We start from the raw sequence: 71457 nt of genomic DNA, 5'->3' as shown, positions 1-71457 counted from the left end.
GGAAGTCATCTTTCACTGCAAAAGAACCAGTGTGCCTACTGTAAGGATGTAGGCCACTGGAAAAATGAATGCCCAAACTGTAAAAGGGCTAGACCCACACGAAAACCCACCCCTGAATTGGGAAGGCTGATATCAAGTGGAGCCCAGCACCAGCGACGTTATTGGCCTGGTCAGAATGGACTCTGAATAGGGAAGACCAGGCTCTTTGATTCTTGACCCCTGGGAGTCCACAGTCAAAATGACATTTGGGGGACTACCCAATGACATTCGTGGTCGACACAGGTGCTGTGCATTCTGTGGTCACCTGACTCATCACCCCATTCACTGGTGAAGAGTTTACCTTAAGAGGTGCAACTGGCTCATAGGCAGCCAGACTTTCTGCAAATCCTGCACCCATAAACTCAGTGGGCATCTGGTGTTACACAAGTTCCTGTACTTGCCAGAATGCCTGATTCACCTCCTTGGAAGGAATCTCCTCTCGAAACTGGGAGCACAGATCACCTTCACCCCTGATTCTCCCACCTACCTGACCCTAGGAAAAGAACCCACCATAGCGATGGCAGTTATGTTACCCCAAGGAGATGAATGGAGACTCTATGCTCAAAATCCAACTGCCACTGAAAATCCTTCCTCCCTGCTTCAAGAATTCCCTTCAGACTGGGCAGAAAACAAGCTGCCTGGATTGGCCAAGAATTCACCCCCATTAACTGTTGAACTGAATTTGGGAGCAGAGCCCATCAGAATGAGACAATGTCCCCGTACAAGGGAAACACACATTGGGATAAGGAAGCACCTGCAGGGACTAAGAGACTCTGGGATCCTGGTTGAGTGCTGGTACCCCTGGAATACACCCTCACTGCTGGTGCAAAAATCAAACTGTGAAAATTACCAACTGGTACACGTTCTCCAAGCAGTCAACAAGGCAGTAGTCACTCTTCACCCAGTGGTCCCTAATCCCTACACATTCTTTGTCTTCATTCTGCCCCAAGCCAAATGGTTCACATACCTGGATCTGAAGGATGCCGCCTTCTTCTATCTCCATTTGGCCCCTATCAGTCAAACCCTCTTGGCATTTGAATGGAAGGACTCAGAGACTAGAAAGACTTAACTGACATGAACCCAACTTTTCAAGGCTTTAAGAACTCTCCCACTTGATTTATGGAGGCACTAGGCAGGGATCTAACTGCCTTTCATGGGTACCATCTGAATTGTGCCCTGCTACAATACATAGATGACCTAATCTTGGCCAGCCCAGATGGAGATGCCTGCAGGGCAGGAACCCAATCTCTACTAACCCTCCTTTTGGAGGCAGGTTACAGAGTCTCTTGAAAAAGGCCCAAATATGCCAGGGACAAGTAAACTATCTTGGGTTTCACGTTACACTGGGCCATAAGTCAGTACGACCAGAATAAAAAAAACAAGCCATCTGTTCCATCCCTAGATCCCAAATCAGGACAAAAATACAGGGGTTCTTGAGAGTGACTGGCTGTTGTTGGATCTAGATCCCTGCATATTCAATGCTGGCTAAGCCACTGTATGAGGCTACCTAGGGCTCAGAAAATGACCCCCTGTGCTAGGAAACCCAACATGAACACACTTTCCAGGACATTAAGATGCGGTTCACCTTGGCACTTTCTCTTTGACTACCCAACATAACAAGGGCACTCAACCTCTATGTGGTAGAGAAAAAAGGGACTGCCTTTAGGGTTTTTACCCAAGACTTTGTCTACTGGCAGCAGCCAGTGGCTTATTTGTTGAAGCAATTAGACCCGGTGGTAACAGGGTGATCCCTGTGCCTAAGAGCTCTGGCAGCCACTGTGTTTTTGGTCTGGAATGCTGACAAGCTGATGCTGGGACAAAATATCAATGTAAAAGTCCATGCTGCAACTGCCCTGATGGACTGCAAGGGACACTGATGACTGACCTGTGCCCAAATGGTCCACTACCAAGGGCTGTTATGTGAGAACCCCTGCATAAAATTAGAAAATGTGTGCACCCTAAACCCTGCATCCAGAGAAACCTAACCCAAAGGGAAGGCACTCCAGTAGGACACTTAAGTGCCCAGCAGTGCCAAGAAACATGGACAATACTAGGCCCAGTTCTAGGGGACTTCTCAAAGAGAAACCCTGGGGGATGGAAAACACCAGATGGAAAATGAATAGCCATGGGGCACCCTAGTCCAGAAGGGGTAAATAAAGGGATTCCAAATCTGTTACCAAATTTCCCCAGCACCAATATGTAGTCACAAATTCCATATCCCAATTCTATGAAGGATGACTGTCAAGTGGTATATGGGGCTCCCCTAGTGAGGATAACAGGACACCAATTTAATCCAAAGCATTGCCAACTTGTGATAAATCCAAATGGGACCCAAATATATCTCCACCCCCTTCCTTACACATATTGACAGAAGAGCCCCATATAACATTTACCGCCTCACAGATCCAACCCCTATACACAGCACTTCTGTCTCATACTTTCTAGGTTTTCTGGAGAGTGGGATACCAAGTTAGTGATGGGTCAGTATGACAAAAGATAACTCCAATAGCCACTTTCATTACAGGGCTGTCTGGCCCCTCAGGCATATGTGTTCTTCTTCTGTGGGAATAATGCCTATGCTTGCCTTCTCACAAACTGGACAGGTACCTGCACGTTAGTGCATCTGATACCTCCTCACACCCATGTGCCTCTTTCTTATCCGTTTGATATACCAGTATACCAAAGGAACAGATTTAAGAGAGACTTTGGGCTAACAGTTGTCCTAGTGGGACTTGGGATCACCGTTGGAGTGGGAGTGGGAGCAACAGCATTAGGACACTCTGTATCTTCAGTACAACAGCTTTCTTCCCTGTACTGCCAAGGGCTTGATGTAATCACTGAACAAATAACTGAACTCAAACAAGAAATAGACTCCCTTGCAGTCATGATGCTTCAAAACTGCAGGGATTTAGGCCTGCTGACAAGAGAGAAAAATGGAATATATATAGCCCTGGGAGATGAATACTGTTTTTATATAACAAATCTGGGATAATCATGAATGGGGTAAAAAGACCACAAGAGATAGCCAATAGCCTAGGTAACAAAGATAGTCAAAGATAGGTAACAAAGATAGTTGAAACCTGGGTCAGCTCTCCCCATACTTCAAATGGTTCCTCCAACTGGCTAGACCTCTCCTTATGCTCCTCCTGGCTGGCACTCCTGTTTGGTCCCTGCATCCTTATCATGCTGACCCAATTTGTCTCCTCCCACTTAGTGACTGTAAAATTCCAAATGGTCCTCCAGAATTACCAGTGGCTTAGATTGGAGGATGTGGACAGAGGAGATGCCCCTTAAAAGGGTTAAAAGGACATCTAAGAGAGGAATGTAATGGCAAAAGCAGGTGTGGTTGTAAAATGAATTTTAAGAACATTAGAGTGAGAAACCAATGTCTGGGAAAGGGGTAGTTCCCCTACCCTTCTGTCACTATTTATTCAGGAAACCTAATTAACCAGAGGTCCCTCCCTTTTGAATTGTAAATAACTATAGGAGTCCCACTGCTCCCCTTTGTCTCCCTGTGCAGAGGCTTCAGACACAAGGCTAGAGATTTCTGAGAGGCCTAGGAAAAGAGCCAGCTTCTCTCATCACTTTCTACTTCTCTAAACAGGTTTCACACTGGAAACCCTGAGCCCAGACTTCTGTCATATAGACTAGAAATTTTATGGCACCAAATAGCATATAAATGTTGTGAGAAACTGTGGATGGGTGCTCAGAATTTGAAGTTTGATCTTCTCTGGGCCTGCCAGCGTAAAATAAAGTGAATTCTCCCATTCCCCAAGCTGCCTCTCAACCAGTCTGCTTCCAGCAACAGGAAAAGACTTTTGGGCAGGTAAAGATGATGAATGAAGGCACAAGAGTTCATCTGCCTTTTTTTTCTCTGTCTGGTCCCTGTCTCATTCCCTCCTGAAAGATGTCATTCTTCTATTCTTAAGGAGAAAGGGCCAAAGATCCTCTGCCTCCTGTATCTGCTTCAGGTAGACATCAGATGTTGATAATATCTATCCATGGAGATCATAAATCTCTCATTGCATGATCTAAAGGTGAAAATATTGGCTGCTCAGGCTTTCAGTCTGGGTTTGTTTGGAAAAATCACAGCACACATCATCTTGCCTTGGAACTGGTGAAGTCTGGAAGACAAAAATCCTATAAATGTATTAAATAGGCAGAAGATATGAGTGGACACTTTACCAAAGAAGATAGATAGGTGACAAACACATGAAAATGTTTAACATCACAAATCATTAATAAAATGTTGTTAAAAGTACTGCACACTTAGGATAAAATTTTTAAAGATAGATTATAAAAAATAACATCAAGGGCGTGGAGGAACTGGAATTTTCAAATACTCCTGTTGAATGAGCAATCACTTCAGCTTAAATTTGGCAGTCTTAAATTATTTGAACATGCATTTATCTTTGGTCTCAGGCATTACACTTTGAGTCATTAAAAATTAAGCTTATAGTGGGCTGGGGAGATAGCTCAGCTGGTGGAGTGCTTGCCTTGCAAGCACAAGGCCCTGGGTTCAGTCCCTAGCACCGCAAAAAAAAATTATACCAGCATACATACACATACACACAAATATGTACACAAAATTGTGCATGTAGTTCATTCTTTCTTTCTTTCAGGATTCAACCCAGGGTTGCTTTTACCACTGAGCTACATCCCCAGCCCCTTTTGTTTATTTTGAAACAGGGTCTCATTAAGTTACCATCCTCCTGCCTCAGCCTCTGGACGCCCAGGAGTTACTGGCAATTTTGCATGTTTATAGGAACTTTATTTGCAACAGTCCCAAACCAGAAATAATCTAGAAGAAACCAGAGTTTTGAGATGAAACTAGTCTGCTTCACCAATTTCTTTCTAGGTTCTTGTTTCACAAATTTGAACAATAAAATCATGGACAATAATGAAAGGGAAGAGTAAAAGGAGTAGGATTTATGTAAGTGAGAAGAGAAGAGAAGAGAAGAGTAGAAAAGAGAAGAGAAGAAGAGATAGAATTCCCACAATGCAGAAGGGGACCTGATAGAAGGAAAATCCATTTTGGTGTGCTAGTCTAGGGGCTTATATGGTTTGGGGGGGGATGAACATTGATTAAAATCAATGTTAAATAGGCATTGAAAAAAATATCAAAGTCATTGACTGTGTCCTTTAGCCTTTGAGTTTTAATTCTTCCTGTAACTCCCCTCCAGGTTCATTCCCATCTTCCATTCTCCCCACCCCTGCCAACTCTGGGACAAAGGAGTTGGCTGGAATGTTCCCACAGGTAAGCCTTATGGTCTATAAATTTGGAAAAGGTCTTGTTGGGGCCCATTAATGTTTCTATTGGTTAGTCTGATATGGTCTTTGCATTTGAACAAGACCTTAATTGGGGCCCATTACCCTGATTGCCCAACCACTATCCTTATTCATAAACAAACAGATAAACCAATGGCATATCCACAGAAAACATACTATTTAGCCATAAGGCAAATGAACAATTAGTATGAGCACAATCTCTGTAGATGTTTAGGAATTTTTAAAATTAAAGGACCCAAATAAGGGCAATGAGTTCAGCTCTTCTTGGGCATAAGTTCGAGGAGGTAAGCATTTGCTTCCCTGGTATTATGGTAACTAATGTGTATCCTGCCTTTTTCGCAAAGCTGCATCCTTCTGTGAGTCTTTCTGCCTCAGGGTTATCAAAAGGCATGTATTTTAGGTCCAGCTGGCTGGAATAAATTTGTTTAATGATCTCTACATATTGATGTTTTAGAGAGGATGATGTTGGGAGTAGGGGTCCCGTCATGTGATGTCAAGAGTATCTAAAGGGAGGGACTGGTATTTTCTTAGATTTCTCCCTGTTAGTCATTGATAACCTTTGACTTTTAGAACTGTCTGGAATTGGGGGTGGGTGCCTGAATTTCCTTATGTGATCCCAATTTGGAGGCCCCATTAACTAGTAAAGCAGTTGTAGTCACTGCCCTTAAGCAGCTCAGCCACCCCTGGGTCACTGGATCTCGCTGTTGGGAGAAATAAGCCACTAGTCTTAGAATCCATCCCAATTTTTGAGTTTAGACCATAAAGCTAAACCTAACCTTTCACATATGACTTCTACCCACACAGTACATTTTCAGTTATACTTCCTGCTGGATGTTCAGGATAGAGTAGAGAGCCCCTACACTGGCCAAAAATCACAATTTTCCCCCACTGTTAAGGTAAGCTGAAGTCCCCAGGAGTTAGTTTTTAGGACCTAGTTTTTTTGCTCTATCAGTTGTGTCACTTGTCAGGATGGGTCAGGTTTTGCTGACCATGTGGCTTCCCTGTAAAGCTTTAGAAACATTTCTGTCTCCAATGACCAACCCTCCCATTTGCAGAATGCACACTGGTTGGCTCCTGGTCTCTCTAGGATCCTTTTGATTCCCCTGATCTGTGGGCCAGGTGACTTGCCAGAGTTGTAGGTCCCTTTTGAGGGGTCCCCTAATGGCCTGGGTCCTGGTTGACCCTGGAGGGCAAGGGTCAAAACATGCGTCATCCTAAGTGTCAGTTGTTGAACACCCCGAAAGTCAGTTCTACCTGTCTTGAAGTAGAAGTAGCAAAACCGGATTTTCAGCCTTTGCTCCTGTAGTGTTACAGTAGACCTGAGCCACCTGACAGTGACTTCTTTCCGTGCTCTTGTCTGGCAAATTTGAAGAATGAAATCCACAGACAAGGAAGAATGAGTAAAAGAGTAGGATTTATTCAAGTAGGAAGAAAAGAGACAGAGCTCTTGCAGGGCAAGAGGAGGCCCAATAGGAGTTGCCACTTAAGTGTACTAGTCTAGGGGCTTATAGAGCTACTGGCTAGCTTCGGCATTGATCAATTTCCATGCTAATCAGGTATTGGAAAATTGTCAAGGCTATTGGTCAAAAGCTATTTTAAACAGGTAATGGAAAAGGCTATTGATCAAAAGCTATTTTAAACAGGTAATGGAAAAGGCTATTGATCAAAAGCTATGTTAAACAGGTAATGGAAAAGCATTAAAGCTATTGGTTTGGCCTGCAGTATACTGATTGGTTAGTCCTTGAGCATGTAGCCTTCACTCAGGTATGTCTGTGCCTCCTTCTTCCCACTGTCCTTGGAAAAGGAGTTGGCCGGAATGTTTGGGATGTTTCTACAGTTTAATTTCATGGAGTAGCCTGTTCATTTAGAGAAGCCTCTTTTGATGAGACCCATTTCCTTGACTGTCTGCCTGTTTTACCATCTATCTGTCGTATCTTATTCACTAGTGGGTTTTAATTTTAACTTTTTATAATCGTATATTCACACCTTTCATGAAATAGGGTCAGTATAAATACTGGGAGTCAATGTTATATCCTGTCTATCCTAAAGGTGATGGCTCAAAATATTGCTCAGGTTATTCTATTAGATGTTGTATTTCTGCAAAACATTAACAGGCAATAAAAGTAAAAAATGTTTTAAAAGGAAAACACAAAATCAACATAGAGCAAAACAAATCCAGTTTGTACATAGTTCTAAACCAAGACGTATAATTCCTACAGTAATATATGAATCTTTAGCAAATGTAAGGAACATAAGAAAAGCCAATTTCTTCAAGAAATAAGTCTAGTTTTATCAGAAAGCTGTATCTAAGAGTAACTGAGAGTCCTTTAATTAACTTAATTTTTGCAATGCTGAGGATGAAACCCAGGATTTCAAGCATGCTAGACAAGTACACTAGCACTGAGACACATTCCCAACCCCTGAGGCTCCTTTTCAGGAATCAGATTGCAAATGTTTTAGAGAAAAATCAAAACTGTGTATGACAAAAATATAGTACAGTTCTGGTTAGAATTTTGAGCAAAGTTTAGCAATTGACTAAACAATCTAGCTATTTTTATTATATCAAGCAAATTAGAATATTGATTGTGGCTGATAGGATAACATCATGACCATCAACCTCTCCTTATCTCATCAGAAATATATTCATTTTATTGTAAGAAAACAACATAATTTTCTATATATAACTTATCAGTAATAGTTTATCTTTATCCAACCACAAAATATGAAATGATGTAACTAAATACCCCTCTAATTTATGTTTTAAGAGTAAATAAGGGCTGGGAATGTAACTTAGTGGTAGCGCGCTCACCTAGCACATTTGAGGCACTGGGTTCAATCCTCAGCACCATGTAAAAAGAAATTAATAAAAAAGTTATTGTGTCTACAACTAAAAAGTACATTTAAAAAGTCTAAAAAAATTTTAAAAAGGAATAAATGAATCTGGGTGTAGTGACACATGCCTGTAACTCCAATGCCTCAGGAGACTGAGGCAGGAGGATTGCAATTTCAAGGCCAGTCTGGACCACTTAGCAAGAACCTGTCTCAAAATAAAAAGATACAAGTGCTGGGGGTGTAGTTCAGTGGTAGAGTTCCCCTTGATCCCCAGTACCATGAAAAAGAGAAGAAAAGAGAAGAAATATTTCAAAAATAAAGTAGGCTGAATGTGGTGGACTGTAATTCCCCCAATGCAGTGACTTGGGAGGCTGAGGCAGGGAGATCGCAAGTTTGAAGCCAGCCTCAGTGACTTAGCAAGATTCTAACTTAGCAAGACTCTGTCTCAAAGTAAAAAATAAATAAAATGGATTGTGTAAGGGATCCCACGAAAACCACGCCGGACACGGGAAATCACATAAGGGAATTTATTAAGCAAACAGAGTGTCTCCCTGCAGGGTAAGAGAGAAAATGAGAGGAAAAGAGAAAGGAAAGAGAAAGGGCACATGCTAGAGAGAGTAGAAAGCAGGAGGAGAAAGAAAGCAAGTCAGTGGGAGAGAAAAGCAAGAGAGAAAAGATGGCGGTTGAATTCCGCCGGGCTAACAGGGGCCCAATAACAGAGAAGGATACTTTCAAGCTGACTGATGAACCAATAGCTAGCTAGGACAGTTCACAGATTGACAAGTGGTTGGGAGGCGGGGAAAATGGCTGCAATGGAAAGGGTGGGGGAGCAGCTTTATACATTACAGATTGGGGATTTAACTCAGTGGTAAAGAGCCCCTGGGTTCAATTCCAGGAGGCCACTAATATAAACCTGAAGACATCAGCTTGGTAAAGTGTTTTCCTAAGCTCTGTATTTTAGAATTCTTGCACACTTGGGGAACATAAGTATATTTAGTGCTCAAAGAAGCCAGTAATAATTAGCATTATCATCAATAGAAGTCCTTTATATATGTTAACACGGTTTTTACTTTAGAAGCAAAATTTAGAATTTATAGCTTAGTAGATTAACTAATCATATGACTTTGTCTTTAACAGGTCCACATAGCTTAATGGCACCAAGAAAATTGGAATAGTTCTAGATCTCTTAAAAATTTAGGAAACACTGCTAATAATCACAAATAGATCTGTTACCCAATGTAAAAGTATAGCTCATATATATACACTTATTTAGTCAAAGCAAGTACAGCCAAAACACTACAACTTTTATTGGCCATTTTATATGTTTAAGGTGCATAGACCAATGTATATTATATAAAAGAGAGCACTTTATCAGTTACCTTTTATGTATTAAACCTACATAGCTTTAACTCTAATAACTCTTGTATAAAACTTAGCTAAAGCACAAACACAAAACATAGTTGGACCTCAGATAAAATTCAAATACACAACATACTTAGCCTTTGGATGTATGCATATTTCCAGTCACAGATATACACAGGGTGTCAATTATACCAGAATAACGTGAAGTAATAATTCTTTGTTTAATCAGAATAATAAGTGGATTATTTGAAAGGCTTTATTATTTTATTTTATTTTATTTACTTTTGGTACCAGGGATTGAATGCAGGGGTGCTTAACCACTAAGCCACATCTCCAGCCCCTTTTTATCTTTTTATTTAGAGACAGGGTCTCACTAAGTTGCTTAGGGCCTTGCAAAGTTGGTGAGTCTGACTTCAAACTGGTGATCCACTGCCTCAGCCTCCCAAGCTGCTGGGATTACAGGAGTGCACCACTGTGCCCAGGTTAAAAGATTTGAAAACAGATACTTAAACCTCAATTTGACTAAGCTTAGTTTCCCTAAGTAATAAAAACCCAACAGGGAAAAATGAAATTATCTTGATAAAGCATAAAATTTGTTTTTTAGGTTGACTCCCTGCAAATGTTATGAAGTGCAGATCAATACCTCAAGAAAATCTTGTCTCTTTAAACATAGAGAACCAGATTCTAGGCTTACATCACTGTATCAAATTTGATTATAGAAAATTTCTCAAATAACTTTTAAATTGCAGTCAACTCAATCATTTAAATCTCCCTCCATAAAATCTGTCCTTCACAAACCCTCTACAAACTGCCTTCTCCGTACAACTTGTTTAAATTTGAACCTCCTGTCCTATCATTCCTCATCCCTTGCTGGAACAATCCAGTTTTTTTTTTAATTTAGGGCAAAAACCTTGCTTTACTGTACAAAATTTGCTCTCAACCAAAAGCATTCTCTTTTCCTTGTGACTTTCCTTACCAAAATATATCCCCATATCTCTAGTTTACTTATATCTTTTTATTTACTGGTTTTCTTTTCCTTAATTAAAAAAATTGAATTACAAAAAATTGAATTACTGGGTTGATGCCTTTCTTGTGCCCATCCAGTGTATCACAGAGTCTTGTGAAAAGCCAGAAGGAGGCTCTTCTGGCCTCTGGAGTACCATGGCTATTTCAGACATGTTAGTGGGCTTCCTCTCACCTGACCGGACTCCTCAGAGGAGAGTGGTTTGGTATCACTCTAGCCAGTTGCATCCCTCTTCAGAGTTGTGGTCCCAGGCCAGGTCCTCCTCTGGGGCTGCCCTCTCTTCCCAGGTTCCAGCATCTACCTCTCGTGCAGGGGCCTGTTCTTGGAGCCCTTTCTGGGCTTCTGTCAGCATGCGTCTTCTCTCCTCGGTATTGAAGAGGGTGAGGAGGAGTTGACGGAGGACTCCCCAGCTTGGTTGATGGGTTTGGAAGATTGACTTCAAGAGATTGATGAGTGCGTGGGGCTTTTCTGAGTATGGAGGGTTATGGCGCTTCCAGTTCAGGAGGTCAGTGGTGCTGAAGGGCTGGTAGTAGAAAATGGAGCACCTTCTCGAATGGCGCCATCTGCATTGACCTGTGGGGCCCAGGAGCCTCATGCAGGGGCAGCTGTGGGCTTGTGGCTGCTGAGTGAACCTGAGTCATCTCCCTGCAGGTTCCAGACTAGGGTCTTCTTGTGGGGGTGGTGCTGCAGCCAGCGAGACAGATGGCACCAGGGCATCCGACAGTGAGTCCAGTTGACTGGGAGCTGGTGGTGGAGTGGTGGGTATGTAGGGTGGCAGGGGCAGTGGCTCCTCTTTGGGGTCCCCTGGATGATGGGCTTGGTGGGCTTTGGAGTTGCCATGTTTCTGGCTAACAAGACCCTACACTGGCCCTTGGAGCTAATGTAGAACCTCACCCATGGGGTCGTCTTTGCAATTTGGAGCCAGGAATCTATGTAAGGAAACTGACCTGGGTGGCCTGGGGTTTTGATGACAATATACTGAACTGCTTTGATGGTGGGGACATGGAAGGTGCCTTCTGGAGGCCAATCAACACCAAAAGTGGGCCATTCAAGCTCAGAGAGTGTGGGGTCGGTCCTTGATCATCTTAATCCTAATATCCCCAGAGTAGCCCTTTTTTAATGTTTTTGGTTTTTTTAGTTGTTATTTGGCCTTTATTTTATTTATTTATTTATATGTGGTGCTGAGAATTGAACCCAGTGCCTCACATGTGCTAGGCAGGCGCTTTACCACTGAGCTACAACTGCAGCCCCAGTGTAACCCTTTAAAATTTTTTTTAATCATACAGTCCAGGACTGTAGGTTCAGAATATATCTCTCCAATATTCCACCCTGTGCCAATGTCACATACATACAAGCGGGGTAGGTCACACAAGTTGCCCATCTGGCTGAAGGTACTTCTTGGCTGAAGGTACATCCATATAAACTCTGGGCCTGGTCAGAGGTCCCACTACAGGATGTAAATTGCCATTATGTCAAATGAAGTCACCATGGAACTGCAGGTTAGGACTTACTCAGACTCTGTAGCACAAAGCTGTGGTGCCACAAATAATAGGGTCACACAAAGCATCTGCTTGGCCACTTTCCCCAAGGGAGCTTAGGTGCTTCTTGGCTGAAAGTGCACCTGTATAAACCCCAGGCCTAGTCTTAGGTCTTATTAGAGGACATGAATCACTGTTATGCCATATGAAGTCACAATGGAACCATAGGTTAGGACTCACTCAGACTCCGTAGCACAAAGCTGTGGAGCCAATAGTTTCACATTCACTCATACAAAGACTCAAGAGTTTAAAACATCCCCACTTTAGGGGTTCCCTACACTGACAGCTCCCACATGCATGGTTGTGGAAGGTGCTCAATCTCCCCTTCCATTCTTATGGACAGGCCTGGCTATGGTCCTGAATTCTGGACCTTACCTTATCTGGAAGACTGTACCGGTATTTTCCAACTCTCCAGGGAATCCGGGCACTGGTGGCACTTCCAGAGGCACTGACCCTCTAGGCTCAGGAGATCCTGGAATTGGATGTTGGTACTGTTCTTTTCAGTCCAAGGGGTGCCACATACTTCAATGTGGGCATCCTGCCACACTGATGGACCAAAGATAGCACAGTTGTCACTTTCAAGTCAGGGGACCAAAATGTGTGGGAAGCAGACTGGTCGGGAAGCAGACTGGTCAAGAAGCAGTAAACAGCACTTGGAGAGTGAGAGAACTCAAAATTTATTTTTATGCTGGCAGGCCCAGGGGAGATCAATCTCCAAATTCTGAGACCCCATCCACAGTTTGTCACAATGTTTATAGGATATTGATGCCATAAAATTTCTAGTCTATCTGATAGAAGACCATGTATGGGTTTTCTATCCTAAAGCGTGTTTACAGAAGCAGAGTGTGAAAAGGGGAAAACCTGGCTCTTCTCACAGGGCTCTGACAAATCTCTAGAGCCTGTGTCTGAAGTCTGAACAGGGGTGTTTACATTTGAAAGGAGAGTAGTCAAACTCCCAGGGGTAGTTATTTACAATCAAAAAGGTAGGGGCCTATGGTTAATTAGGTTTCCCCCAAGAAAGACTGACAGAAGGGGAGAAGAACTAACCCTTTCCCCAGGCACCAGTTTTTCATGATAACATTCTTATAATTTCATTTTACATCCATGTCTGGTTTTGCTATCATACATTAACAGACCAAAGAACACATTAAACCATTACATTAAATCAAAATGCATTTTCAGATACATGGAAAATAGGAGACAGAGTAGGAGATGAGAAAGGAGAGGGAAAAAAGAATAAATTACAATCAGAACACTTGAATTCCTTATTTTTTTTACCTTGCATGGGACTTGAACCCCCTATTTAACATGACAAGGAACTTGATCCCTTTGCTATTAAGTTCACCAACTACTTCAGAGGATCAGTCCTGTTTTCTTGTTGCTGGCATTTACAGTGATCAGCCCTAGTGAGAACCCCCATATACCCAACTCATATGGGTCCCTACTTGAATGGGGATTGAAAGAGAAAGGAAAGAATAGAAAGAACTTCAAGGAGAAGGGCCAGTCATCTCACATGCAATTAGAGTTCCAAATTCTACCAGGTCCCCAGGAGGGCATCAATCATCACCTCTGCCTGTTGTCTCGGTACACCTTGGTGCATTCCCCAGCCACCTCAGAAGGGGAGCCATGGCAACTTGGAGGTGATACTGGTGAGGTGTCCAGTTGGTGTCCAGGTTCTTGTCATTCCAGACAAAGAACTGAGCAAGACACACGGAAGTAACAGCAGAGCATGGATTTATTGAAAGTGAAGTAACACTTCTTAGAGTGGGCCGAGCAAGAGGGAGTGTCTCAAGGCCCTGATGTCTGGGTGAGTCTTGTCTTATATGCTGAGCTGTGTCTTGTTCTCTTCCCTGTGGACTTGATTGAAGACCTTGCCCTATTTGTTCCCATTGGTTACTTAACTTTCACCTCATTAGAATACAGAACTTATGGCAGGAGTTGCCATGGTAATGGGACTCATCATAAACAGGGACATGATGACTCAGCTCTCCATCCTGTGTACTCCAGCCAACATTTTTCTTGTACCCTGCCACCACCATCTGGAGGTCACTAAACTACCTAAGGTTGAAAGAAACACAGGAGAAAAAGTATAGAGAGCTTTGCCTGCTGGGAGAAAAGGAAAATAAAAACACTGGTGGGCTGGGACATGGGAGTCTCCCACACACAGTAACTCCAGAGGAAAGGATCTGGGCAGCCACATATTCACTGGTGGGGATCACATCTGAAGACCCCAATCCAATAGGTTTCAGCCTGAGAATGTTGACTCAGTGCCCATAGGAAAGAAATCTGAGTTGAGTGAGTGGGAATATAAGGCAAAGCTTTCACTAGAGAAAGGAAAACAGGTGCTTTACCTTCAGGTAAAGGGGTCAGTACAATGGACAGCAGATAAACTTGCCTTCTAAAATAGTTTAATGGCCTGTCCTTTTATTCAATTTCTGGGGTGGGAAGGCTCTCATATTTGTATGATACTTCCTTCAGGGAATCTCTTGGCATAGCACCACACCTGGTGGTTTTGGTTGATTTGGTTAAAAACAGGACAGTAAGAAGTACTGTTCATACATTGTAAGAGTGGGAAAGTAAGAAAAGACTTTTAGCAGGTAAAACTTATGAATGAAGGCCTGGGAATTCATTCCACATTTTGTCTTATCTGGCAAGTGAAGCTAAAGGGTTTCTTTTGGTATTCCTCCTTGTAGTGACCTCACCCCATGACAATGTAGATTCTAATGGGGTTCCATGTGTTACCCTATGTTGGGCAAAGCATCCTTTTATCTGGTCAAAGCAGTGGTGAGTGGTGTCTATGCAAACAGAGTTTTCTATACAGTCAGATATATTTCTTTCTCTCCACTGCTCTGTTCTTCAGGAAGTTGACACAAAGCCACATCACCTGCCTTCCTTGCCCTCTGACACTAATCTGGATGAGAGGTAACAGGCTGACATTAAGGAGCAGAATGAGAAAGTGGAGGACACAGAGAGAAACACTGTGTCAATCAGCCTTGAGTCCCTGAACTTCACTTGCACCAAGAATTTCTGTTAAGGTGACATATAGCCTGAAATCATCCCTCCTGAGAAAAGTCCTCTTTGAAAAAAATCCAGACAAATCTTTCTCTCTCTCCTTCTATGTTGGTCATACCTCTTTGAATTTCTTATTTGTGATTTTGAGTTCAAGAGACACATTAGAAGCCCCAACCCTCCAGGAACTTGGGAGTTTCGGGGATTTTCCTCCAGGAAATTCAGTCCACCACCCTGCTCTGTGATAAGGTCTTCTTTGGCTTCCAATTCATCTAGACTTCCAGTGTGACTGCACACCCTTCCGTGGAGAAGTGCTCAGAGTTCCCACACTTGTCTTGATTGCCTTCTTCATGCATCCTCCATGGAAGGACAGGAAGTGAGGTGCACAGTAGTTGCTACTAACTGCTCTGCGGCTCAGCTCAGTTGAGAGCAGACAGTTTCACCAGAAGCTCCTGCTGCCTACTGCCCTAGGGTGGCTCCCTTTAAGATATCCAAGCACTGCTCCATGGGCTTTATTGCCATCCAGCACTCACCTCTGAGCTACTTGCTTCTTTCCCTCAGTGGGATCATGTGACGATTTCTACTTGTTGCCACCTGATCGATGTTCATCATGCTAAATACTCTCTGCCCTTGGATGATCATGGAGTGTTGGGGAGCTGGCTGTCTCCTCTTTGCCTCTCTGGTTTTGCTTCCTTGCTGTCCTGCAGCCTCAGTGCTTCCTCCTTCCTCTCCCCACAGCTATGCTTTGCTGGCAGAGGGCAATCAGTGCCCTCCCCTGGCCCCTGCTTCCACTGTCCTACACCCTCACCTGCACCTCTCAGGGCACACTGGGGGATATTTTGGCACTGCCAAAATCAGAGTGTGGACAGCAAGGGGTATGAGAACAGAGAGGAGGGTGGAAAGGACATAGAGAGGTTAAACTGTTCTGCATAAGATCTGGAAGAGAGCAGGCTAAGGGGGAGAGAGAGGAACAGCCCTTGAGATGTAGGGGGAGGAGGAGGAGAGAAAGCAAGTGGAGAAATGTTTTGAGGGATGTGAGGATACAGAAGAGTCTCTTCATCCCATTTCCTGCACCCCTTTTCTGCATGGGGAATGGGAAGGGTGGGAGGAAAGGACTTTTGTTTTGCATTCCAGTTTAAGGACATGATTAATGCTTGGAATTCGTGATTATTTTAATGGCTGCATCTTTTGTTAATTCAGTCTAACAACTGAGGCTTTCCCATCCCCCAGTGTTCCCACATTCTTGCCCTTCCTTTTGCATTGGGTCTCAATTCTTAATGCCCAATTTCCTGAATAATTCTCATTTCAAATTTCTAGAAGAACATACCTGAATTTCCAAGCACATTCTTTTAGGGAACCTTGTGAATAGGAGATATCTCACAATCTGGTTGACCTATAGCTGGTTTCACTTTAGTCAAATGAATTTTCTTCTATTTGACTGTGGTCTGGACAAATTCATTTCACATGGCACAGGGGTAAAAAGCACCTGGGATTCCAGTTCTTTGGGAACAATGAGAAGAACAATTATCTTTTCAAGGCTCTCAGGGTATAACATGTTCAATATGCAATGCTCTGATTTTTCATATTAAAGAGAACCAGCCAACCAACACAATGCTTTAGTTTCTAAATCATGCTCTCGTGAGCATCATAATGGAAAAGTATCTGAAACCTCCCACCCAGCTCATGGCCTGCTGATCAACAATGTTTCTCACTAGAGCAAGCAGATTTTAGAGAGAAACAGAATGGATGTCCTTCCAAAATGGTGTGGGGGAAGTCTGTGGTTCAGAGTGGTCAAGCACCACAGAACTATGCCTTCACATTTATTCTTCAGATTAATAGTGGAAGAGATGTGATGTGAAGAGTGATCTCATTATCCCCTTGAGTCTGAAAGTTCCTGAGTGGAATGTTAGAATGAATACTATGATCTTTTATTCAGTGTAACTCAATAAGGCTATGTCAGAAAACACACATCAAACAGAAAGAAGTGAAAATACAGTTTCTATTTCAATAGCTGAGACATGGGAGACATTTTATTCTAAACCCTTTTTTCTGGGTTTTCCAAGATTCTGGGCAGGCATAAGCATATAAGCCACATGGTGTTTTGGCAAAGGCCAATTCCACCCTGGTGTTGCTCGTTGCAACATCCACAGCCACTTTGACAGATCCACATCACTTTCATGTCTCCCTAGTTGTCTACCTAGTAAAAAGCTCAGCACATTTTTGGAGCCTAGTTTGGGTTTTAAGTATTCATCTGCCTTCCTTCTGGCGCTCCTTGCTGGTGCACTGGGACTGACTTCAAATCGTCTTTTATCCATGACTGGTTGACTCCACACACAGTCTCAGGAAGACAGCACAACTGAGAAACCCTAAAAAAGACAATGAAATCCAGATAAACAAGTAGACCCATGGACCTCTTCCTCAGTCACCTTCCTGCCCAGCCACTTGCTACAAGTGGTACAGTAATCCTTCCTTATCCACAGGTTCACCTATGGTTTGGGTTACCTGTGGTGAAGCTACAGTCCAAAAACATTAAATGGAGACTTCTATAAATAAACAATTTGTGAGTTTTAAATTGTGTACCATTCTGAAGAGGTGTGATGAAATCTCATGCATCCCACTTTATCTTGCCCAGGAGAGACATGAATCACCTCTTTGTCCAGCAGATCCACAATGTATATGCTACCTGCTTATTAGTTGCTTACTAGCTGTGTTCAAGTAACTCTTATTTTACTTAACAATGGCTCCAAAGCACAAGAACAATGATACAGAAGAGGCACCAGGGCACAAAACGTGGAAGAATAGATGAACTTATGGTAGAGTGTTGTAGGGCATATAAGAAAAAGCATAGTTCTTATAGGATTTGGTACTATGTTTCAGGCATCCACTAGGTTCTTGGAACATAATTCCCCTCAGATAATGGAAGACTACTGTACTTATAACAGATTATCATGGGACATCATTTGATTTGCAATATCAATGTTATCATTTCATTTTGTCATTCACATGAGTCTGTGCCTAAAATCTATTTTGTTCTACTGATGCATTTACAATTGCTGTTTAAATTTCTAAATCTATCATGTAGGTTTTCATATCTTGTTGTTCAATCTCCCTATCAAGATTGTCCCCATATATGTTCTCTTCCTTTTAGCTGAATAATCAGCTCCTTGTATTTCATGACAAAGTTCTGTTAAAGTTCATGAATGAGATTGCACTGAATTCAGAGATTAATTTGGAGTAATAATTGATATAGTAATTAATTTTTCTATGTAGAAAAAATGGTATTTTAGTGTCAAATAGGAAACATAAAGTATTTCATGTATATTTCCTGCTATTTTAAGATACACATTCATATATGTTTGGTGGTCAGTTTGAACTGGACATATTATTTCTATTATTTAATAATTTATTCTTAAAGGAGTACACAGCATCTTTTATGTATTTAACTTGTGTATATCTTACTTTGGCAAACATCAAGGAAATTGATCTGGTTGATGAAAGAGGAGTGGCAATTTTTCTAAAATTCTTTTGTTAATAGATTATATTATATCAATAACATGAAATAAAATGCAAACATTGAAAAAAGTGAAGGATTTCTCTGTGTACATACACAGGATCTCCAAAAAAGGTAATTAAAGAAAGAAACTTGCAAAACAGTATATCATTCTTAGTTTTGTTTCTTCACTGAGCTATCGATATGTATAAAAATGGGATTATATCGAACTAAGAAACTTTTGGACAGCAAAGGAAACAATCAACAGAATGAGGGGACAATAGAGTGAGAGAAAATATCTGCAAACTATTCATCTGACAAAGAATTAACATCCAGGGGTTGGTGCTGGGGCTCAGTGGCAGAGTGCCTGCCTAGCATGTGTGAGGCACTGGGTTCAATCCTCAGAATCACATAAAAATAAACAAATAAAATAAAGGCATTCTGTCCATCCACAACTACAAAAAATTTTTTTAAAAAAAGAAATAACAGGGGCTGGGGAGATAGCTTAGTCGGTAGAGTGCTTGCCTTGTAAGCACAAGGCCCTGGGTTTGATCCCCAGCACCCCCCCACCAAAAAAAATAACATCCAGAATGTATAAGGAACTCAAAAAACTCAATAAAGTTGAGTTGGATTAATAAAAAACTAATCCAACTAAAAAATGTACAAATGATCTGTCAGAGTAGGCATTTCTAAAAAGAAGAAATACAAATGGTCAACAAATACATGAAAAAGTTCTTGATATCATTAATCATCAGGGAAATACATAATGACTACAAAACAAGATACCATCTCACCCCAGGGAGAAGGGCAAAAAGACAAAAATGAACAAATGAATGAATGAACAAATGAATGCTAGCAAAGATGTGGAGAGCTCATATACAGTTGGTGAAAATATAAATTAGTATAGCCATTATGGAGAACAGTATGAAGATTCCTCAAAAAACTGATAAACAGCACTACCATATGATCCAGCTATCCCACTTCAGTATGTATGTCCAAAAGAGAAAAAATCAGCATATTTAAGAGATACCCGCAATCCCATTTTCACTGCAGCATTATTTATAATAGCCAAAATGTGGACCCAATCTAAATTTCTATCATCGCATGAATGGATAAAGAAATATGATACAATTATACATTGGAATACTATTGAGCCATAAAAATAAGGATCTCCTTTTATGTACAGCAAAATGGATGGAATTTGAGAAATTTATGTTAAGTGAAATAAGCCAGACACACGAAGACTTATACCACATGTTGCATCTTATATACAGCACGGTGGAATGGCTATCGTTTATAATAGCCTATTATATATTTATGAAGAACTAGAAGAGAGCATCCCCAAAGCTCCAAACATTAAAAAATGGTAGAGAAATGAAAATGCTTATTACCTTTACTTGATCAGCATATGGTAAATACATTCATTGAAATATTACCCCATAAGTATGTACAACTATTACATTTTAATCAAGAATTAAAAAGACATAAATTCACATTAAAACTCAGAAAACAAAGTCTAGAAGAATTAACAACATACTGAAGATGGAAATTCTTTTGGTTTAGGGATCTAAGATGGAGGGGTGTAGGAAAGGAGGTGGAAAAGAGGCTACCAGTTGTGCATCTAAAAGCATTATTCTTGTATGTATTTCCACAACAAGCATGAGGAGTGTGCAAGTCAATTCTGTAGATGGTGACTGAGAGACAGGTTTCTTTGGAGGAAGACATTTGAGACTGTGTTAGTCACCTTTTTGTTCCTGTGACCAAAATACTCGACAAGAACATATTAGAAGAAGAAAAGTTTATTTTGGGCTAATGGTTTCAGAGGTTCAATCCATGGTTGGTTAGCTCCATTGCTCTTGGCCTGAAGTGAGTCAGAAAATCATGGTGGAAGGGCATGAAAGAGGAAGAGTAAGGGTATGGCAGCTAGGAAGTAGAGAGAGGAGAGATAGAGATAAAATAGAAATAGAGATAGAGAAAGGGGAGAAAGTCAGGGATAAAACATAACCCTGAAGAGCATGCCCCAGTGACCTACTTCCTTCAGCTATGCCCCAGCTTCCTATAGTTACCACCCAGTAATCCATTCAAATTATTAATACACCAAATGGATTAATCCACTGACTAGATTATAGCTCTCATAATCAAATCATTTCACCTGTGACCATTCCTGCATTGTCTCACATGAGCTTTTGGGAGACATCTCATATCCAAACTGTAACAGACTCAGACAACATCAATACAGGTTGACCCACACATATTCTCTTACCTGTTTCTTCTAAAGGAATGATCACTAGTACTATAACAAATAAAAAAAATACAAAGAACCTTACAATTGTGTTTAATGCAAGAGAGCAGACTTAGGGAAGAATCTTGACTCTGTCTGCAACTTTAAGAAGTTCTTATTCAGGAGGAAAAAGAAGAGGTGATGACACTCAGTATCCAAGTTCTTACGCTCCCTTGGCCTCCTCCATTTTACCAGTAAAACAGTAATGAATGGCACAACACCAGCCATACCAGCCTGCTGCTAAGGGATGTCTTGTCTGTCTTATAATCACTTCTCTAAGGGTTTTACATATAGTAGCTCATAGAGCTGGGGTGTAGCAATGATAGCACTATAGGTGTATATACAGTAACTCATTTAACCTTACAACAGCTTGAAGTGGGTGCTGCTATCATTCCTATTTATCCAGGGTTGGAAACTGAGGCACAGAAAAGTTATGGAACTGGTCCAAGGTCACACAGCTAGTATGTGACAGAATCAGGATGTAAAGCCAGTTAGTCTGGCTTCAGAAACCCTAGACTTCCACTCTTACAGGATGCTTCCTCTTGATGCTTGTGGAAAGTGAGCAAAATGATTCTTGTCCTACTCCTATTTGTTTTAGTCATGGAACATGGCATCAGTGTCTTTAAGTGGTTTTATTTAGGGTAGGAGAAAACCTAGATAACTGGGCCTTCCCTTATACTCAAGAAAGGGAATATGTGACCTGGGTCCCACTTACAGGCATCTGTGCCTCAATTTTCTGTTGTTATATGAGACCAAGTAGGATGACAAGTTGGGGGGTAAGCCACATCTCTCTATAGTAACGTTTTTGTTCCTCAATAGGACATCACAATAAAAAAGCAAACCCTGTCTTCACCACTAACCATCTGACAGCCTACAAAGAGTCCTATGTCTCAATAATACCCACATGGGCCACACTTTAATACTAACAATATAATTTTCTGGATCATAGACTTGGAAAGTACTATGTCTTGGGCTGGGGTTGTGGCTCAGTGGCAAGCACTTGCCTATCATGTGTGAGGCACTGGGTTCAATCCTCAGCACCACATAAAAATCAATAAAAAAAAAATCCATCAACAACTAAAAAATTTTTTTAAAGTATTATGGCGTGAGGAATATGACTATTCACAGCCAACAGTTCTGCAATTAAACACCCATCAATGTAATTGTGTATTATAAAATTGGTGACTGCAGAGTCATGATCAAAGCTGATCCAGACATTAAGAAAGAGTAGAGAATCCTACCTGGGACTAAGTTCCCTGCAGCACTCTTGAGATCCAAATTGTGACCACTACCCAATGTGCTTGTGGAAATATGATGAACACTGTTAGAACATTTTGGTAACTCTTATCATAGGAGAAGATTCAATGAAGAGAGTTCGTATAAGGTAGGAAAGAGCTTTGAGGTCAAGATAGCTGACGTGTCCAGAGAAGAGATATGGATACAGTACCTAAATGTAGGTATTATCTGTCCCCTCTTTCAGCACCTCCTACTCACTGTATTCAGCCCTGAATTAAAAGCCATCCAGGCAGTGGTGGCCAGGGCTCAGATCTTGCCATTGTGTGTGGTTTCAAAATTCTGAGATCCATTATGAATCACCATGACTCCTTCCAACCAATCAGGTCCTGAGACTTAGGGGAAAAGCTTGAGAAGAAGGATTTTTCTTTTCCCTTCCTACCCTTTTGCCCAATCCGATGTTACTTCTTCAGGAACTGTGGCTGCTCAGTGGTCTGTGAGTTAAATCATCCAGATAGATCAAGAAAATATAGCATCTTTACTCACCACCAACAAACTAATCAAATGAATAACAACCCCACTGTATAATGACAAGGTTGGGTTGTCATTTGCCCAAATTTGTAAAATGTTCTTGCATATAGAATAATTCGGAACACAGGATTAAGAGACAAGTGGTGAGATTTCTAATCTCAGTTCTTGGTGACTTGGGGCAAGTTCCTAAACTTTTCTGATCTTCATATTCCCCATTTTCAAGGTATAAACAATAATAGCACCTTCACCCTTGTGTGTTTGTGAGGATTCAAGGAGATAATACTACCAAAGTACTCAGAAATAGTAGCTGGCATGTGGTGAATTTGCAGATGACCCTAGCATTTATCACTGTGGCCATCTCAGCCCACCTCTCTGAATAAAGCAGCTTTCATTGCATTTATTCATTTCCTTGAAAGTTGGCCTCCCTCTTGAAAGTTTCTTCCCTCTTTCCCCCACTTCCAAAGAAGAGATCTTGGGGTAAGACAAAGTTCACAGTACTCACAGTATCAGAAGAGGAAGAGTCCTGGGTCTCAAGCTTTCTGCACACTGCAGCTGATAGGCAGGTCCGTGGCTGTGCAATCACTTCTATTCTCTAAAGAGAGGATATTCCATTTTTGTCCCTGAGAGTTCTGCCAACATATGCTGTTGGGAACCTCAGGTGGCCTAATTCAGCATAGGCCATACTCCCAGAGAGCTAAGACAACTACCCTTAGAGGCCATGCATGAGCTCAATTGCAGTTCTTACCAGGACTGAGAATTCAAATGTCTGCCTGTGAACCCACCCAGTCTGTGCAGCTAGACTTGAAGCACTGCTGTTGAATATTGATGGTGCTTGGGTGAGTCATGACTCCAAGTCACATGCAAGATCATGAGATCCTATAGCCTCCAGGCACACTGACCTTCAGCCTCTGAATACAGTTGCTGCTGGTGGCAGGGAGGAGACTATGACCTCAGGCAAGAAAATGCATTTTCTTTTCTTTTTTTTTTTTGCAGTGCCAGGGATTGAACCCAGGGCCTTGCGCACGGGAGGCATGCACTCTACAAACTGAGCTATATCCCCAGCCCAAGAAAATACATTTTTATTAATGTAGTAAGAGGCACTAATGAAAAGGTGAGCTTCATGTCTAGTTGGTACAAGAGTTAAAATAGTAGCAGCAACATCTGTATATCAAGTGGAGCAACTTTAGTAGTGAATTTATAGAAATCCAGATGCAATAAGACTCTGGCCCCTTGCTTTGCAAATCAACTTGTTATAGTTCAAATACTTCCCAATTTGCCTGGCCTGGATCAAGAACATGATCACTAATGCAAGGTAAATGTATATCCAAATGAACTGTATGTAGCCCTGTTATGTTGACTTCTCTGGGACTCATTTTTCTTGTCTGTAAAGAGGGGGCCTGGTCACTCCTATCCCAAAGTTTGTTAAGAAAATGTTTCTCATAAAGTGTTATATTCTAGTGTTATCGGGTTTATTCGTTTGGTACTAGGGAATGAATCCAGGGGCACTTTACCATTGAACTACATTCCCAGCTTTTTTTATTTTTTACTTTTAAACAGGGTTTTAGTAGCCAGGTGTGGTGGTGCACGCCTGTAATCCTAGCAACTCAGGGGGTTGAGCAGGAGGATTCCAAGTTCAAAGCCAGCCTCAGCCACTTAGCAAGACCCTAAGCAACTTAGTGAGACCCTGTCTTAAAAATAAAAAATAAAAGGACTGGGGATGTGGCTCAGTGGTTAAATGCCTCTGGGTTCAATGCCAGGTACAAAAAAAAAAAAAGATGGTTTCACAATTTGCCAAGGCTGACCTTGAACTTGCAATCCTCCTCCTGCCCCAGCCTCCTGAGTTGCTGGGTCCAGGCTTGTGTCACCATGCCTGGCTCATATTCCAGTTTTGAGTTTCAACTGTAGACAGATTTTAATCCCCACTTTGGGAAGCCCATCCTACTCTCTCCAGAAAACCTCAGTATGTGAGTCATAAATCTGTTCATATCCTCTTGGTACATGTGTGGTATCTCATTAGGCTCAAGATCCAAAGCATACTTTGAGCATTGCTGTAGGATTATGACAGGTGATATTACTATAGTCAGCAGGTTGTTCAGACAACTGCTGCCACTGGGTGTCTTTCATCTCTTACTTTGTTTTCCTCATTGGCAGAAAACATGTGCTCTGAGCTGCTTTCTACAGGCCATTTGCTCTTTGAGTTGTGCTGCTTTGTTCTGCATTTGATGAGTCTTACAAGCTTCCATTTAAATTGCCTAATTTGGAAATTTCAATGATTAACTTTAGGGAGTAGAATTATGGGATTGGGGCTCTCTTTCTTAAAATGACCCTGAATTATGTGTCTCATTCCAGAGAAATCTGTGTGTCTCAGATTGCATTGGGTGTGTCAATTTCAGCATAAGCCATAACTGACACTATGCATTATGCTCAGGGAAATGACTCTTATCACATGGCCACTGGTCGTGCGTCCCAGACACTGGCTCACTCTCCCTGACCCACCCATGCAAGGGACTGAACCACTGAGCTATATCCCCAACCCTTTTTATTATTTCTTTTTTTTTTGTGGTGCTGGGGATTAAACCCAGGGCCTTGTACATGCTAGGCAAGTGCACTACAACTAAGCTAAAATCCCTATCCTTTTTATTTTTTTATTTTGAGACAGCATCTCTCCAAGTTGCTGAGGCTGACCTCAAACCTGTGATCTTTCTGCCTCCATTTCCTGAGTCTCTGAGATTACATGCATGCACCATTGCTCCTAGCCCATTGGCCCACATTCTATCAAGCTCTATGGAAAGAATTATGTCCTATGCAATATTTATGCCCCTCAATTGCTTGTTTCCAGGAAGAACAATTACCATATGTGATGCTGATTTAACATTCCTAATAGCAAATATCTCTCTAGGACCCTACAAAATGTTTTTTGTATTGCTTTTACCCATGACTCTGTTACAACAGACCTCCTGATTCTCAAGGTTATAAGGTTCATGGCACCCCTGTGGCACAACCAAGAGATTAATTAATTCAAACATGATTTAGGCCTGGGATCCTTAACTGCAGTAAAGCATTCACTGCTGTGGGGGAAGCCCCTAATTATTGATAATGACTTGAGATTTTCTGAAAGAAGAAAACAGTAAATACGAGCAGGGTAGAACACACCCCCTGTGGTATATCTAGTATTCCTTTTAGAAACCTGGCTATAGGGAGAAGAAATTTTAAAAGAAGCTGGAAGGGAGGTCCACACTTTGACATATTGGAAAACCAACATATAATAAAATAATATACAATGGAAAAGTAAAAGAGTGTTGATTAGTTGCTTATATCTCTGGGTTCTGATTTAGGTTTAACATCAACTAAAATGCACCAATTGGTAAACCTTCATGATCTTAATTAATGCTAGGGCACAAAGTACAGCTATATCTGGAAAGTCCACTAAATTTAGACAAAATGCTTCCTATTCTCTTAGGGCAGCTATAAAACATAAAATAGAGTCCATGCCTCACTTTAAACAACAGAAATATTGCCTTGCCTAAATTTTCCATAATCATAGTACCCATTTTCCTAAAATATCCTATAGCAGGCATGGATACTCTGACCCAATGAATTAAAAAAACTAAGTCTTTGGCAATAATAATTAGCATCATTTTTAAAAGACCCCATGGAACACCACCCACCCTGCAAGTTGAATAGTTAATACAGTCCAATGTAAGATAAAAAGGGTATTTAAGTATTGAAACTCACTATGTACTATTTAGAGAAGTGGTTATTCCCACTGCCTTTCCATTTAACAACCCAATTAGGCCCGTTCTTAAACTTGGAAAAAAAAATGAATGGCGCCTCCCTGTGGATGCCCTATACCTTGATGTTAAGGTTCATCAGCTAAGGCCCCTGTTTTAGTTTTTATTGCTGCTATTAAAAAGTACCAAGAACTTAGTAGTTTGAATTTATGAATATGTATTATCTTAAAATTATAAAAGTCAGAAATCTAAACCTTATTACAAAAGTCAGAGGTCAGGGAGGGGGAATGGGAAAGACAGTAGAGTGAGTCAGACATAACTTTCCTGTGTTCATATGTGACTACATGACCATGAAACTCCACATCATGTACAACTACAAGAATGGGAACTTATACTCCATGCATGTATGGTATGTCAAAATACACTCTACTGTCATGTATAACTAAAAAGAACAAATTTTAAAAATTTAAAAAGCAAGCAATAAATAAATAATAAAAAATAAATCAGAGGTCACATCTCATTCCCTGAATCTGACACAGCTATAGATTACTCTCTCTACCCACATTAAAACAATTCCAACATCCTTTAGTTATTTTGTGGGGCGGTTCTGGAGACAACATGTTCCTTATTTACCAATTTTATGGGCTGGGGTTGTAGGTTAGTGGTAGGGCATTTGCCTAGCATGTGTGAGGTACTGGGTTCAATTCTCAATACCACATAAAAATAAATAAATGAAGGTATTGTGTCCATCTACAACTAAAGAAATTTTTAAAAAGAATTTTGTGTAAGTCTACTTGTATTAATACTTCAAATCAACCCACCTCAAATGGGACTCCTATTATAGTTTGAATTTGGAATGTGCCCCAAAGACTCGTGTGTTAAAGGCTTAGTCTGCAATGCAACAATGTTCAGAGTTGGGGCTCTTGGGAGTGACGGGATGAAGAGGACTCTGATGTCATCAATGGTTAATCTATTGATGGATTAATAATTGGATAGCATTTTGGGGGGGCAGTGGAAAATAGAGAAAGTGGGGCCTAGTTGGAGGAAGTAGATTATTGGGCGTGTGTCCTTGGGAACTCTATCTTGTCCTTGGCCCCTTCTACTCCCTCTCCCCACCTCTCTGCTTCCCAGCTGCCATGAACTGAGGAGAATTACTTTGTCATACCCTTCAGGCCTGAGCAACTCAGCAAGACCTTGTCTCTAAACTAAATATTTTAAAAACAGCCATAGATGTTGCTCTGTGTTTAAGCATGCCTGGGTTCAATCGCTTGAGACAGAGAGAGAGAAAGAGAGAGCGAGAACGAGAACAAGAACTAGGGAAACAGAGAAATACAGAAACCCAGGCTTCCTTGGTTTCTGTTAGCTATGGAAAATTCCAGGTAAGGATGGTGTCAAGATGGCAGAATAGAGGAGGTCACTTTCCTGGAAACCAAGAAAGCAGATAGGCAGCTTCTCAGCAAGGTGGGTAAAAAAAAATGGGGGGAATTTACTGGGAATTAATACTGGACATTCAAAGCATATCAGGGACTCAGGAGGTTGGATATAATAAGATAAGGAAGAAATCTTCAGCATTATCAGCACCACCGCTCCAGCTGGAGCAGTCCCCCTGGGGTGCAAAGTGGAGGGATAAGGGAATTAAAGGAACCCACAGTTTTAGGAGGTCTACCATGTGTCTGGGTATGAAGAAATCAGAGATCAAAGACATTGCGGGACTAACCTGAAAGGCGTTCTTCACGATATCCTTGTGCCGGAAATAAGTCACGTCGCTCTTGGAAGCCTGCAAAGAGAGGAAGGAGCCATTTTGTAGCCGAACCATGAGGGCCGGCAGCAGGGGGAGAAAATCTGACAAACCCAAGCTAGGCACAAAATACAGACCTGTAAAATCCACGCCGCAAGACACAGACAGTGCCTAAGTGATCAGGAGAAAATCAGATGTGGAGAGGGGTTTATATAGGGGAATACGGGTCTTGGAAAATCACTGGCCCCGCCTCCCTCTTAACTCCAGCCACTTGCAGGACAGGTTGGAAGAGACACCCGGCTGGGAATTTGAAAGGGCAGAGATAGGAGTGATTGAGTTTGGAGACTGAACCCAAAAGACCAAGAAATGTGGGGTCTGTGGGTGACACAGGGAACAAAGGATTGACTCCACTGCCACATGAATGGAACCCAAGGGAGATTCCTGGGGTGCAGTCTCCAGGGACCAACACTGGGCCCTGAAGGTGTGCTGATTTAAAGTCTTCAGACCAATCACCATTCATCAAAGAACCTGGACCCTATGTAGGCCTTAACCCTGCCTCCAGGAGCCCCACCTATGGGGTCTCCTCTCACACTCCAGTGAACCCACCTTGAGGGTGGAGAAGACATCACACTCTAGCCAGCCCCACCTAGGACTGCTGAGAAGGGAAGGTGAAAAGTTCTTGAATTCCAGTGGAAACAATTTTTAACTTTTCATCAAGATCTTTTTCTGTTTTCTTTTCTCTAATTGTGACCTGAAAAGTTCATGGACATTTACACATATTTGTCTCTCTTTCTCCTTTCTAGAAATTTTGAATGCAGTTATTTTTCATGGCTCAGTCTTTTGAGGGCTAGGATGTTTGATTCATATATTTTGGTTTTGTTTTGTATTGTGTTTTTATTATTTATTATATATATTAGATGAAGCTTTATTTTTATTTATTTATTTATTTATTTGTGGTGCTGAGAATCAAACCCAGTGCTTCACACTTGGTAGGCAAGCACTCTACTACTGAATCACAACTCCAGCCCCTATTTATTTTAAAATTTTTATTGTATATGTATTTTTTCTCTCACTTATCTGTTTCCCTTGATTCTTTCTTTCTTTTCTTCTGCCAATAGCCAAACTCTATTGTTCTCTCTTTCACTCTTCCTTTAATTTTTACTTCTGTTTTTCTCTCCTCCCCTCATAATCATTAAATCCTATACCTCTTCTGTTCTCTCCCTGTTCACCATTTGAAATTGTAAACCCATTTTCAAACTTACTATTTTTACTGTGGGTAATAACAGATCATAACATTTCTGTTTATTGTGACAATTAGCATTGTAGATGTCATAGCAGGAACTATTTGGTTTAATGCTGCATAATGTTTGCATTGGTTGTTATTATTATTTGCCTCCCCCTAAATGGTGAGGTACTGGAAACCTTGAGAGACACTATAAGTCCACAGGGTAGAAACGCCACTGCATCAGATCCATACTGATAGATGGGGGACATACAGGGCTGGGGATATAGCTCAGTTCATAGAGTGCTTGCCTGTCAAGTACAAGACCCTGGGTTCAATCTCCAGCACTGCAAAAAAGGGGGGGGGTATAGCTCAGTTGGTAGAGTGCTTGCCTAGGATGCACAAAGCCCTGGGTTCAATCCCCAGCACCACCAAAAAAAACCCAAAAAACAACAAAAAAAACCTCTTCAGATGGGAGACACATAAACAACATGAAAAAGAAAGGTAACAAATTGCCCCAAACAAACAAAAATACTCCAATAACAGAATCCATTGACACCATGGTGTAAGAAAGGTCAGAGAAAGAGTTTAGACGTTCATAGTTAAAATGATCTGTGAGGTAAAGGATGATGTAAGTAGTGAAATAAGAGAGAAAATACAGGAATTGAAAGATTACTTCAATAAAGAGATAGAGATTCTGAAAAAAAATCAAGTAGAAATCTTGAAAATGAATGAATCAATAAACCAAATTAAAAATTTAAGGGAAAGCATCACCAACAGACTAGAGCACTTGGAAGACAGAGTTTCAGGCAATGAAGACAAAATATATAATCTTGAAAATAAAGTTGACCATGGAGAGAATATGTTAAGAGACCATGAACAGAACTACCAAGAAATATGGCATAACATGAAAAGACTGAATAGATGAAGGTGCAGAAGTACAAACCAAAGGAATCCTTTCAATGAAATAATATCTGAAATTTTCCCAAACTTTAAGAATGAAATGGAAAATTAAATACAGGAGGTTTATAGGATCCTAAATACACAAAATTAAAACAGACCCATACCAAGGCACATTATTATGACAATGCCAAGCAAAGAAAATAAGAATAGAATTGTAAAGGCTGCCAGAGAAAAATGACAGGTCACATTTAGAGGAACACCAATCCAGATCTCAGATGCATTCTCAACCCAGACCCTAAAAGCTAGGAGGTCTTAAAATAATATATACCAAGCTTTGAAAGAAAATGGATGTCAAACAAGAATACTATACTCATCAAAATTAAACTTCAGAATTGACAATGAAATAATAAACAAAAGTTAAAAGAATTCAGAACTAGAAATCCTACACTACAAAACATACTCAATAAAATATTTCATTAAAAGAAATGAAAAATAAAATTGAAAGCCAGCAAAGGGAGGAACTACACTAGAAGAATAGTCAATCAATGAAGAAACTAACTCAAGTTAAAAACCAGAAAGAAATAAAAATGACAGGGAATATCATGTCTCAATAATAACATTGAATGTAAATGGCCTAAACTCATCAATCAAAACACATAGACTGGTTGATTGGATTAAAAAACAAGCCCCAACAATATGCTGTCTCCAAGAGACTCACCTACAGAATGAAGGTAAAGGGATGCGAAAAAACATATCATTCACGTGGATCTTGTAAAAAAGCAGGGGTTTCTATCCTCATATCAGATAAAGTGAACTTCAAGCTGAAGTTAATCAGAATGGACAAAGAAGGTTATTTCACCCTGCTTATGGGAATTATACATCAACAAGATAAAACAGTCATAAATATTTATGCCCCACACAATGGAGCAACTATGTATATCAAACTCTTCTCAATTTCAAGAATCAAATAGACCACAAAAACAATAATATTGAGTGACTTTAACACACCTCTCTCATCATTGGCTAGATCATCCAAAGAAAAACTAAATAAAGAAGCTGTAGAACTAAAAAATACAATTAATAATTTAGACTTAACAGGCATACGTAGAATATTTCATCCATCAATGACTTAATACACTTTCTTCTCAGCAGCACATGAATCATTTTCTAAAATAGATGATATCTTAGGCCACAAAGCAACTCTTAACAAATACAGAAAAATAGAGATAATACTTTGTATTATATCAGATCATAATGGAATGAAATTAAAAATCAATGATAAAATTTAAAAATAGAAGCTACTCTAACATCTAAATAATATGCTATTGAATGACCAATGTGTAGCAGAAGAAATCAGGGGTGAAATAAAAAAAGTACTTAGAGGTAAATGAGAATAGAGACAGAACATTTCAAAATCTCTGGGACACTATGAAGGCAGTGCTAAGAGGAAAGTTCATTTCATTGATCTCATTCATTAAAAGAATAGAAAGTCACCAAATAAATAAACTAACATTACATTTCAAAGCCCTAGAAAAAGAACAGATCAATACCAAAAGCAGTAGATGAGAGGAAGTAATTAAAATCAGAGCCTAAATTAATGAAATTGAAATTAAAAAATTCAAAAATCAATATAACAAAAAAATAGTTCTTTGAAAAAATAAATAAAATCAATAAACCCTGAGTCAAGCTAACCAAGAGAAAGAGGGAAAAACCACAAATTACTAAAATACATGATGAAAAAGGAAATATCAGCATGGAAACTACTGAAATAGAGGATAATCAAAACTATTGAAAATGTATACTCTAATAAATAGAAAATACTAAAGATATAAACAAATTTCTAGAGACATATGACCTAACCAAATTGAATCAAGAGGACATAGAAAATTTGAACAGATCAATTTCAAGCAAGGAAATTGAAGATGCCATCAAAAGCCTACCGAGAAAGAAAAATCCAAGATCAGATAAATTCTCTGCCACGTTCTACCAGACCTTAAAAGAAGAATTAAATCCAACTCTCCTCAAATGATTCCATGAAATAGAAAAGGAAGGAACCCTTCCAAACTCATTCTATGAAGCCAGTATCACCCTTACACCAAAACCAAAGATACGTCAGGAAAGAAAACAACCAATATCCCTGACGAACACAGATGCAAAATTTCTTAATGAAATACTGATAAATTGCATACAAACCCATATTAAAAAGATTGTGCACCATGATCAAGTGGGGTTCATCCCAGGGATGCAAGTTTGGTTTAACATATGGAAATCAATAAAAGTAATTCACCACATCAATAGACTTAAAGACAAGAATCACATGATTATATCAATAGATGCAAAAAAGGCATTTGACAAAATAAAGCATCCATTAATGTTCAAAACACTAGAAAAAGTGTACATAGTAGGACTATACCTCAACATTGTAAAAGCTGTAGTCATTAAATAGTCATTAAACCCAAGGCCAGCATCATTCTAAATGGAGAAAAACTGAACGCATTCCCTCTAAAATCTGGAACAAGAGAGATGCCCTCTTTCACCATTTCTATTCAAAATAGTCCTTGAAACTCTAGGCAGAAAAATTAGGCAAAAGAAATAAATTAAATGGTACATATAGGAAAAGAAGAGCTCAAACTATCCCTATTTACAGATGACATGATCCTATATTTAGAAGACCCAAAAAACTTCACCAGAAAACTTCTAGAACTCATAAATGAATTCAGTGAAGTAGCAGGATATAAAATCAACACCCATAAATCAATTGCATTCCTATACACCATTGATGAATCAGCTGAAATAGAAATTAGGAAAACAATCCCATTCACAATAGCCTCAAAAAATTTTGGGCTGGGGCTGGGGCTCAGTGGTAGAGTGCTTGCCTGGCACATGTGGTTCAATCCTCAGCACTACATAAAAATAAATGAATAAAATAAAGGTATTTGGTCCATCTACAACTAAAAAATTTTGAAAAAATAAAAAAATTCTTGAGAATCAATCTAACAAAATAGGTAAAACACCTCTGTAATGAAATCTACAGAAAACAAAGAAATTGAAGAAGACATTAGAAGATCAAAAGATCTCCCATGTTCTTGGATAGGTAGAATTAACATTGTCAAAATGGTTATACTACCAAAAGTGTTACACAGATTTAATGCAACTCCTATTAAAATTCCAAATATGTTCTTCAAAGAAATATAAAAAAGGCAGTCATAAAATTCTTTTAGAAAAATAAGAGGCCCAGAATAGCCAAAGCAATCTTTAGCAAGAAAAGTGAAGCAGGAGGCATCACAATACCAGACTGTAAATAATAGTACAGAAATATAGTAACAAAAACAGCATGGTATTGGCCCAAAACAGACAGGAAGACTAATGAAACAGAATAGAAGACACAGAGACAAACCCACATGAATACAGTTTTCTCATACTAGACTAAATCACCATAAACAACATTGGAGAAAAGATAGCCTCTTCAACAAATGATGCTGGGAAAACTGGAAATCCATTTGTAGCAGAATGAAATTTTAACACTGGGGCTGGGTTTGTGGCTCAGTGGTAGAGCGCTTGCCTAGAATGTGTGAAGCACTGGGTTCAATTCTTAGCACCACATATAAATAAATAAATAACAACTAGAAAATTTTAAAAAATAAAAAAGTGGGCTGGGGATATAGCTCAGTTGGTAGAATGCTTGCCTTGCAAACACAAGGCCCTGGGTTCAAGTCCCCAGCACTGCAACTGCAAAAAGAAAGAAAAAGAAAGAAAGAAAAGAAAGAAAGAAAGAGAGAGAGAGAGAAAGAAAGAAAGAAAGAAAGAAAGAAAGAAAGAAAGAAAGAAAGAAAGAAAGAAATTTAATGACTATTTCCTACCCTGCAAAAACCTCAACTCAAAGTAGTTCAAGGACCTAGGCATTAGACCAGAGATCCTGTACCTGTAGAAGAAAACGTAGATCCAACTCTCCATCATGTTAGCATAGGAACTGACTTCCTCATCAAGACACTTTAAGTGCAAGAAGTAAAATTTTAAAAATCTATAAATGTGACTGTATCAAACTAAAAAGCTTCTTCATAGCAAAGGAAACAATCAAGAATGTGAAGAGACAACCTACAGAATGGGAGAAAATCTTGGCCACCTGTATGTTAGATAGAACATTAAGCTCCAGGATATGTGAGAAGCCAAAAAAATAATGCCAGAAAATAAATAAATAACACAATCAATAAATGGGCAAAGGAACTGAACAGACACTTCACAGAAGAATACAAATGGTCAACCAATATATGAAAAAGTGTTCAACATCTCTAGCAATTAGAGAAATGCAAATTAAAACTAAACAGATTTCATCTCACTCCAGGCAGAAGTGCAAATATCAAGGATACAAGTAACACTAAATGTTGGCAAGGATGTAGGGGAAAAGATATGCTTGTACATTGCTGTTGGGACTGCAAATTGGCGCAACTACTCTGGAAAGCAGTATGGAGATTCCTCAAAAAGTTGGAATGGAACCACTATTTGATCCAGTTATCCCACTCCTCGGTTTATATCCAAAGAACTTAAAACCAATATTCTACAGTGATGCAGCCACATCAATGTTTATAGCGGCACAATTAACAACAGTTACGGAGCTGAGGTTGTGGCTCAGTGGTACAGCACTTGCCTTGCATGCATGAGGTTCGATCCTCAGCACCATAAAAATAAACTAAATAAAATAAAGGTATTGTGAAAAAAAATAAACAATAGCTGAGCTACGAACCAACCTAGGTGCCCTTCAACAGATGAATGGATAAAGAAACTGTGGTATATATACACAATGGAATAGTACTCGGTCATAAAAGAATGGCTTTCATATTTGTCAGTAAATGGATGGAACTAGAGATTATAATGCTAAGTGAAATAAGCCAATCCTAAAGAAAAGGCTGAATGTTCTCTCTGATGTACGGATGCTAAACCACAATAAGGTGGGGGATAATAGACGTTCACTGGATTTGACAAAGGGAAAAGAAGGATAGGGAGAGGAGATAGGAATAGGAAAGACAGTAAAATGAATCTGACTCAAATTTCTTATGTTCATATATGAATACACGAGAGTGAAACTCCATATCTTATACAACCACAGAAATGGGATCCTAATTACTTATACTCCATGTATGTAAAATATGTAAAAATACATACTCTACTACCATTTGTATCTATAAAGAACAATAAAAATAAAAAAATTAAACAGAATTTGTTTGGTTTTTTTCCCTTTTCTTGGGAAGATACATCAATGAGCCTCTGGAAATTCATGAGTCATAGCAGTATCTTTGATATGCACATACCTGAGAATATATGTTACTGAAATGATTCTGGATGGGGGCTGTCTATACAAGAAGGAAAAAACAATACGTAAAGAGGGATAAAACAGTTTCCTGGCAGCCTGAGGTGACATTTCCTCACTCAGAGCTCTTGTCATCCTCCTGGAACGCTCACCTGCAGGCCACACTGGACCGTCAACTCTAAAGCATGAGCAACGGGGATGTCTAGCAGTAGGGCCCTGTCTGGGTAAACTGTGGTGAATCCACGATGGGATACACGCAAGCCGCTGGAGCCACGTGCTGGGTTTAGTTGTGCCAGGGGGCAGCCAGGGACGCATAGATCATTGCAAGACAGGGGCAAGCAACTTTGTAGGTCAGTTTAGATATAATGACCCGATTTCTGTTAAACCTTGAACAGTCTTGAAATACTAAAGTATATAAGTATGAGTGGGTGCATCATAACATGCTGGGCACAATACGGCATACCTGGGAGAGGCGCTTGAGATTCTGGCTCTGCGGGCCATACGTTTGATTTGTTTCCAATTTGCATTAAACATTTTACATCACATTATATGTGCTCAGGGCATATGTGGTAGTGTAAACTAATGTGGTGAAAGAAATTAAGGTTGGGTGAACATCTGGACATCAGGAGGGGCCTTTGATGGTTTCTTACACAACAAGTATAAACAACACATGTCTGCAATCTCACTAACCAAGTTCAATGAGTATCTGAGTTTCCATTTTCAACATTCCAAACTTTGGAAAACTCCTATTCACCCCGCACTGGTGGGGTTTACCGTCCTCAGCTAAACTCAACTGTGCTCAGCTGTTCCTTTGCAAATGCATTCACGGCAGTCCGAGGGGGCACTGCCTCGCCTGCCAGTGAGTTCTAAAAGGGATCTGCCAGGCCCGCCCTCTGAATGAACCGTGGTGGGTGCAGTCGATGGGCTGCCCTACATTTATGGAAAACAACGTGGGTTTGTGTGTGCCGATGTCCAAAGAAGCGCATGCATTCGGTGAAATGAGGAAAGCAAGTTCCCAGGAGAGTGAGTCCAGCAGGACAGCATTTTCAAATTGCTGGGGAAATATCTATGGTCAAATATCTGGAAGGAGACACAAGACCTCGCCTGGCCACCGCTAGAGCTCAGAAGTGGAAAGGGAGAGCTTGTGCTGTCCGCTCCACCTCCTCCACACCTGTTGACACATTTCACTGAGCACTGACACGTTTGACATCACAATAAAGAGGGCCCCTGGAAATGTGTACGACAATACAGTAACACATAAATTGCTGCAGGCTCACTGTTCCAGGGGCCCTTGGTGATGTCTGCACAATTCACGTAGATAAAAGTTGTTAGAATCTCACCTTGGAGAACGCGCACTCTCTGGGACGCAGAGGGTGCAGAAGGTGATTTGTAAAAGCAGATTGTGCCCCTTGAGAAACAAATATGAGGTTTTCAAGCCAGGCTGGGTTTCATTTCCCGAGTCGAAAAAGGATCCTTGAGCCAGTGAAGTTGCAAACAGCACAGACCTACCTCTGAAGTAAACACAAACACAGCTATGCAGAGCAGGCATCAAATGAACGCAGATGCAGACTCCAGTTGGGGCACGGAGACTGCCTCCCTGACCAGCAAAGTGAGCAGAGTGGAAGCCCCGGGATCTGCTGGGACGTCACCTTGGAACTCACACAGCATCACTTCTGCTGTACACCATCAGCAGCCAGCTGAAGCCCACCGAGAGTCCAGGGCAGGAGACCTAGCCTCTGCATCTTGATGGCAGGTGTATGGGATTGCCATTGCTGCTGCAACATGACCACGCACTTAGGGCCCTAAAGGGTGCAAATCCATTTTACACATAGAGTTCTGGAAGGCAGCAGTGCAAAATCCAGGCGCCAGCCAGGCCTGGTTTCTTCTGGAAACATGAGGGTGGAAACCATTTTCTTGCTCTCTTTGGTCCACAGGGTCCCCGCTTCAAGAATCCTTCCTGGCACCTGTGTGAGCTCTACTCCTGAGTCTGATCCTCTGGCCTCCCTCCTGTGTGCCTCTCCTGATGCCTTTGGTGGCCCTGCATAACAGTGCGATGGCCCCATCTGATGGTGTTTTAGGGAATCGCAAACACCGAGTCTCGGGACAGAAAGTAGCACAGGTTCGGGTTCTGGGGATTAGCACTGGGGCACTTTGGAGGAAGGCGTGTTCTGCTCTCCACAGCCTGATAGAAAGGCACGCGGCTACGTATAATACCACTCCAAAAAGAAAGGAATTGAGACTCGGGGTTGTGTCAAGGACGTGTACGTGACAGATTATGGGCGACTTCCCCATGATGAGTAAGTCACTCAGCGTGAGAGTGGAAATCCCACAGTAAGAACCACAGAAGCCCCGAATGCTTCCTTCCAGCTTCACACACTGAGGGTCTCTAGCACCTGGAGTGTCGTCCTGAGAGGAACGTCTCGGAAGGCCCAGGTGGACAGAAGGGACTCAGGAGACATGAGGTGCAGGTGCTCCCCTGCACCCACAGACAAGGAGGGGCCCCCTGCCCCCGCTGCCTGCCTGCCTGCTACGCTCCCTTAACGTCCTCAATTTAGCCTTCTGTTTTTACTGCCAGCCTCAAAAGCTAGACACCTGTTATAAATGGTGCTTTAGCTTCCAGAAAATGGGTCCAAAAGAACTCGTCCGAAGGAGCCCAGGGGACACAACTGCGGGCCACCTGCATGCAGCTGCACACCGCTGTCCCTGCCCGAGTGCCAGGGATGCTGCCAACGACTCAGAGACAGAGTCCCCAGGCTACTCTCCAGGAGTGTGCCCTACAAATCCAACCCATATTTTCTGTGGTGCATGGGAAATGATTCCCCAAGGAAATCGAAATGATCATTCCAAAGCAGAAATAAGGGGAATGCCATTTATTAATCAAAATGCAATATGGCCAAAATGGGCAGGAAAACATCAACACTGTTCACCTCTTGGAGCAAAGAGGAAATGACAGGAGACGTCACTATCAGTAACTGTAAACGCACAAGCAAGAACATCATCTCAAAATTGTTGGAAGGTGAGCCAAGCTAGACTTGAAGCCAAACCCGTGGCCCCACGTGCTTCCACCGTTTCAAACAGCAGGCAAAATCAAGTCAGCTGAAGCTCATTGGAAGCTTCTGCAGGCAGGGCCTGCAGGTTAACAGGTCCTGTGGTCTCGCCATAGCATTTGGGTGGTGTTTGTGTGGTGGGGACCCTTTGCTGTGCTTCACTAGGTGCTGTCCTCATGAGTCAGCCTTATCTCTTTGAAATGGTCCACATGTCAAAAGTGGACCATGTGAAAGACTCACAGGAGACACAGGGAGCACCAGGGCTGCAGCAAAGCAGTACTCCTGGCCTGGGCCCTGGCAGGAGTGGAGAGGAGTGCTCGTCCCCATCTTTGAGAGCAGCATCTCCAGGTGGTTCCGACCTGGCACTGCAGACCCTGAAAGGGGCAGAGCCCGTGCCCTTCCTCCTCCGTGGGTCGGACCTTCGCGGGTGGGGAGACTGCATGCCTTCAGGAGAGTGGGGCACATCAGCCTTGAGGGTAGGGGCCCCGCTCCCACAGGAATGGCAGGCTTTCTACGCCTCTTACTTATGCACCTATCTGGCTGACTTGGGAGGAAACCTTTGTCAACCCAGCGATTAAACACGATGCACCTCGGCGGACAGAATGAAATCTCAGGAGCCTGCTCTAGAAAGTGTACGCCTGGGAAGGTGGGTTTCTCAAGGAGCTAAAGGCAAAGCTGTTCTGGGAAAGGAGGTCAGACCAGAGCGTCCTCCGGCCCCAGCCCAGCACAGGCAGGCGCAGCCCCTGTGGGGTTACTGTCACTTGGCTCGGGACTCATTCCCTCCTGCGGCGGGTTCCCAGGGAACCCTTCTCTGAAGTGCGCCGCCTGGTGCGCGATGAGGCCTGCTTTCTTTATGAAGCTCTTGGAACAGTGGCTGCAGATGTAGGGCTTCTCCCCGGTGTGGATCCTCAGGTGGATCATGAGGCTGGATCGCTGTCTGTAGCTTTTCTCACAGTGCTGGCAGGAGAACGGTCTCTCCTGGGTGTGCGTCCTCTGGTGCAGAGTGAGAGCCGTCCGCCGATTGAAGCGCTTCCCACAGCTGTGGCACTCGTGACGTTTCTCCTGCGTGTGAGTTTTCAGGTGTCCCATCAGGTTGGCCCTGTTGGCAAACCTCTTGCTGCACTTATGGCACTGGTAGTTGTCCTTGGCACAGGGCCCTCTCTGGTGCATGGTGAGGTGCGCCCCCTGAATGAAGCGCTTGTGGCACAGGGAGCACTCGTAGGGCCTCTCCCCTGTGTGGATGCGCACGTGCCGGTCCAGGTCTGAGCGGTGCAGGAAGCCCTTCTCACAGCCGGGGCACTTGTAACCCAGCTCCCCCGCGTGGATTTTCAGGTGAGTGGACAGCCGCTTCTTGCAAGTGAAGCACTGTCCACACTGGCCGCAGCGATGGGGTTTCTCTTGGGGATCCCTGGGCTTGGGGGCTGCCAGGGGCAGGGGCTTCCCTGCCGCACAGGGCCTCGGCGGGTGCACCGGCTTCCAGCAGGAGCTCAGCAGCTCCTCTGGGGCGGTGTCGCTCGGAGGTTCCAGCTTTTCACAGCCCATGGGTGGAGGAGCATGAGGCGCATTCGCGTCTAAACAAACCAAACATGGCTGCACGCTGCCCAGGTTTCCCTGCGCTGACGCACTCCCTTTGCTTTCTCTGCCGATTCCAAAACCTGAGAGAAGACAGGGCAGGCGCAGGGGTCCCCGTGTTCCAGGAAAAACGGAGAGGCGGGCCCACGAACGCTGGGCTCCCAGCCTCCAGGAAAGGTGGGAATCCCCAGGCGCCCTCCCCACCCGCTGCCCCTGAGGAAGGCTGCAGGCTTCTCTTCCTTCACCCCGGGCACCGGGGCACTGGCTCAGCCCTCACCTACCTCTCCTGGACTCAGGTGCTTGCTCCACGTGCCGGCCGCCCAGCAGCTCTGCCATCCCTGGCTCTCCCCTGCACTCCAGCAGGCAGCTCCAGCCAGACTCTGGGGTGGCATGTCCTGGCCACAGGGAAGACGGGGAGGAAGGAGATTTCGAGTCACCCCAGGCTTTCCTGCTGCCTTGGACAGGCACCCTCTGCACATCTACTTCCTCCTCAGTCAGGATGACTTTGCCCAGAGCCTCTGCCACAGGGTTGGTGTCTGCGTGTGCCTTTTAATTCCAAGAAGACAAGAGCAAGTGAGGGGACAGGCCCAGTGTGCCTACTTGAAGCTCTTCTCCTCTGATGGTTGGCAGGGTCAGGACTCCGAGAACCGAAAGAGTTTCGTGGGAACTTTGGGAGGGAGAGTATTTAGCTGAGGGGCAAAATGCAAAGGAGATCTTCCTGTGGTGTGTGCTGGCATACGGAAGCTGAGGAGCATTCTCCTGTCGACGGCAAGGGGCAGAGAGAGGCAGGGGCCGAGGCCAACACAAACTGGAAAACTGCTTACTAGCTCCGCTTCTGTAAGAGCCGACCAAGGTGAAAGGACACCCGAATTGGGTTGGACACGAGCCCGGAGCACCTCTGCGTGTGTGTCTCAGCTGAAGCCTAGAAGCGGCTTCCTCTGCCAACACCCCGAGAAGCTAACAGTGTCCACCTAGGACAACCAGGTAACCTTCCAATACCACTCACTGTCCCCGGTGCCCAGCCGGCCCTGTCCTCACTGACAGCCCCCGTGGCTGGCATCCTGTTCTCCACACCACTTCCTCTCCTTCCTCATCTCTGGCCACCTCTGCTACTTTGCCATGAATTGTGGGTTCAAATGTTGAAGTGGAATCAAAGAGAGGATAGGGGGCTGGGGAGATAGCTCAGTGGGTAGAGTGCTTGCCTTACAAGCACAGGGCCCTGGGTTCGATCCCCAGTACTGCAAAAAAAAAAAAAAAAGATAGGATAGGATGGTGAACTCTTACCGTCACAAAACAACAACAACAAGGGAGCTGGGCTGGGTTAATCCCAAGGGAAATCTGAGTTCTGAACATCATATCAAGCCATAGGATGTTGAGACACACACACACACACACACACACACACACACACACACACCTTACATTGAATTTTCCTTGAGAGGAGGCTGTGTGTTCCGGACTCTGAAAAGTGAAACCCATTTCAAATAAACATCTGCTTGAATTCACGGTTTTGGGTGTGCTTGCATTTCAAAGCTAAGGGTGGGACTCGAGGGCAAGGAGGCCCAGCTCAAATAACTCCACAGGTCCGAGGTCGAAGGGAAGCTGCCATCAAGTGAAATGGGAGGAAGCCACAGCACGGAGGTAGTGGGTGGTAGTGGGGCTGGCTGTGGCAGAAACTTGGGGCCCCAGAATACCCCCCACGAGAGGGAAGCAAAACAGTTTGCGATGGCAGGAAATGCACCTGGGTGTGCCCCCACACCATTCCCCATGGACTCGAACCTGTCAGTTCTGCAGAGTGCACCAAATGTCCCTCTGAAACCAGGCCGCACACCAGTCCCTTGTTTGGAACTGAAGCCAAAGACCTATTTAGGGACTGAAAGCAGCCCTTCAGCAGAATCGAGTAGCCCCGAGTTGTAGCACAGGGCAGCCCTGTCTCCTGGGCTTTCCCGTTGGGCTCTCATGTCCCACTGCTGCTTCCCGTAAGCACCACACACACAGCAAAGGAAACGGTCACCTTAGGTCTGTGGCCCCAGCACCAGGCTCCCAGGTGCCAGTTTTCAGAGAGGCCGGCCCAAACCAGAGCCCCTTCCTGGGTGGTAGCCCAGTGCATTTCCTGACTGAGCACCAATTCAGCCCTTCCTGCCAGTCATGGTGGTCCTGAGCAGCACTGGGATCCAGGTGAGTCCATCCCCTGGCCGATGGAAGCCCTACTCCTGTCACTCTCACAGGTTGGCATTTCCCAAACTTCTGCTCACAGCGCATGGCACCTTGACCCATTTCCGGCCCCCATCTAGCCTGTGTCCGCATCTGCCACTCTTTTTAGATACTCTTGGTTTTGGTACCAGGGATGGAACCCAGGGGTGCTTAACCACTGAGCCACATCCCCAGGCTTTTTAATGTTTTATTTTGAGACAGGGTCTCACGAAGTTGCTTAGGGCCTCACTAGGTTGCTGAGGTTGGTGCTAAACTTGCCATCCTCCTGCCCCGGCTCCCTGACGCATTGGGATTACAGGGGTGTGCCACCATGACCGGCTGCCACTCTTTTACATTGAATAGATTACCATCGCCAATACAGAACGAACCTGCCACTCACCCACAGGTTTTCCCTGACATTGGCACAATTTCTGTGTGCCAAGGCGGTGGGGACAGTCGTGGCTCCTGTTGCAGGCCAACATCAGAGCTTCTGAGGAGGCCCAAGGTAGGCCAACAGGAGCAGAGACTGACACATAAGCTGCAGCGGGAGGGTGCCTGGACACAACTGTTTGTGAGGACGTTTGGCCATGGCTATTTATTTTTATTTTTAAATACATTTTTAGTTGTCGATGGGCCTTTATTTATGTGCAGTGCTGAGAATCGAGCCCAGTGCCTCACACATGCTAGGCAAGTGCTCTACCACTGAGCTGCAATCCCAGCCCCCGAGTCTATTTATGTCCTAAAATGTCTCTCCATCCACAGAACAAGTGATCCTTTTTCGAGAAATTTCTCCTGTGGACACATGCCCAGAGAAGGATGCTCACTGTGCTTTATGGCGTAGCTCCAGGGTGCTGCTGACAATGTTCAATGCTACTGACAAGCAAGAGGCAAGTCCCTGTACCAACTTCTGCTGCAGGGTGGGGTGCGCTCTTGGCTTTAGTCCTGATGCCAGCCAGCCTGTGTTGTGATGGAAACTGGCCTCAGCAGTGGTCATGCAGTGAACCTGACATGGCCTTTTCGCCCTGGTCCCTCTGTCCCAATCCCTGGTGTCCCTACTTAGCTCCAATTCCGCACGGGCCATTTCCATCTGGAAAGCCAAACTCACCTAGACCTACAGAACCTGATCCTCCCCAGTGTTCTCCATGTCAGTGATTAACATTGTCATCTAAGCAGTTCACTGGCCAGAAACCGGGATGCTATCTATGAACCCTTCTCGTCAATCCCGTGACCCCCTGTCAATCAACAAGTCCTCTATTTCACACCCGCTCAGTATCTTGTGAGTCACCCCTTCGGAATCCATCATCAATACCACAGCGCCCCTACTCCTGCCCACCCTGCGGAGTGCAGCAGCAGGTCTTCTCTCTGCCGCTGGGCCTCTGCACACGCAGCCCCTTCTGCCAGGGGACCTCCCCTCTCCTCACTCCCGCCACTCAAAGGTTGACTCCAATCCATCCTGGAGCTAGCTACTGGCCCAGATCCCCCTCCTCCAGAGTTCTCCCCTCTCAGCCTAAAAGCTGGCGAGGGACCCTCCCGTGTGCTCTGCCAGCATGCTAGGGCCTCCAACACACGGTTTCCATCACAGATAGGACATACGGTCCCATGGACACATCTGAACTCTCCACCCAAACTGAGTGCCAGGGCAGCGGGGGCTGCTTTCACGCCGGGTGGCCTGCCTGGTCCCCGAGTCCAGCAGGATGCCTGGCTCTTCACCAGTGCTCATAATGTTGACTGTGACAATAAATGTGGAGACGTGGGGGGACACAGTCGCTAAGCCTGGGCTCTGTGCTAGTTATGGGGGCTTCCCACGTTTCCATTTTGGAACATGGGCCAATCTCCACTAATCTTCCTCTGCAGGTCTCCTTGGTGGTCTCAGTACTACACAGTGTCTTCCACGTGCCACCAAGGTGAAGCTGAGCCTGCTGGAGATAGGGGAGAGGATTCCCACCACACCTGGGGGAGGCGAGGGCGGGGACAGGGCATGGGTAGCAATGGAAGGAAACCCCAAAGGGAAGGGGAACAGGACACCGGGCATCAAGTCCACCTGGCCTCTTCTCCTGCTAGCGCCCACCCATTGGTGTCTGGGGCCCTGCATCTCAAAGGGGGGTGTGTGCAGCACTCGCTCAGAGAGCTTGTTAAACACCTACCCCAGGTGACGTTGAGGCTGAGGGACTGCTGACTAATGAGCAGGGTCATTGGTTTCGCCTCCTCCCAAAGCCACTCTACCCACAGTGCATGGTTCCCTGCTGTTCCCAGAGACGCATCTCCTTATCCTCCGCCTGCTTTGTATCCAAGAGGGCCGTTCCCATCGGGGAGTCCACGTTTCCAACCAACCCAACCTCTGAGAGCTCTCGAGTGTTCGATCACACACAAAAGAGCAGAAAGAAAACCCTTCCTTACCAGGATCCAGAAAGGGCTGGCATTCCCCAGCGGCACCATAGTTCAGCTCCTGAGGCCCTGCCTGTGGGATCCAGGCCTCTGTCACTGGGGCCTCCTGGACAGGTCCCATTCCCTGGAGTGCAGACGTCTCCAGGTGCATGTTTGGTGGCATGGGTACTGTTCCTACTGGAGCCAGTTCTTCCAAGAGCATGTCATGCATGTCGACCTGGGGGAAATGCCAGAGCCCATCACTTCAGAGTCACCCACGATCGAGCGGTGAAGTTAGTTCCACCTCACTCTAAAGCAAAGTGTTGCCGACTAGCAATACAATCAGAGCCACACGTGCAGTGGAAACTTTTTCAGTGGCCACAGGACACAATGTATAAAAGGAACCGGAGTGTTCTTGATCTTCATAGCAAGTGGAATCTAACCCCACAAGCGCAATCCGTCAGGATTTCTGCATGTAATCCATGTGAACAGTTACCAAGTTACCTGCTCTTCCCCCCAGAGCTTCTGCACGTGCTATGCGGTTTACACTCCAGCAGGTCTCAATCAGCACTGGCCACGTTTCACTTGCTCGAGAGGCACACGTGGCTAGTGGCTCTTGTACTGGGCAGGGCAAGACTAGAACACTTGAAGATGAAATCTTGCATGGTAAACAAAACGAAGAAGACAGAAGGGAAGGGAGACCACAAACGCATCCTGCTCTGGGGAGGCAGGACCTTTAGCAGCCTCCTGTTCAGGCCTCTATGTGCCCTGAAGCCAACAGCTCCTGCAGAGCCCTGCCCCCCGTGGGACCCAGCACCCTGACACCCTGCTGGAAGCACATGCTCCCCCTCGCAGACACACCACCCTCCCCTTCCCCTCAGCCCTGCCCTCCCCAAACAGAGGCATGGTGTGGTCCTTCTGAACCCAGGGCAGTACCACTGCCCCTGTGGCGTATCCAACATATGCTGGCTGGTGCCGGCTATTGGGATTCCAAGGATCGGGATGGGAGCATTGCTCACAAAGCAGAGCTGTCCCAGGTCCCTCCCAAGTGGGCAATTCCCCCTCGAACATTCATGCAGTTAAAGAGCACCTGCCAAGTACCACATTGTGGTGACCAGATACTGACAAAGTGTTTTTGCACATTTTAGCATGACTTGGATTTCCTAGGTCTGCACTGTGCAAATCAAAGCATGATCCCACTGCTTGTTCTGAGTTCCCAAGACAGTTTGCCAGGTGGGGAGATCGTGTGGCCAGCAGCAACGGTGCACAGTGCTTGAGCCTTACTCCGTTTCTAACTGTCCCATCCCAGTGACTCTAAGCAGAGATGTAGGCATCTCACAACTTCATGATGAGACAGCCCCGACATGTTTATGCAGAAATGCACATTCGTTAAGAACCAACTGTGTTCATTCTCCTTTTCAACCTCTCTGGACGCTACTTGACCCACAGTAGACAGACTTTCTCTGAAGAGCCAAAGAGTAAATAGAGTGTGGGCTACATTTACCCTGTCATTTCTTTTCTGTCATCCTCCTCATTTACATTTACTTGTTGGGATTTTATTTATCTGTATAAGAGTTGGAAGCCAGGGCCGTTTTAGCGCTGAGCTACACCTCCGGCCTTGTTATGTTTTATTGGAGACAGGTTCTCATCTCGCTAAGTTGTGGAGGCTGGCCTCGAACTTGCCATCTTCTGGCCTCAGCCTCCCAGGTGGCTGGGAAGGCAGGCCTGTGACACCACGCCCAGCTCCTCTTTTGGGGGGACCGATTCATCAAGAAGGTGAAAATCACCAGGGGTTTGCAGGGCACATACCAACGGGCTGTGGCCAGATCAGGCCTGCAGGCCATAGAGCAAATTATTGAAGCTCATGGTGGATGCCTGTGGGTAGTTGATGTCATTTGTGAATTTCACTTGTGGACAATTCAGGAGACATTACAGAATATGTGCTGGGGATGGAAGACAGGGTCTGATAGGGTTGGGAATCATGGACTGAGATGCTGACTCGAGGGGAAGGGAGAATGAAAAGGGAATTGGAGAACTACTGGGGCCGTGGACTGACACACAGACAAAATGAGTGGTCCAGGCCCAGCTGCCTTAGCTCCTCTTTTGGACTAATAACCCAAACCCCCGACTCTTGTCTCACCTCCAGCGGTGGTATGTGGCGCTGTCTCTGCCAGTCTTCTATCAGGGCCAAAAGTCTTTCTCTGCTCTCCGGGCCGTACGCGCTCACCCAGCTCTCCATCTCCGTGGGCAGTATGGTTAGGAATTGCTCCAACACCAGCAGCTCCAGGATTTGCTCCATAGAGCGCATCTTGGGCTTCAGCCACCGACAGCAAAGCTCCCACAGCCTGCTGAAAGCTTCCCGAGGCCCGGCCGCCTCTGTGTACTGGAACTGCCTGAAGTGCTGGCGCAACACCTCGCAGTCATTGCTGTGGTCGTGCAGCATCGGGTCCCCCTTGCACAACCAGGCGGCCTCCGTGGCAGCGTCTGCCCTGAGCGTCATCGGCCCTTCCCGGAGTCGAGTTTCTCTGCAGCCCGAGGTCTCAGGTTCCAGGCCCTCCTGGAGCCGAGGACAGGGAAACGGGAGAGAGAAGACCCAGCCCTGAAGACAAAGGGGCACTAGACTCTGCCCTCCAGTTTGAGGGCCTGCCGACACACAGCCACCGACTCACTCCCCAGGGAAATGCACGTGCACATCCGACTCTGCGCCCAGTCCCCAAAGGTTCGCAGAATGCCCGAGCCCCAGCACACACCCTCTAGAGCCATGCTGCCCAGCACGTCAGCCGCTGGCCTCACGTGGCTGAGGCAAAAGTGGTGAAAGAAGGAGGAAGATGGCAGAATAATGTGAGGCACCATTCCTCTCAGCTCGGCTACCCAGAACTCAAACAGCAGGAATACCACTTCTCTCTGAGGCTTAGAGTGAAAACCCCTGAGACTGGAGGGGCAGCCTGCCCTAGCCGAACCAGACTGCTTGACGTGTCAATGGGCTACTCATCAAAACAAACAAAAAACAATAAAAAGAGAACCTCTCCACCGGAGTTTATCAATCGTCCGCTATGCAGGAGCCATCCGTGAACTGCAGCCCGGCTGAGCCTAAGGAAACGGAAACCCAGACCTGAGAGTTTGCAGCTACTAGGGCTGCGTGGGCAGGTCTGAGCCCAGCAATCCTGTGGAAAGTCGGAAACTGGGAGCATTTTGCCAGGGGATCACGGGTTAGAGAGCCTGGAGAGAGCCGGGCTCTCCCAGCTCTGCGACTCCCGAAGCCTGCGGGGACTGATGGGGCTGGCTACAGTGGGTGGGAAGGTTGGAAGAGGGGGCGAGGGCATCTTGCTCTCAGCCAGCCCAGCCAGCTGGTCTGGCGCCCACCAGGTCCCTGGGACCCACTCGGGCCAGCATTCACCAGGTCCTGGCACTAGCCCGGTCCCTGACTCCCTCCCCAGTCTGGCATCCACCGATCCCCCCTAGTCCCGCCAAGTCCGTCATCCCAATCCCCAGTCTCCCAAGCCCTCCCTAGCCCCCACCCCAGCCCATCGCTCCCAGCTACTCTGCCGGCCCGCAGATCTCAGCACCTGGTCTTGACCCGCCCGATACAGAACAGCTGCCCCGACAGGTGCATACATCCCAACGCCCAGCCCTCAGGACCACCTGGGAGAGAAGTGCCTCACTGGGAATCCAAAAGGGTGGGGGTGGGAAAGATGGAGATAGGAGACTAAATCAGAGACCAGGAATTGTGGGGTCCGCAGGTGACCTAAGTGGCCAAGATCAGGCTCCTACATCACACGAGTGAAAACCAAAGGAGATTCCTGGGGTGCAGTCTTCCAACGTGGCCTGGCAACTGTCTTTATATATTTTGTCTTCACCATCCTGAGGGTGGGGCTACCATCAAGCTCCAGACAACCCCACCTATCAGCAGAGAAGGGAAGCTGAGAAACTTTTGAATACCAACAGAAACATCTGTTCAATTTTCCATCAAGATCCTTCTAATCTCTCTCTCTCTCACACACACATCTCTACCATTTTTGAAACCAAGTATTTTTCATGCATCACTTTATTGAGGACTGGGATGTCTGAATAGTACGTTACACTCCTGTTGTGTATTCTTTTATTTTACATATATATATATATAATTTATATATACCTGTATATTTCCTCTCACTTATTAGTTTCCCTGGATTCCCTATCTCTCTACTCTCCTGCTAACAGCCAAACACTATTGATTCCGCTTTCACTCTTCCTATAGTTTTTACTTCTCCCTTCTTTCCTCCTTCCTCATAAACATCACATCCTACACCGCTTCTGTTCTCTCTTGATCCACCATCTGAAATTGTAAACCCTTTTGCAAATTAACTTTTATAGTGTAGACAATAACTGAACACAGCATTTCTGCTTATTGCAGCAAAACTGTAGACGTCTTAATAGGAGTTATTTGGTTTGAGGCTGCATATTGTTTGCATTGGGTGCTGTTAATATTGGTCTCTCCCTTAAAGGCGAGGTACTGGAAGCCGTCAGGGACATTATAACTCTACAGGGTAGAAAGTGTACAGCCTCAGATCCACACTGCTAGATGGGAAGGCACACAGACAACATGAATAAAAAAAAAGGGAATAAAGTGCCCCAAACGGACCAAGATGCTCCAATAACAGAATCCACTGACAACACAGTAGAAGAAATGCCAGATGTGGCATTTAGAAGGCACATAGTTAAACTGATCTGTGACAGAAAGGACGATGTAAAGAGTGAAAGCAGAGAGAAATGTCAGGAGGTGAAAGATCACTTCAATAAAGAGATAGAGATTCTGAAAAGAAATCAAGCAGAAATCCTCCAAATGAAGGAATCAAATTAAAAATTGAATGGAAAGTATCACCAACAGAGTATGCAACCTGGAAGGCGGAACCTGGGGCAATGGAGACAAAATATGTAATCTTGAAAATAAAGTTGACCACCCGGAGAAGATTGTAAGGAACCATGGACAGAACTTCCGAAAATTGTGGGATAACATGAAAAGACCAAATTGAAGACTTATCGGGATAGATGAAGGCGCGGCGATACAAACCAAAGGAATGCACAATCTTTGCAGTGAAATAATATCAGAAAATTTCCCAAACCTAAAGAGTGAAATGGAAAATCAAATACAAGAGGCTGACAGGACCCCAAATATACAAAATTACAGCAGACCCACACCACAGTACATTATAATGAAAATGCCTAACGTAAAGAATAGGGATAGAATTTTAAAGGCCGCGAGTGAAAAACAGCAGATTATGTATGGGGGGAAACCAAGTCGGATCTCAACCGATTTCTCAACCCAGACCCTCAAAGCTAGGAGGTCAGGGAATAACATGTAGCAAGCTCTGAGAGAAACTAGATGCCAACCAAGAATGTTGTATCCAGAAAAATTATGCTTCAGACTTGAAGGTGAAATAAAAACCTTCCATGATAAACAAAAGTTAAAACAATTCACGAGTAGAAAGCCTGCACTGCAGAACATTCTCAACAAAATATTCCATGAGGGTGAAATTAAGAAAAAAAAAAGTGAAAACCAGCAAAGGGAGGAACTACACTAACGGAATAGTCAATGCAAGGAGAAACTAAGTCAAATTAAAAACCAAAACTAAACCAAAATGACCAGGAACACAAGTCAATTCTCAATAATAACCTTGAAAGTTAATGGGCTAAAGTCATCAATCAAAAGACATATACTGGCAGATTGGATGAAAAAACAAGACCCAACAACATGCTGTCTCTAAGAGACTCACCTTCTAGGAAAAGACATCCACATACTGAAGGTGAAAGGATGGGAGAAACATATCACTCACCTGGACTGTGTAAACAAGCAGGGGTTTCCATCCTCATAGCAGATAAAGTGGGCTTTAAGCCAAAGTTAGTCAGAAGGGACAAAGGACATTTCATACTGCTCCAGGGAATCGTGCATCAGCAAGACATGACAATCGTACATATGTATGCCCCAAACAATGGAGCATCCACGTACGTCAAACAAACCCTTCTCAATCTCAAGAATTAAATAGACCACAGCACAATAATACTGGGGGACTTGAACACACCTCTCTCACTACTGGATAGATCCTCCAAACAAAAATAAGCCAAGGAAGTATACAATTAAATCACACAATCAATGGTTTAGACTTGAACAGACACAACTAGAATATTTCATCCATCAACGAGCGATCACACATTCTTCTCAGCAGCTCACGGACCCTATTCTAAAATAGGCCATATCTTGTGCCACAAAGCAACTCTCAGCAAATCCAAAAGGATAGAGATAATGCCCTGCGTTCTATCAGATCCTAGTAGAATGAAATCAGAAATCAACAATAAAATTAAAAATAGAAGCTACTCTACACCTGGAGACTAAATAGTATGCTATTGAATGAGGAATGGATAGCAGAAGAAATCAGAGATGAGACTAAAAGAAAATGCCTAGAGGAAAATGAGAACACCGGTAGAACATATCCAAATCTCTGGGGCCCTACGAGGGCAGTACCAAGAGGAAAGTTCACTGCATTGGGATCATTCATTAAGAGAATAAAATGTCAACAAAGAAATGACATAGCATTATATCTCCTAGCCCTCGAAAAAGAAGAACAAATCACCAGCGAAAGCAGTAGAAGACAGGGAATGCTTAAAATCAGAGCCGAAGTCAACAAAATTGGAAAAAAGAAAAAAATTCAAAAAGTTGGTTCTTTGAAGAAAATAAATAAAACTGATAAACCCTTAGCCACGCTGAGGAAGAGAGAGAGAAAACTCAAATTGCTAAAGTTCATGATGAGAAAGGAAATATCACGACGGACACTACTGAAATACAGAACACGATCGGGAACTATTTTGAAAATTTATGTTCCAATAAAATAGAAAATCTTGAAGACGTCAACTAAGTTCTAGAGACATATGACCCACCCAAACTGAATCAGGAGGACATACCCCATCTAAACCGATCAATTTCAAGCCATGAAAGAGAGGACGCCCTCAAAAGCCTAGCAATCAAGAAAAGCCCAGGACCAGACGGACTCTCTGCCGAGTTCTACAAGACCTGCAGAGAAGAATGGACACCAATGCTCCTCAAATCATCCCATGAATTAGACAAAAAGGGAACGTTTCCAAACTCATTCCACGAGGCGAGTATCACTCTGATCCCCAAACCAGACAAAGACGCGCCAAGGAAAGAAAACTTGAGACCGATACCCCTGATGAACACAGATGCAAAAATTCTCAATAAAATTCTGGCAAATCACACACAAAAACACAGTGCACCACGATCAAGTGGGGTTCATCCCAGGGATGCAAGGTTGTTTCAACATATGGAAATCAATAAATGTCATTCACCACATCAATAGACTTAAAGAATCACATGATCATCTCAACAGCCGCAGAAAAGGCGTGAGACAAAACAGAGCACCGCTTCATGTTCAAAACACCAGAAAAACTAGGGATAGTAGGAACATGCCTCAACATTGTAAGAGCTACATACGCTGAACCCAGGGCCAACATCATTCTAAAGGGAGAAAACTGAAAGCATTCCCTCTAAGAACTTCCACCACTTCTATTCAACACAGTCCTTCAAACTCTAGCCAGAGCCATTAGACAGAAGAAAGAAATTAAAGGGTTATGAACAGGAAAAGAAGAACTTAAACTATCGCTATTTGCTGATGACATGCTTATTTAGAAGATCCAAAAAATTCCACCAGAAAAAATTCTAGCATTCATAAATGAATTCGGCAAAGTAGCAGGATATAAAATCAATACCCATAAATCAAACGTGTTCCTATACATCAGTGATGAATGCACTGAAAGAGAAATTAGGAAAACATCACCATTCACAGTAGCCTCAAAAGAAAAAAAAAAAATACTGGGGGCTGGTGTTGTGGCTCAGTGGTGGAGCACTTGCCTAGCACGGATGAGGCACAGGGTTCGATTCTCAGCACCGCATATAAATGAATGAATAAAATATAGGTCCATGAACATCTAAAAAAAATATCTTAAAAATACCAGGGACTCAATCTAACCAAAGAGGTGAAAGACCTCTACAATGAAAAGTACAGAACACTAAAGAAAGAAATTGAAGAAGACCTTAGGAGATGGAAAGATCTCCCCTGCTCTTGGATAGGCAGAATTAACACCGTCAAAATGACCATACTACCAAAAGTGCTATACAGATTCAATGCAATTCCAATTAAAATCCCAATGACATTCTTCATAGAATTAAAAAAGCAATCACGAAATTCATCTGGACAAATCAGAGACCCAGAATAGCCAAAGCAATCCTAAGCAAGAAGAGTGAAGCGGGAGGCATGACAACACGGAGCTTAAACTACACTACAGAGCCACAGTAACAAAAAGGGCACGGTAGTGGCACCAAAACAGACAGGTAGACCAATGGTACAGCATGGAAGACGCAGAGACAAACGCACATCATCAATACAGTTATCTCACACCAGACAAAGGTGGCAAAAACGTTTGTTGGGGAAAAGATAGCCTCTTCAGCAAGTGGTGCTGGGAAAACTGGAAATCCATGGGTAGCAAAATGAAATTAAACCCCTATCTCTCACCCTGTGCGAAAAATCAACTCAAAGTGGATCAAAGACTTGGCCCCAGAACAGAGATCCTGCGCCTGACAGGAGAAAACGTAGGCCCAAATCTCCACCATGTCACCATAGGAACCGACTTCCTTAAGGAGACACCTAAAGCGCAAGCAGTAAAATTGAGAATCATTAAATGAGATGGAGTCAAAGTAAAAAGCTTCTGCTGAGCAAGGGAAACAATCGATAACGTGAAGAGAGAGCCTACAGAGGGGGAGGAAATCTTTACCACACGCACCTCAGAGACAGCACTATTCTCCAGGATATATAAAGAACTCAAAATGTGAGCACCAAAAAACCAAATAACTCAATCAGTAAATGAGCTGAGGAACTGAACAGACACTGGACAGAAGAAGAAATACAATCGGCCAAGAAATATTTGAAAAAACTGTTCAACATCTCTAGCCATTAGAGAAATGCAAATCTAAAGTAATGCAAATCAAAAGATTTCATCTCACGCCAGTCAGAATGGCAATCATCAAGAATGTACGCTGCAGTAAATGTTGGCGAGGATGTGGGGAAAAGGTACACTCACACGTCGCTGGTGGGGCTGCGAATTGGTGCAACCACCCTGGAAAGCGGTATGGAGATTCCTCAGGAAGCTTGGAATGGAACCACCACTTGACCCAGCTATCCCACTCCTCGGTTTACACTCAACGGACTTAAAATCGGCATACTACAGTGACGCAGCCACATCAATGTTTATGGCAGCTCAACTATGGAACCAGCCTAGGTGCCCTTCAACTGATGAATGGATAAAGAAAATGTGGTGTATACACACAATGGAATGTCACTCAGTCATAAAGAAGAATGAAATGATGGCATTTGCCGGTGACTGGATGGAGCCGGAGAATATCATGCTAAGCGAAATAAGCCAATGCCAAACAAGCAAAGCCTAATGTTTTCTCTGATATGCAGATGCTAATTCGCAATAAGGTGGGCGGGCTAGGGAAGAATAGAGGTACTTAGGAATAGACAGAGGGGAGTGAAGGGAGGGGAGGGGGTATGGGGGTAGGAAGGATAATGGGATGAAGCGGACATTATTACCCTATGTGCACATATGATTACATGACCCGAAGGATTCTACGTCATGTTACAACCAGAAGAAGGAGCAGTTACACTCCACTTATGTATGAGGTGTCAAAGTGCATTCTACTGTCATGTATAACTAAATTTAAAAAGCGGTGAAAATTGAAAGGTCAGCTCCTAGGCCCTTTCAGCCATCCACAGCCATCACTGTAGAGAGCTGCGCCGGGGAGGGCAGCTCCCCTCTAGCATTCCGGCCCGGGGCCAGTGACACCTGCCCTTTAGGAGCCCCCTACAGAGGCAGCGAACACCTTTCCCAGTCTAAGGAGGGCAAGCTCGGTTTCTGCATACAGGGAGGCCACCCAAGAAATGCAGGAGGAGTCCCTTGAATGCCGCTGCTACACAACCTGACACTTCATGTCAGGGCTTAGAGGCCTTCAAACAAAGGGACCTCAGTTCAAGCCATGCCATGCAAGGGCAGCCAATCCTTAGTCCCTCATTCTTCTTGTCATGGAGTGTGTGTAATGGCACTAGTGTGCCCATGCCCTCCTCCTGACACCCCTGCTGCCACACCTTTGCAAGTGTCTCTCTGAGGGGAACAATGCACTGCACGAGGCCAGACCCTGCATTCCTACTGAAGGAAGGACACTAATCATGTGGCAACTACTGCTCTAAGCATCCCACACGTAGCAGTTACAGAACCCCCGCCTGACATTCGGAGCTGGGTACTCGTGTTTTCCCCTGAATGCAGAAGAGGGAATGGAATTGAGGATCGGGGAGTGGACCGAGTTTTCCAACGTCACTTCCAAACTGCCAGAGGGACGTGGTGCTGAGGTCTGTTTTAGATGCAGCATCTAAAAAGTCTACAAAACATCCACATCCTCTTGGGACAGAATCTGCAGTCACACCGCTGGTCATGTACCTGTCTCCACAGGTCTCAGGACCTTGATCTTCTGGTGCGGCGTGGGTCCTCTCTCTTGGCTTTTGCTCCTCCTCCCTGAGGGGGAACATGGAAAAGAATCATTCATGACTCTTCCCACAAAGTCCTCCAGAATCAACACCCCACCCCAAACCATTCCTGTGCAAGATTTCCTGAGGGACAACCAGCGCCTCTGTCTGTAACAGGACGCTACTCACTGCATGCACTTCATAAAATACCCTGGGAAGACCCAACTTCAGGCAAAGAGCAGAGTCCCTGTGCAGAGGGAGTGCTGCACAGAGTTACATATGACCCTGGGATGCAACCAACAACCGTGCACTGAAGATGCTGGGGAGAAAACTGCATCTCTCTGTGATGGATACAGACCTTTTTTTCCTCATCATTTTCCTTAAGCACACAGTATAACAACAACGATTCCCACAGCTTTTACATTGCATTATGAATTATAAGTCATCTAGAGTGAGTTAAAGCATGTGGGAGGGATTGCATTAGGTTCAGTTCAAATTCAAGGTCGTTTTATAGAAAAGGATTGAGCATGGCGTCGTGTTGGTGCCCGGGGCCTCAGAGAGCCAGTCCTCCAGGGATAACCAGGAAGGAGTGTACTTGCTGGTCCTGTCTCCTTCCTAGGAAGCTTCCAGTTTCCTAGCCCAGGCACCTAATGGTTGCTGGAGTCCTTTGGCTGTGGACCACCCATACATGGGCTCCAGCCTCACAGGTGCTCCTGTGACTGACTGGCCTGAAACCCTCCACCAGGTCTACCAGGGAAATGACCCTCGGCTTTCCCTCCACAGACCCTTCCCAACTCCATCCACTTCACTTCACCAGGGGGTGTCTAGAGCTCTCCTGGATGGATCTGCCTTCACCAGGACTGGGAAGAAAGCAGTGTGTGACAAGAGGGCACCTGGGGAATGTGGGAGCTGTCCCTGAAAAGCCTCCTGGCTGACCTTGGCGCAAGCCTGTAATCCCTGCAGCTCCATAGGAGGGGGCAGGAGGATTGCAAGGAAGACGCCCTCCTCGGCAACCTAGGGAAACTCTGTCTCAAAATAAAGTAAAGGGGGCTGGGATGTGGCTCAGTGGTCAACACTTCTGGGTTCTGTCCCTAGGACAAAAAAAAAGGAAAGGAAAGAAAAAAATGGAAGGAAGGAAGGAAGGAAGGAAGGAAGGAAGGAAGGAAGGTAGGTAGAAGGAGGAAAGAAAAGCAAAGAGAATAAAGAGAAGGGAAGAAAAAAGGAAAAGAAAAGAAAGGAAAGGAAGAAAAGAAAAGAAAAGAAAAGAAAAGAAAAGAAAAGAAAAGAAAAGAAAAGAAAAAGTAAAGAAGGAAAAGAAAGCATGAGGTTAGCACATGGCATGTCCTCAGCTGAGGGTGGCTCCTCCCCCTGTGAGGACCCCTGTGGGCGGGGTGGGTGGGGGAGGGGGCTCGTCTGTGCCCAGGAAACTGGGGACACTGGGAGCCCCGGTAGTCCAGCTACCCATGCACAGTTCTCACAGACCCACTAGGGCCCTGAGGACCCTGTCCCTCACCCAGCTCCAGGGCCCCACAGGCTCCTGCCACTGTCGCTCCCGTCCATCCCAGGCTCTCTGAGCCATGTCCCCACCCCTGGGCCCGGCAGGGACCTGCTGCCGGCCGCTCTTCTCCACACCCTGAGGTCAGGACCGGAGGCAGTCAGTTCCGGAAGGCCTGGGCTGAGGAAGGAGCCGGTGCCCGCGCAGACCACGTGGGCCAAGCGGGGCAGCCACCCACCTGCAGCTCCCGGGGAACAGGCTGCGGCCTGTGGCTTTTTCCCGCCTCCTGGAGAAGGGAGGGCGCCACCTAGGGCAGGCCCGAAAGACACCTGGGGCTGGGCGAAAGGGAGCTTCCAGACCCCTGAGGCTCCTGGGCGCCGGGTGCAGGGCGCGGCTCCTACCACTGCCGCCTCCCACAGACGGGCCGGCCCCTCGCACCTCCTTCTCAGTCCCCGGCCTGGTCAGGGCTGGAAGCCACCAGTTACTGTCACCCTGCCCGGCCAGAACAGCAGCCTCCTGCGGCACCACAGGGGGCGACACGACCTCCCCCTCCCCTCACGCTTCCTGCGCCCAGTGCGCCCTCGTGTGGGGAGCCTGCTGCGGCTGTCTCCTCGTGCCTCCGGGGACTCCCTGCCTTCTTGAGCCTCCGGGGACTCACCCCTCAGTGTCCCTGTGCTGTCTTGGAGGGGTTGACTTTCTCGTGGTCTCTCAAACCTCGATCCAGCCTGGCTTCCCAAACCTGAGGTGCAGCTCGACAGTCCACGTGACACATTTGCAGCGCCTGCGGCGTTAAGCAGTCTAGGAGCACCCAGCGGTAGGGTGTCGCTCTTGTCAATGTTCTGTGACCAGGTCTGGGCGAGTGAGGTCAAGCAGAGGCCACTCCCTTCCCCACAGCCAGTAACGGAACAGCCCATGGACGAGCTGGAAGGCACTGAGGCAGTAGGTCCTGGAGGGGGCCGATTCACGCGCAGGACAGGGGCCCAGGCTCCTAGCCCCACGCCTGACTGGGAGTGGGCCTGGAAGGAGCTGCTCATCGCTGTCCCTGTGTGGAGGCGGGACAGGTCCCTCCACCACCACCCCCACCTGGCCTGCCGCACAGTGGGGCTCCCTTTTCAGGTCAGGCCTGTGTCAGGTGCGTGCAGGCAATCTGGGTAGTTTTACATTGAAAACACGAACACAAGTGTCGTCGTCTTAGTGGAATGAGAACTAGGACACAACATGGCCAGACACTGAGCAAGTAATATGTTATTAAAACACAACTTAGTAGCAAAACCAAATGAAATTTTAGACTTCCGGGCAGCTTAGGACCAGTACCAGGTAAAGCAAGGGGCACCAAGCCCATTAGAACAATTGTGCCGGGAGGAACAGTGGTTTGGAAACGTTGTCCCTGGCCAGTGGAAGTTACCAGAACCTCGCCCAGCCCAGCCAATCAATAAAAGTGTGCATCTCCCTTTGTTCAGGGAGCTGCGGAGTCCTTCTCTCCATCACTGCTCTCTTCCCTCAGCTGAAGCCCCAGTGAAAACCTTGCTGATGTACTTCTGCTCACTTGACTGATTCCACTTCTACCTTCGCCCAGTCAAAAGTTCCCATCTCCAGTATCAATAAAGTTAAGTTATGCACCGAACACAGGGCCAGGCTCTGTGCCACTCTGGCTCCCCATGGCAATGACACTCTTCTTTCCTGTCATCCCTCTTCCATGCCATTCCACACTCACTCGCCAGACTCAGGCCCTCCTGCTTCCTTTTAGTCCACAGAACATGCCAGGACCAGGAACTTTTCCTAACTCGGAAATTTTACCGTTGATGTTAATCGGCCCTTTCTGCCTGGTGGGATGGGGACAACCTGCCCCTTCGTTCCCGAGCCACATGGCCATTGTTATGCTTTAGACATGAGGTGTCCCCCAAAGCTCACATGGGAGACAGTGCAGGAAGGTTCGGAGGAGAAATGATTGGTGGTGAGAGTCTTAACCCAATCAGTGAATTAATCCCTGATGGGATTAATTGAAGTGATAGGGTGTGGCTGGAGGAAGTGGGAACTGGGCGTGGCTATGGGGGGTATATTTTGTATCTGGAGAGTGGAGTGTGTGTCTCTCTCTCTCTCTACCTCCCTCCCTCCCTCCCTCCCTCTCCTTTCTGATGATGCGAGCTGCTTCCCTCTGCCTGCCACTCTCTTCCACCATGATGTTCTGCCTCACCTCGAGCCCTGAGGAATGGAGCCAACCTTCTATGGACTAAGACCTCTGAAACTGTGAGCCCTCAAATAAACCTTTCCTCCTTTACAGTTGTGCTGGTCGGGTCATTTCTCCACAGCAGTGAAAAAAGCTGCCTAAAACAGCCATTGATGGAACTTCCACCAGTACAGGTTATTACTTCTCCTCATCTTTCAGAATGCAGCCTGGTGGGGGCTGGGCAGCGGCAGGGGCTCAGAGTCCTGCTTGGACAGCGCAGGCAGGTATCTCCAGTTCTCCTGACTCCAGTCAGTCACGCTCACTGCGCTCGCTGCTCAGTAAGGCTCTTCTCATCGCACCATTTTAATGCAGTCACACACTGGCCACTCCTAGTTAGACTGGGAGCTCTCCCCTTCCGTAACCGCGGGGAAGCAAGGTGAACCTTCTTCCCATCCTAGACAGAGTCATCTGTCCTTCAACTCTGGGACCACAGGCCTGAAGGAATCCAGACTTTGGGGCTGGCGGCAGCAGGTCCGAGAAATGGCTAGCTATCGCTCAAGGCTGCAAATGAATTATGACTCTTGACAGGGAACAACAGCTGGAGAGCAGACTTTGTGTCCCCTTCAAAAGCCCACTGTTCCCACTGAGAGTTAGAATCACAGCCTCTGGGATGGCAGTCCCCAGTGTTTCTCCTTTGCTCACAAAGCAATAAAACTTCCTTTCCCTCTTTCTCAAAACCTTGTCCTCATTATTGGACTGGCTTCTGGGGGAGAGACCGAGCTTTCGGTATCACCAACTCATTCGAGGCCTCATTATAGATCTTTATCATGGTAGACCTTTGCCAATGCCAGCAGGGTTCTGCAAATAAGTAAATACAGTGAAGATGACAGGTGGTAGGGTTCTAGAAGTCTGAGAAGGAAGCACTAAACACGGAAAGGTGGAAAGACAGGAAAACGTAGAACAAACTCTGCTTTTGGACTCTTGCTCGAGAGGAGGGTGTAAGGCACAATTCTCTTTGCTTACAGAGAGGACAACTTTGTGTCTAAAATCTACACTCTCCAACGAAAAGGAATAGGGATCCTTGGAGGTATGGATGAAGTAACGGCATTTTTATCTTCCCAGGAACCAGAGAACCACATGTGAAGCACGACAAAGAGGGATCGTTTGGTCACAAAACACATCCCTTAGGAGGATACGGTGAACCTCGAAATGATGAAGGAGAATCCATCAGAAATACAAGTAGTAGTAGATAAAACCACAGTCGGGACGAGATGCTTCAGGCCCCTCTCTCCAGAACGACATCCATCATCGTGATCACAAACACCGAACATACAATGCACCCGGCCCTTAAAGTCTCCCAAGTCCTTTAATGGAACCCCACCTTAAAGCCTCATTTCAGGCAGTGGACTACACTTGGCCCAAGACCAGTACTTTGCCAACCTCTCCTCAAGATCATCGTCTTACTTCGCTTCCTGGGGAACAGCAGCTGTTGCTGCTTCACACCTGACTGGGCTGACAAACTCCACAGTTGTTCTCTGAGAACACACTAATTCATCTGCCAGACTGGAGAATGAATGGGAAGTCGTGGAGTCCGTGGCTCACGCACCTCTCAGTTACAACCCTGGCCTTCTCTGTGATTCCCACTGGTGTGGGACCGTACTGGAATGGTGACTCCCCCAGGCACCTGCAGCTGCCACAGCCCCTGCTGGCCCTTTCTCTCCTAGGAGCTCCTGCTCCATGGGTCAGGAAGCCCAGGGGGCAGTGACAGAAGCCAAGTTCCCTTAGGACCCGGGATTTGGTCCTGTTGGCTTCACTCCAGTGCCTGGCACGTAAAATGGGATCCACAAGAATTTGCAGAGTGAACCACTGAGTGAAAACACAACCTCCACAAGCTATTCCTGACTACCGTGTTCCCCCAAATGGAGAAGTAACCACCGGGTGGTTGGGAGGTCCCACTAGACCTGTAAAACAAACCCAGAAGCAAACTCTGTTTATTCCGGGGGCAGGGGGTCATGGTGGAATCAGGAATCCCAGGACTGGGGCTCACAGCCACTTTCCAGTGGTGCTGAAAGCTTTCCAACAACACAGTTACCTAGTTAGATGCTCTCTGAAGGCAAGGCCAGAAGCTTCATGGAGTACAGCTGTGGGATTTAGGGAACATCCTCCCCCGCCCCAGGCTACAGCGCCTCCCACCCACACACATCAAGGGGCTCTGTGTTTGACCCCGGAACCATGTCTGTAGGTGGGACGGGCCTCTCCCACAGAGCGGCTCAAGGGGACTGAAGGGTACCATATGTGGCAATGTTTTTGTTTAAAAAGTCTGCTGAGGACCTAGTGGGGTGCTAGAAAATTTTATTCCTGGGGAATGAATGATGAATTAACCACAGATGAACATTATTGCCACTCAGGTAATTCATTTATTGAACTTAATAACATGCAATGTGCTCCTGGTATCTACCAGGCAGGCACCATTGTACGTGCTGGCTAGTGGGTTAATGAAAACAAACAAACAAGCAAAAACTGCCCTACTTTCATGGAATTAACATTCTAGTATGGGAAAGAAGGGGCATAGGCAAACGCTAAATTTAATAGATCGAGGTGGTGACAACAGATGGAAAATACTATGGAAAAATAAAATTTGGGCAGATAGCATAAACTGAAGGCAAGCTGTGACTTTAAATCCTGCCCATTAACAGGCGGGCCCTGCAGCCTCTTTAGTACTTGCCTCCCCAGGTTACTTCAGGGTCATATGGGGCCACGCCAGCACAGAATCCACTCTTAGCCATGGAAAACCAGGAATTCGATCACCCCCTGCTCGGGCTGACCATAACCCACAGTTGCCCTCCAAGAGTCCTCTTCCACATTGGCCAAACAGGAGAATTAAATGGGCAGTGGTGGGATCCGCAGCCCATGCATCTCTCACATCCAATATGGCCTTCCCTGTGATTAACAGCATCAGTTATTTCTTTCCTACAATCAGGAACCAGTTTTAGCATCTTTCTGAGTGGATGAGGCACATCTCTAAAGTGGGACCATGGTCCCCAGGGAACTACCCAGTAATTCTACAAGGAAAGACCAATTTAATGTATTGTTTGGGCTCGCTAAGCTCAGCTTTTCCATTAAACCGGGCCCTTTACTGCCCACAGAAATAAAGACCAACAGGAAACAAAAGGCTCTGCTTTTACAATATGTGCACTGGGGTCATAGAAACCGCTCTCCAAATATAGCAGGACTGCACGCTCTCCACTATGACCACATCCACGATGTCATTGGGTTGAGGTACATATCCGGCAGGAAGCTTCAGAGAATCCAAGGTGAAAAAGATGGTGTCGTCCACCACCCCGTGTCTTCCATGTACACTACTGATGCAGACCTGTGACGAGAAATGACGGGAACGGTCGTGTGAAAGCACGGTCCGCGGTAACCGGCTCGGCACCGGCTCGGCACCTCCTCACTCTGCCTCTAACCCTGGCACTGATTTCCCACCCGACCGGGAACGTGGGCAAGACCAGGGGTGCTTTTCAGACACACCTGTGCCAAGATCCCCCCTCATGCCAATTCAACGGGAATCTCTGGAGGTGGGCCCGAGCCTCCCACCACAGACCTCGGGCTAGAAATGACCCACAATGGCCAGCAGTCCGATCTCACTGAGTTTCCTACGCGTTTTCAGGCTGCAGGACCCAAGTCATTACCCAGCTTTCCCCAGTAAACTCACTTCATTCATTCTTTCCCCCAAACTTTCTGGCACACAAATGGTTTTTCCTTAAATGTCACTCTCAGAACTTTTTAATGATTTTTGTTGTTGTTTGTTTGTTTTGGTACTGGGGATTGAACCCAGGGGCACTTGACCATGCCCAGCTGCATCCCCAGGCCTTTTAAATTTATTTTGAGACAGGGTCTCACTAAGCTGCTGAGGCTAGCCCCAAACCTTTGGTCCTCCTGCCTCGGCCTCCAAAGGATTTGGGATTACAGGCATGTGTCACCACGCTGGACAAACTTTTTTTTCTTTTTGCAATCCTGGGAACTGAATGCAGGACATGGCCCACGCTAGGCAGGTGCCTTACCACCAAGCTACACCCACAGCCCTCTAATAATGTTCTAATACCAAAAAAAAATAAAACTACACAAATTAGAAATTAATTTTGCCCGTGGTCTACACTGCTTTCTATTTAGTTTCTTTTGAAAGTCCTTCCTTTTCTATAAGAAAATTGGCTTCTCTTTGGCAAGAAATACATTTTCTAGTTCTCTAACCACACCCAATAGACTCCCCCGCAAGACAAATCCCACCAAAGGAAGGACTGGCAGGAACGAATGACCAGTGACACATGGACACAAATTACCTCTTCCACATGCCTACAGTTCATGGGCTTCACGGAGAGGGCATTGAGGTTCGAGGTGCCCGGCTGCATGCAATACTCAACCTCTAGCCAGTCACCCTTATAAGGCATGAAACCTAAAACAACCATGGAGAGATTTCAGTGTCGTTACCTCTTCACTTAGGCCACGGTCAACTTCATAAGTCCCTCTGACGTGGCAATACCCTAACACACCTTCTATGGGATGTCAAGTACATTCTGTGCGTGTTTAAACAGACACCTTGTACATCTTGCTGTTGGAAAGCCAGTTCATACTCCTGCAGCCACCGTTTCTCCTGCTCTGATTTAACAAAGTCAAGTGGGGGAAAGTGTCAACCACAAGTCACAGCCAACTTTTGGGTGGTAGCACGGGATTCACTAATCGACGGGTCACATTCACAACTCCTTTGGGAGAGTCAGCCAAGGATACAGGTGAGAGCACACCGTTGAACTTGGCTACCTGCTAGTATAGCATTGGCTAGAGTGTCCAATCTCATTTTGAAGCATTTCATGATTGCAGCAAAGAGCATCCTTTTCACTTGCAGAATGTTTTCCTTGATTTTACATCACGTACGTAAGTGAAATTTTATGCACACATTAAGTTTTGCATTCACACGTAGGAGAGGATCGCTGGCGTTTTTATGAATATCCCCTATCTGTCCCTGTATTGTGCATTATTTTCCATTCCTAGGGCCCATGTCACATATTCAAGAGCTGTTAACTGCAGCCAAGGACATTGTGGCCGTAGCTCTTTCTTAACAAATGCGAACCATACCTTCATGAACAATAGATAGGGAGAAGCAAGTATCTTTATTAATGTAGACCGCATCCTTTGTCACCGAGGTGGCACGGCTGATTAAAACACTGGTTCCGAGGTCGGATGGCCCAGCATCATCAAAATGATCCGAGATAGCCTCCACCTGGAGCACATGGAAACACTTATTTCAAACAAAATTAATTTTTACAACAAGAACGTGTACGATCCCCCAGGAAGCCCCCTCGAAACAACTGCAATTCAGCGCAAGACATACGATTCCTGTGTCAGAGACAAAGGACTTCGTGACTCGCGGCAAATACAGCCACTGCCCACCACCGTTGACAACGTTGGTGTCCAGGAACTATTTTAAACTACCCTCCTCGACACTAGTCCATATATTTCACATGACAAGTACATCGTGGACACGAGACGATGCTAAGAATAATGTCTGTGCTTGGTGGATTGCAAAACTGCATCCGAAATGCTAATGGTGCATCCGTGTTTAATGTGCTCACAGCATCAGGCCCAAATATAAAAAGTATAATGTCCCTGCCGGGGAGGAATTCAAAGTTCAATGCAGAAAATATCTAGTTCTGAACAAGTTGTGGTAATGGCCATAAGTCATGTTTGAAAATGCTCCCTGCAAATCCCCAGGGGGGAGAACATTTTAGTCCGGGAGAAAATAGGAGTATTACTTGGAGGAAGTGAGACTTGAGCTTTGTCTACAAGAAGAGAAAAGTCTTTATCTGGTCAAAGGGGGTGGGGGCAGGTGCAGAGAGAGGAACAACAAACACAGTTTGGGAGAACAGGGAGGAAGACATAGTTTCCAAGACCTGGTCCTGGGGGAGAGAAACATGAGGTAGAGTTGAAGAAATAACCGCAACTGGAGGAGATCTAAAAATGGCAAGTGGCATTAGGGCCTCGTTTTTCTACAACAGAGAGGATACAAATATCTTGGCTTATCAGAAGTAACGATCCTTATTTTAAATTGTTTTTAATTAGAGCATAGTGGCACACGCCTGTCATCCCAGCAGCTCGGGAGGTTGAGGCAGAAAGATCGCCAGTTCAAAGCCAGCCTCAGCAAGTTAGCAAGACCCTAAGCAACTTAGCAAGACCCGGCCTGTAAATAAAATATAAAAAGGGCTGGGATGTGGCTCAGTGGTAGAGTGCTTGCCTAGCACGTGTGAGACACTGGGTTTGATCCTCAGCACCACATAAAAAAAATAAATAAAGTAAATAAAAGAATTGTGTCCATCTACAAATAATTAAAAAAAAAAAAAAAAAAAAAAGGGCAGGGGATGCAGCTCAGTGGTGAAGTGCCCCTGGTGTCAATCCCCGGTACAGAAAATAATTGTTTTTAATTACACAAACAATACACATTCATTAAAGACAAAGAGGAAAAGACAGATGAATATGAAGCGAAAAACAAGCACCCATCATTTATGGTTTTCCATTGCCTAGAATGTATTATGGTATTGACACTATTATTTTATTCACATGTTCCAGACATCTTTTTTCTGTGAATACATACATAAGCCCAGTTTCCAAAACAAAACTTAATATGCCATGCAGTACTAAAGGTTTTGGGTCTTAGTCTTTTTCATAAAACAAGATTACTGAAAGGTTACTATGGCATTCCTATGAATGGATTGCCATAATTAATCAATCCGATCCCACAGTATGTGTTATTTAGTTTGTGTCCTATGTAATAATGCATCGCCTACCCCTCTCGTTTATTCTGTAGCACCAGTGTCTTAGGGGTGATATTTTTTGGTTCAAAGATTTATGTTGGAAACACGAGCCATCGAGGTATAAAGTCCTTTTCATGTCTTTTCTAAAGCCTATTTCATTGCTACTCCTATAACAAAACTGGTGTCATTCCAGCTGGCAATACCAAATCTCATGATCCTTTTGCCCAGATTCACTTTCTTCGGGGAAGGAAGCACCAGGCTCCTGGCTGTCTATCCAGCACCACTTCTGTCAGAATCCAGGTGGGTGATCCGTCACACTCTCTCACATCTCTGAGCCCTGGCTCCACACTAGCTCACAGCCATACTATACAACAGGCTGATTCCCCACTTCACTCAGCCCTGGCACCACCCAGGTTTCATGTCAAACTCCCACTCCCCAAATTCCTTTTCTTTTCCCTTGCTAACACCACTAACACAGTAGGGAATGCAGACAGATTCAAAGGCTTGTGAAAAAACATCTTACCATACACATGGCCTTTCCTTTCCCATCAGCAGAGGGATAAAGTGGATTGATCATCCAACTCACCATAAGGGACAACTGGGTAGCAATTAGCACTACAAGATATGGGTCCTTCTCTCAGATCGCACACCTAAAGCAAATACAGGCTGATTGGATGTTGACATGGAAACACACAGAGAACTTTCAGGAGAAAAGGCAAGTGAATGTGTGTGTACATTATGAATTGGAATGAACCCAAGAATTCCTGCTGAACCCAAAGCCACATGGACATATTTATATTACAGGAAAATAAATGCATACAACAAAGAAAAAAAAAGATGGTACTGCAGGAAACAACACAAGAACTCCATACACAAATTTTCCCAATAAAGACTTCCTTTTCCTAATACAGAAGGCTGTGACATCCCTAATGTATATGTAGTTCCAAGAAGAGAAAGTTGCTCTATTAACACTAAGACTTGAAGAATGTTCACATAAGTTTATGACACCGCTTTTCACTACTTGTTTTGGCAGTGATTTCAGATCGGGAATATTCCCATCTTCACCTATATTGGTTAAAAGGCAGTTCAGGGCCTATTGCTGAGAGAGCCCAGTAGTAAAAAGTAGCTAAAGGGTAATTTGATAATAGCCATTGAAATGGTAAATATCGGAACTGAGATACCGTTTACACAACTCTGTACATCTTCATAAAGTTACTGATTTGCACTCTTAGAACTTGGTGCTGTGTTGATGCTACCTCAGTGAAGCTACGATTAAGAAGTTTAAAATGCACCGTGTTTGACATATTTATTCCACCTTGCACGTGTACCTTAGAAAAGGGCTCTTTATATACATATATTTTAGTTGTAGATGGACACGATACCTTTATTTTATCGTTTTTATGTGGTGCTGAGGATTGAACCCAGTGCCCCACACGTGCTAGGCAAGCGTTCTACCACTGAGCTATAACCCCAGCCAGAAAATGGTTCTTTACCAGAAAAAATGTAGGATTTTACAGAGTCCAATGATATCATCATTAACAATATTGGGTTTTTTGTTTGTTTTTGTTTTTTGGCGTTAGGGATTGAACCCAGGGGGCACTCGACCGTTGAGCCATACCTGCAGCTCTTTTTGTATTTTATTTAGAGACAGGGTCTTGCTGTGTTGCTTAGGGCCTCACTAAGTTGCTGAGGCTGGCTTTGAACTCTCGATCCTCCTGCCTCAGCCTCCAAAGCAGCTGGATTACAGGCTTGTGCCAAGGCACCTGGCAACAATATTGCTTAAATACCGGAAAAACAGACAAAGAGACTTTTGGTATGCAAACAGAACCAGCACAAATATTACAAGAATCTTTAGGCTCAGGGAAGTGGGACTTCAGTTTTCACTCTACATCCACTGAACAGGTCCCATGAGTGCTTGGATTACACCAAGAAACAAGATTGAAAGCCCACTAGGATAAGGGACTGTCTCCAAAGTCCATCTATTGCTTCTGTGGGAGAGGGAGAGGGGGGCCGCTAGGGATCAAATCTGCTGGGGTTCATACATGCCAGGCAAGTGCTCTACCACTGAGCCCCGGCCCCAGCCCTCCATCTTACTTTGATTGCTTTCAGTACATGAGATGCTTTATCTTCTTCCACAAGTGCAGTGACTTTTTGACCAGCTTTCAGAGGCACATTGCCAGTCACAACATCAGTATTGAAGTAGATGGACTCATCAATCCGGCCATAATCAGTACAGAAAGTTGTCACAACCCCCTGTATAGTTCTCAAGTTGCTGTCACCTATGACACAGGTAAACAAAGTTCACATCATTTAAGCTCAAATGCAAGTGCCCGCTACAAATAAGCCCTGCACTGACCACCTCTGTCACCCTGGGTGCATTTCTTCACTCCTCTGGCTGGTTTTCACCTTTAAACAATGCTTAAACAAATACTTAAACACCTTTAAATAAGTTTCTGTGCCCCAGGGTGGGTGTAGTAACTGACACATACCTGTCACCTGTTAAAAGCTGTGAGTGCCCTGCCCAAGTGAGAGTGTGAATGTTGATGTGATTATCATGGCTATGTGGATGAGCCTCTAAGCTTCCAGGATTACTATGATGAACCTTTGTCACCATCACTGGCAGGATGTCTAGATCCTTCAACATCTCCCCAAGCACTAAAAGGTTTCAGGAGACGTGAAGGCTTTGCCAGAACCGCATCCCAAATTTTCCTCCTGTTCTGCCCATGCGCAGCTGGTAACATTTTGGGACGTGAACCCAGCAGTCTGCCCACACTATGGGTCCCCTGCCCTCCTGTGGGGCCAAACATACGACTCACCCACTCAGCTTCAAATACATGCCTATTTGGGTTAGAGACCAAATTCGCCCCCAAATTAGGGTGGTTCACGTCTCACGGAAATAGAAAGGGGTGTTGCACAAGGGGGCCACAGCCACAGGGTCTTCTCTGTCACAACTTCTCTGTGGTCATCCAAACACCTTTCCTCTTTGGACCAATGGCAGACTCTGGGACACACTTATCCCACGTGCACACACCATGGTAGCACCCCCGCCCCCCTCCGCTTCCCCACCGGCCCCGTGAGTCTCCACAGTTTCGGGTCAGGGGTGAGGAGAGACCCACTGAGGAGGCTCGTCATGTGGAAGACAAGGGGACTCACAGAGGACTACCTTGCAGCAGCCCTTGCTGCCCTTCTTCGGGGTCCGCCCTCTTCCGGAGGAAGGCCATAAACCTCCTCAGAATCCTGAGCATGTTGCTGGCACCACGGGCCTGGGCGGTGCCCTCGCCACACAGGTCAAGTACCAGGCCTCCTCTGTGAGCACACCCTAGCGTCACAGCGCCCCCTCAGTGACCCCTCTGCTTCTCTTCCTCAGCCTCTGTGAGATGGGACCACCCAACCGCTAGTGAGCAGCCCTCAGGAGAGCCAGGGTCACAGAACCCCGACGGGAGCTCCCAGGTGTGCCTTAACCTCCCTTGCCTGAGAAGGCTCGTGCAGGGCCCACCTCTTTCCACCTTCCAGCCAATGGAAATGCAGCTGGCTATCAGGTGGGTGTCTACGACCAATAAGAAGTGGTGGGCGGGGAAATCATGACTCCACCCATCGGCACTAAGGGCCAGTTAAGAAGGTCTCAGCAGTGTGCTCAGGGTGCAGGGGGGATGGTCCGTGGGGTTCCCTGGGAGGACCAGAGGTCTGGTTTGGTACGTGTGGCAGCAACTTGCCCCCAGGCTGTCCAAACAAAAAAATTCAGAACGATGCTTAGCCTAAGGACTGGCCACAGAGTGGTGGTCAGTAGTCTTCATGAGAGATCCTGTGGGGTTCTTGTCAGTATGGAACATTGTTAGGGATGCCAAGTCCCTGTCTTTTATACTAGAACTAGAATAAATCTAGGTCTCTTCTCTAGAACAAGTCCTATCTGGGTGCTTAGTCTTTTAGCAAATGTCCCAGGAATTTTTCTCTTGGTTCAACAAAAAGTGCTGTCCTTTAAGATCAGGTTTGCTCCTGGACTTGATGAAGAACCCTTGGCATAGATCTGAAGGTTCAGTGGAGTGTAGAAATCAGCAGGTGGAGTTAAGGGTCAGTGGAGTTAAGGTTCAACAGGTGGAGTTAAGGGTCAGTGGAGTTTTCTTGTCCATTTGATTGATCACCGTTTGGTGCTCTGCCCTTTGTCTCAATTGCTCCGCTCTCCCTCCTGCACTCACCCAAATTTCGACCTAACAGTTAGGATAGTAGATAAGGGGTAGGGAATACTCTGTTCAATCATACCAATCCATAAAATGGCAGTAGGTTAGGAAACATGGGAGTTCAATTCTTTTCCATGTTTTTCCTTCTACCTCTTACCCCGAGGTTGAGAAATACCTCCCCAGGGTGTCTGTCCATTCTTTGAAGTCTCTTATTGTCTCCTAGAGATCCACAGAGATTTCTACACTCCTCTGAACCTTCAGATCTATGCCAAGGGTTCTTCATCAAGTCCAGGAGCAAACCTGATCTTAAAGGACAGCACTTTTTGTTGAACCAAGAGAAAAATTCCTGGGACATTTGCTAAAAGACTAAGCACCCAGATAGGACTTGTTCTAGAGAAGAGACCTAGATTTATTCTAGTTCTAGTATAAAAGACAGGGACTTGGCATCCCTAACAATGTTCCATACTGACAAGAACCCCACAGGATCTCTCATGAAGACTACTGACCACCACTCTGTGGCCAGTCCTTAGGCTAAGCATCGTTCTGAATTTTTTTGTTTGGACAGCCTGGGGGCAAGTTGCTGCCACACGTACCAAACCAGACCTCTGGTCCTCCCAGGGAACCCCACGGACCATCCCCCCTGCACCCTGAGCACACTGCTGAGACCTTCTTAACTGGCCCTTAGTGCCGATGGGTGGAGTCATGATTTCCCCGCCCACCACTTCTTATTGGTCGTAGACACCCACCTGATAGCCAGCTGCATTTCCATTGGCTGGAAGGTGGAAAGAGGTGGGCCCTGCACGAGCCTTCTCAGGCAAGGGAGGTTAAGGCACACCTGGGAGCTCCCGTCGGGGTTCTGTGACCCTGGCTCTCCTGAGGGCTGCTCACTAGCGGTTGGGTGGTCCCATCTCACAGAGGCTGAGGAAGAGAAGCAGAGGGGTCACTGAGGGGGCGCTGTGACGCTAGGGTGTGCTCACAGAGGAGGCCTGGTACTTGACCTGTGTGGCGAGGGCACCGCCCAGGCCCGTGGTGCCAGCAACATGCTCAGGATTCTGAGGAGGTTTATGGCCTTCCTCCGGAAGAGGGCGGACCCCGAAGAAGGGCAGCAAGGGCTGCTGCAAGGTAGTCCTCTGTGAGTCCCCTTGTCTTCCACATGACGAGCCTCCTCAGTGGGTCTCTCCTCACCCCTGACCCGAAACTGTGGAGACTCACGGGGCCGGTGGGGAAGCGGAGGGGGGCGGGGGTGCTACCATGGTGTGTGCACGTGGGATAAGTGTGTCCCAGAGTCTGCCATTGGTCCAAAGAGGAAAGGTGTTTGGATGACCACAGAGAAGTTGTGACAGAGAAGACCCTGTGGCTGTGGCCCCCTTGTGCAACACCCCTTTCTATTTCCGTGAGACGTGAACCACCCTAATTTGGGGGCGAATTTGGTCTCTAACCCAAATAGGCATGTATTTGAAGCTGAGTGGGTGAGTCGTATGTTTGGCCCCACAGGAGGGCAGGGGACCCATAGTGTGGGCAGACTGCTGGGTTCACGTCCCAAAATGTT

At 45.1% G+C, this 71457-nt stretch overlaps 3 protein-coding genes, 1 long non-coding RNA gene and 1 other non-coding gene across 5 annotated transcripts in view; 2 read left to right on the top strand and 3 right to left on the bottom strand.

Moving 5' to 3' along the window:
• Positions 1 to 17084: 17084 nt before the first annotated feature.
• LOC124971338 (uncharacterized) lies at positions 17085 to 23453 on the bottom strand. Its single transcript, XR_007106322.1, has 3 exons — positions 23374 to 23453; positions 23131 to 23220; positions 17085 to 17459 (listed from the first exon to the last, which is right to left on the bottom strand). It is a non-coding gene; the product is annotated as an uncharacterized LOC124971338 (long non-coding RNA).
• Positions 23454 to 29680: 6227 nt separating this feature from the next.
• On the top strand, positions 29681 to 29753 carry Trnap-agg (transfer RNA proline (anticodon AGG)). Its single transcript has one exon. It is a non-coding gene; the product is annotated as a tRNA-Pro (tRNA).
• Positions 29754 to 39267: 9514 nt separating this feature from the next.
• On the bottom strand, positions 39268 to 47146 carry LOC124971668 (zinc finger protein 449-like). Its single transcript, XM_047535328.1, has 4 exons — positions 46844 to 47146; positions 44737 to 44941; positions 40428 to 40541; positions 39268 to 40229 (listed from the first exon to the last, which is right to left on the bottom strand). The coding sequence occupies exons 1-4, from the start codon at positions 47144 to 47146 to the stop codon at positions 39268 to 39270; spliced, it is 1584 nt and encodes a 527-aa protein (XP_047391284.1).
• A 14892-nt stretch (positions 47147 to 62038) lies between these two features.
• On the bottom strand, positions 62039 to 68978 carry LOC124972682 (cancer/testis antigen 55-like). Its single transcript, XM_047537185.1, has 5 exons — positions 68897 to 68978; positions 67828 to 68012; positions 64061 to 64205; positions 63271 to 63383; positions 62039 to 62303 (listed from the first exon to the last, which is right to left on the bottom strand). Exons 1-5 carry the CDS (start codon positions 68976 to 68978, stop codon positions 62112 to 62114), a joined length of 717 nt encoding a protein of 238 aa, XP_047393141.1. The 3' UTR covers positions 62039 to 62111.
• A 1970-nt stretch (positions 68979 to 70948) lies between these two features.
• LOC124972672 (cancer/testis antigen 55-like) overlaps positions 70949 to 71457 on the top strand; it is a 6940-nt gene continuing 6431 nt past the window's right edge. Inside the window, exon 1 of the mRNA XM_047537179.1 lies at positions 70949 to 71030. Within this exon, the coding sequence (XP_047393135.1) occupies positions 70949 to 71030 (82 nt within the window). The remainder of the gene's footprint in view (positions 71031 to 71457) is intronic.

The sequence above is a fragment of the Sciurus carolinensis genome, chromosome X (assembly GCF_902686445.1).
Source record: "Sciurus carolinensis chromosome X, mSciCar1.2, whole genome shotgun sequence".
NCBI classification, from domain to species: Eukaryota; Metazoa; Chordata; class Mammalia; order Rodentia; family Sciuridae; genus Sciurus; species Sciurus carolinensis.
This window is presented reverse-complemented; position numbering and strand designations above follow the sequence as displayed.

Excerpts from the sequence above, each read along its gene's own strand:
- LOC124972682 (XM_047537185.1), bottom strand. The coding sequence starts at position 68,978 with ATGCTCAGGATTCTGAGGAGGTTTATGGCCTTCCTCCGGAAGAGGGCG. Across the intron at positions 68,013-68,896 it reads GCAGCAAGGGCTGCTGCAAG|GTGACAGCAACTTGAGAACT; the intron begins GTAGTCCTCTGT and ends CCTGTGTCATAG. Across the intron at positions 62,304-63,270 it reads ACTGTAGGCATGTGGAAGAG|GTCTGCATCAGTAGTGTACA; the intron begins GTAATTTGTGTC and ends TTCTCGTCACAG.
- LOC124971668 (XM_047535328.1), bottom strand. The coding sequence starts at position 47,146 with ATGCTGCACGACCACAGCAATGACTGCGAGGTGTTGCGCCAGCACTTC. Across the intron at positions 40,542-44,736 it reads CCAGCCCTTTCTGGATCCTG|GACATGCCACCCCAGAGTCT; the intron begins GTAAGGAAGGGT and ends CCCTGTGGCCAG. Across the intron at positions 40,230-40,427 it reads AGCACCTGAGTCCAGGAGAG|GTTTTGGAATCGGCAGAGAA; the intron begins GTAGGTGAGGGC and ends GTCTTCTCTCAG.